This window comes from Carassius carassius, chromosome 42 (genome assembly GCF_963082965.1).
Source record: "Carassius carassius chromosome 42, fCarCar2.1, whole genome shotgun sequence".
NCBI classification, from domain to species: domain Eukaryota; kingdom Metazoa; phylum Chordata; class Actinopteri; order Cypriniformes; family Cyprinidae; genus Carassius; species Carassius carassius.
This window is the reverse complement of record NC_081796.1, coordinates 8,963,151-9,024,098: the sequence shown is the minus strand read 5'-3', so window position 1 is coordinate 9,024,098 and position 60,948 is coordinate 8,963,151. Positions and strand designations below refer to the sequence as shown.

Genomic DNA, 60,948 nt, shown 5'->3' with positions numbered 1-60,948 from the left:
GATGCAACAACAGTATGATTACATGTTCATATTTTAACTATTGATGTCCCTTTTTTCTTTGCAGAACTCACACTAACTTTGGAGTTAAGGATACAGAAGTCTGCTTGTGTGAGGAGGAGATTTTCTCAGCTTCTTTGGAAGAGAGGGAAAGATAGTTTAAGGCAAGTAAACTTCATAATTTCATGTTATCAGTTCAGTATCAGTTTTTTTTTTACTAAGAGTAAAATAATGTTTATTTTTTGTTTTGTTTTTGTAGATGTTGAAAGTCAGAGACATAGGAGAGCATCACTCTTTTGAGAACTCTTTTATTATTAGAAAAATCAATGTTTCTGTTGTCTCCTGCAAGTTTACTTCACACTTTGATGCAACAACAGTGTGATTACGTGCTCATTTCATTAAAACCATTGATGTCTGCGTTTTTCATTGCAGAACTCAAACCAGCTTTGGAGTTGTCTGATTTGGAGAGTCATCATTTTTGGTCTTCCCTTTTTAAAGGAAAAGTTCACACAAAAAAATATTTACTTGCCCTCATATCATTCCAAACCAATAAGACTTATTAAGACTTACAACACAAATTATATTTTTTCATTTTCTCATAATTTTGTTAATCCATTTATAGTCTAGATAATCAGTATTTTCAAGCCTCATTATTACAGAGTTATTGTAGAAGTAATTAATTCTGATATTTATAAATGAATAAATCTGAAATTATATGATAGCAAACATGTTTAAAATAAAATATTGGTCTCCCAGACTAGCAATGGAGGACAAAAATTAAGAGAATATTAAATATCTATTTGTGTTCCAAAGATTAGCAGAGTTTGTATGGGTCTGGAACAACATGGAGAGAGTAAATTATGACCATTTTTATTTTTTGGTGAACTAATCCTTAGAAGAGCAGCCCTCCGCATACATGAACATTTGTGAGGTATGTGAATGTCATGACTGTTTTAATGTTTCAGTAAAGTAGCTTTTTGAAAGCTATACATTTATTCAAACAATATCACCTGCCCTCACAATAGTGCTGCCAAGTGTTGAAACTTTAAATCTGATTATTTACCTATCCTTACATGTGTGAACACACCTTTACCTGAAAATGGATAGTTTAATTAAATGTTTTCTTTTTTTTTCAAATGTTTTTCTCTTTTTAGGCCACTTATGAAGAACAGGTGGTGACTGGGATGAATGCTGTTCAAAGAAGAGAACGTCCTTTCCCCTAAACTGATGCAGCAGTGGTTTTAAAGGAGGATGCTGCCCTGGATGATGTAGAAGATGTCACATGCTGTGCTGATGGGGCTTCTTCATGACTACATCAGTTATGCTAAAGAGATCATGAAAGTTGACAGTGATGCATGATCTGTATTTATGGACTATAAAACAAACTGTAAGTGTATAATTTGTAAAAACAATGTTAAATGCTTGTTCTGTGTTGTTTAGTAGAAGAGTTTACACGCTGTCATTTATACACATGCTCACATTCTTTCACACACACGTCTGTTAAATGTTATAATATCAATGTTAATGTTGTGGTTTATTTGTGTACTGTCATGCCAGAATATTTGGTAAAGAACTTAACTAATTGTACATTTATTGTATAATAGTGTTTTCGTATATTTTTATACAATATATAAAATTGAACAAAGTCCAATTTGATCTTAAAAGTTATATTCAACAAATGTTCAATGCTTTATTTAGGAACTCCATAGCTGTTAATGCCATACTTTTCTGCATTACTTCTTACATGCATGTTACTTTTTGACTTTTCTCTTGTTTTTAATAAACATTTACCTTTTGATAGTTGTTATTTGTGTGTAAAAGTGATTTTTAAAATGAACAAGATTTGTAGGTTTAATGCCTAGCTCAATTTGGGTTCATTTTAGCCAGGCAATGCAGTGTTTCCCACAGCCTTACACTCAATTCGTGGTCGGTGCGCAAGAGAGAGAGCCGCGTATCATGGACAGTAGAATTGAACCGAGCTCTCTTCTGAACTCTCCTCGAAGTCCCTCCTGCATCTGAACGAACAAATACAAATCGCAATTTGAACAAACAAAAAGTTCAGTACCGCGGTGTTCTGGTGTTCAGGGCTCACGCAGAGAGAGGCGTCTCTCAAAACGCTTGAACACCGAATTTGCTTCTTTTTGCTCTTGTGCTGACATACAAAATATGTCAAAATACCCGCCTTGGAAAGTATGCTCGAAAAAAATTTCAAGTAAAAAAAGTGAAAGTAAACAGTTGAGGAAAAAAAATATATTTTGGATGCGTTCATCGTCTCTTATAGTGACCAGGCCTAATTTAATCCAAGAAAATGAAAGAAAAACACTCACTGCTCTTGACTGAATGTAGTTTTAACATGAATTAATGCACAGTCGCGCCTATTTTAGCTATAGCTGCTGTAATGTTAATCCAAGAAAATGAAAGAAAAACACTCACTGCTCTTGACTGAATGTAGTTTTAACATGAATTAATGAAAGTGAAAAAAAAGTGAAAGTGAAGTGACATTCAGCCAAGTACGGTGACCCATACTCAGAATTTGTGCTCTGCATTTAACCCATCCGAAGTGCACACACACAGAGCAGTGAACACACACACACACTGTGAGCACACACCCGGAGCAGTGGGCAGCCATTTATGCTGCGGCGCCCGGGGAGCAGTTGGGGGTTCGATGCCTTGCTCAAGGGCACCTAAGTCATGGTATTGAAGGTGGAGAGAGAACTGTAGAGAACTGTAGAACTGAAGTAAAAAAATGCACAGTCGCGCCTATTTTAGCTATAGCTGCTGTAATGTTAATCCAAGAAAATGAAAGAAAAACACTCACTGCTCTTGACTGAATGTGGTTTTAAAATGAATTAATGCACAGTCAGACCAAAAACTATCCAGACACCAGGTGTAATTTTACTAGTAGGTACAGGACACTAGAATACATTTATGTGAGTATAGCAAAATTAGGCAAACTGTGACATATTATACCCAAAACACCTTCTTACAGTGAACTACTAGTGAAATTGAAAAATTATATATAGATATTTATCTGTCTGCCTGTCTATATATATATATATATATATATATATATATATATATATATATATACAACCCGAATTCCGGAAAAGTTGGGACGTTTTTTAAATTTTAATAAAATGAAAACTAAAAGACTTTCAAATCACATGAGACAATATTTTATTCACAATAGAACATAGATAACATAGCAAATGTTTAAACTGAGAAAGTTTACAATTTTATGCACAAAATGAGCTCATTTCAATTTTGATTTCTGCTACAGGTCTCAAAATAGTTGGGACGGGGCATGTTTACCATGGTGTAGCATCTCCTTTTCTTTTCAAAACAGTTTGAAGACGTCTGGGCATTGAGGCTATGAGTTGCTGGAGTTTTGCTGTTGGAATTTGGTCCCATTCTTGCCTTATATAGATTTCCAGCTGCTGAAGAGTTCGTGGTCGTCTTTGACGTATTTTTCGTTTAATGATGCGCCGAATGTTCTCTATAGGTGAAAGATCTGGACTGCAGGCAGGCCAGGTTAGCACCCGGACTCTTCTACGACGAAGCCATGCTGTTGTTATAGCTGCAGTATGTGGTTTTGCATTGTCCTGCTGAAATAAACAAGGCCTTCCCTGAAATAGACGTTGTTTGGAGGGAAGCATATGTTGCTCTAAAACCTTTATATACCTTTCAGCATTCACAGAGCCTTCCAAAACATGCAAGCTGCCCATACCGTATGCACTTATGCACCCCCATACCATCAGAGATGCTGGCTTTTGAACTGAACGCTGATAACATGCTGGAAGGTCTCCCTCCTCTTTAGCCCGGAGGACACGGCGTCCGTGATTTCCAACAAGAATGTCAAATTTGGACTCGTCTGACCATAAAACACTATTCCACTTTGAAATAGTCCATTTTAAATGAGCCTTGGCCCACAGGACACGACGGCGCTTCTGGATCATGTTCACATATGGCTTCCTTTTTGCATGATAGAGCTTTAGTTGGCATCTGCTGATGGCACGGCGGATTGTGTTTACCGACAGTGGTTTCTGAAAGTATTCCTGGGCCCATTTAGTAATGTCATTGACACAATCATGCCGATGAGTGATGCAGTCTCGTCTGAGAGCCCGAAGACCATGGGCATCCAATAAAGGTCTCCGGCCTTGTCCCTTACGCACAGAGATTTCTCCAGTTTCTCTGAATCTTTTGATGATGTTATGCACTGTAGATGATGAGATTTGCAAAGCCTTTGCAATTTGACGTTGAGGAACATTGTTTTTAAAGTTTTCCACAATTTTTTTACGCAGTCTTTCACAGATTGGAGAGCCTCTGCCCATCTTTACTTCTGAGAGACTCTGCTTCTCTAAGACAAAGCTTTTATAGCTAATCATGTTACAGACCTGATATCAATTAACTTAATTAATCACTAGATGTTCTCCCAGCTGAATCTTTTCAAAACTGCTTGCTTTTTTAGCCATTTGTTGCCCCCGTGCCAACTTTTTTGAGACCTGTAGCAGGCATTAAATTTTAAATGAGCTAATTAAGTGGATAAAAGTGTAAAATTTCTCAGTTTAAACATTTGCTACGTTATCTATGTTCTATTGTGAATAAAATATTGGCTCATGTGATTTGAAATTCCTTTAGTTTTCATTTTATTAAAATTTAAAAAACGTCCCAACTTTTCCGGAATTCGGGTTGTATATATATATAAAATTGGGACCAAAAATTATTCAGCACCTTATAAAGCACCATGTATTGCTTATGTGTTTTTTTTCAGAAATGCTAATGCAACCTTTTCACGCCACAGACTTTACAAAATTACGCATTGCTTGGTAATTGGTAAACAAAGTATCGATAGTTGTGTAAATAAAAAACATCGAAGACTATCCATTTCTATTTTGCATTTAATTATTCGGTTTCTGTACCTGGACACCTACAAACTTGAAAAAAACTTAAACATTGTGTAAGTAGCACAAATAAATAAAAATGAACGAACATACAAATTAAACAATTTCAAACAGTGCCCACTGGTACAACCTTCACCTGGGCCTCGCAAAGCCTAGCTACGGCCCTGATTACATGCAAAATGAAATCGAACATTTTCTAAATAAAGTCGGTTTGCTTCTGAAATACAGTGATAAAAAACTCCAGCTCTGGTTTTTGAAACCCTGCAATGTAGTAATTTTAAACCATAAAAAGCAACCCAGCATCTTAGGTTAAAAATAACAACCCAACTGGTTGGGTTAAAATAACCCAGCGTTGGGTTCGTCCCTTTTTGACCCAGCGCTGGGTGGCCAAAATAACCTAAATTGGGTTGTTTTCAACCCATCAGTTTTTAGAGTGTAGTTTTACTAGTTAATAAGAAAAAAAAGGAAAAAAAAGAAAATGTTATTGTTCAGAAATGTGTAAATATTCAATCATTTAATGTTGAATAAAAAATATATGATATTTATATTTTAATATTATATTAGATTTTTATACAAACAAATCTAAATTAATATTTCAAATCATATTCATTATATATATATTTTTTTTTTTTTTTGAGTGGTCTGATTGTGTATTCTATGCAATTTTTCATTGTGAATTTAATTTTTATTTTATTTTAATCTCTCTTTCTCTCTCTCTCTCTCTCTCTCTCTCTCTCTCTGTCTCTCTCTCTCTCTCTCTCTCTCTCTCTCTATATATATATATATATATATATATAGTTTTAAACAAGTATCCAACAAGGTACTTTAAAAATAAAAGTAAATAAACATGACCTAATCTTGTTTTGTCTTTTTTAATCCAAATTCTTCTTCTTTCAGCCTCTCCTGATTAGAGGTCATCTTACAACGGATCATCTGTCTTCATTTTTCTCTGTCTTCCTCAGTCACACCAACCACCCTCATGTCCTCCATCACCACATCAAAGAATCTCTTCTTTGGTCTTCCTCTTTTCCTCCTGCTCCATCTTCAACACTCTTCTCCCAAAATACCCTGCATCTATGTATCATATATCATACTATGCACATGCCCAAAACATCTTAATCTTGTCTCTATAACTTTGTCTACAAACTGTCCTACCTTCGCTGTCCCTCTAATATGTTCATTTCTGATCCTGTCCATTCTTGTCTCCCCCAAAGAAAATTGCAGCATCTTTATCTCTGCTACATCCAGCTCCTTGTTTTTTAATTTCTTTCTTATTATTATTATTTTTTTTTTAATTTTATTTTTTTAGTGCCACCATCTCCAAACACACAACAACTGGTTTCAGTACCATCTTGCAAATTTTCCCCTTCACTTACACTTAACTTAACTCTTCCTGTTTACTTCTCTACCGCACTCTCCATTACTTTTAGATATCTGATCCCTAGTATTTAAATTCATTCACCTTCACCACTTCAGCTCCTTTTAACTTTGCCACTATGCTGCCATCTCTTCCATTTGTACTCGGTCTTCACCTCTTGTTCTCTACTCTCACTTCAAATCACAATATCATCCACGAACATCATAGTTAGCCTGACAATCACCATTACAAACAAGAAAGGGCTAAGGTCCTTCCTCATACAGTACCACAACTGCAATCCACATTAATAAAGTAAATCGTAATGCTGTTGCAGTTTAAAAAAAACACCGTTAGATGGCGCCAGATGACCAAACGAGAAACATACTGTAAATATGAAGTTTAATGTTTTATTGAATTGTGTTTCCAATACCTTTAAATCCCAGTTAAAAGTGTGTTCATAAATATAATTTATATCAAATTAGAGCTATTTTGAGGCTCCATTGTAAACATAAGAGAAAAATGCCTATAACTGGCCTATTATTAAAATATTAAAGTGACAGGTTGAAACGTTGAATACTAAGGTCTGACTCCTGCTGACTTACTAGCCTACAAGTGGGTGGCCTATCTACTGTTTTCCAAAAGAGGGCGCCGGAGAACTTCAGGTGATTTAGAAGGAGCGACTATACATAACACTATTTTCTAACCCAGAAATTGTCACTCACATGTAATGCTTGGTGTAAAAAAAAAAAAAAAAAAATAACAAATAAAATTAATAAAATAGTCAGTAGTCTTGTCAACACTGATATTAATCAAGAACTAACCGATGTCTTGAATGAGTAAAATAAAATCTAAAGTAAAAATATATATTACTACAGTGCTACCTTTTATAAGTTTAAAATGATAAAACACCTTTTATTTTTAGGACAACGAATGTAACTGTGCAGTAGGTCTATCATACAAAAACACAAGGTGCAAACACACTTGTATGCATGCTGACTGCATAATATTCAGTTTTAACATGTTGACACTTAAAACTGGAGGTTAATAAAGCTGCTTTCTTCTCATGCTAATGTGCAGCAGGAATCTCAGGACTGCTTTTATCTTTTATTGTTGCCTTACACGTGCCCATAGGCTATAGCAGAGCGCATGCCCCGTGAGGCTGTTTTTTTGCCAGGTGAGTAGATTTTGTTCAGGTAAATTGCATTTTTTTTTTTTACCACATTCAGAAAGAAGACACAAGAATGTCATTAATGGGCAAAATGGGAGACTGGCAGGTACGTTCTTGGCAGGCAAATGAGGGTGATGAATGTGCACGTTTTTACTTTTGTTTTTTAGTGAGAATTAAATCTTATACACAGTTGCTGTTCAGAACTTTTTCCGGACAGTAATTAGTCATTAACCAATGTAAATAAAATGCTACACACAAAATCTGTAGTTCACGAAGGTAGTTTTAAGTTTGAGACGGTAAGAGTATGCAAAGGCGAGACAGCGGTGAAATACGACAACAACAACAATAATAATAAAAATAAATCTCATGATAAATTTTCTTTTAAATAAAGCACTCTCGGGGTGGCTGGTGAGAAAGTAAAAATATATTGTTAGATATTGGATAGCCTACGCAGACAGTTTATTTAATTTTGCTCACTGGTGGAATATATTTTTTATTTTTCTGACACTCATTTCCGACATTTTTCCAATTTGGTTATTTTGTACATGCCTACATAACACTTTGTCCTATAGTAACATAAACGGGAAATTTATTTATTATTTTCTCTATATACTTTGCAATAATGCAATAAGACACAATGTGTAATTTTTGTCAATTCGATTTGGCACATTATGTCATTATAAAAAATAAACTGAACAAAAAAGAAAATCTGAAAATAAACGTGGATCAATTATTTATTTTTTTCGAATACAAAACCAACTGACAGACAGTGTTCATTTAGATACGAATATTGTGAATGGACAATTTTCCCACATGGAAAATTGACAAATAGTGCTAAGAATGAAGTTCTGCCTTTCTTTCGTGCGATTTCAATCATGCGGACCCCCAATCAATAAGCAGCGAACAATAATGCAGCACACCCATCCATTTCTATTGCGCGTTTCACTGCCTGTCTTAATCGTCATTGTGTCTTAGTTTCTTTAGGCCTCTCATTAATGACAACTGGACTCACCCCACCAAAAATGGTAATGAAGATAAGAGAGAGACAACGCCTTACTGTAGACTCGGCGACCTGTCTCCTGACCTCATTCACATTTAACAAGCCATGTTGTTGTGTTAATTATTTACATTTATCAAATTGTGCCGATACAGACACTAAATAGATGTATACCTACTGAAGAATCGACTTTTTTTACATAACACTATTGAGAGTATTTCACAGGCCAAGTCTCACTATAGGACTAAAACAACAGTTTACAGCTGTAAGACTGGAATCAATGTGGTTTTGCCCACTAAATCACGAGCATGCTGCAGCAGTTTAGCATTACTCAATATATATTTTAAAGGCTGCTCTTGGGTTTTAGATTCGAAAACGCAGAACTTCTTGACGAATGCATGTATGAGAATACATGTATGCCTGTTATATATATATATATATATATATATATATATATATATATATATATATATATATATATATATATATATATATATATAAAGAAATATAAAAAAGAGAAATATTTTTAATTTTTCATACTATTCTTGGCCTATTAATTCCGCTCTGAATTAATCCAATTGGATGAATAATTCAAATGAAAAGGTGAAGTCCTTCTTCACCTCTGATATTAACCCCTGTATTTACAGTTTCCTTTTAAATACAAAGGTAAGCAAAGGTATTCTTACTGGAATTCTCGTTACAGTTTCTACCTGTGTATATTCATTGACTTTGGTCTCTTGATATGCTAATGAGGTTTTTACAGTAGAGCTCGAGTCTCTCTCTCCCACCATTAGAGGGAGATCTGAGCGCGCGCAGCTCGAGCCTTGTGCACTGTGTCAAACTCAAGCGAAGGCTCACTTCACTCTATCCACAACCAAAGAAAATGCTTTGGAAATTAACTGATAATATTAAATATGAAGACTGCGAGGTAAGCGGGTTAACCAGGCTTTTAATACAAATTATTGCATGATATTTGCCATAATTCTGAACGGCATTTAAGCTTTTATTTGCATTAATTTTTTTCTTGCTGTGTGTACCATTTCATTTAACACAGGAACAAGTGATAAATAACATACTACAATACTGCATGATTCAGAAAACATGTAATTTTCAACACATTAATAATAAAAACACGTATCACGTATTAAATGCCTGTAGAATTTATGTAGGCTTACGAACAAAAACAACAAAAAAACAAACTTAAACAGTTGTAATATCGAAATGTAATAATCAAAGGTAATAATCAAACACATTAATTACAGTGGATAATTTCGTTTTAAAATAAACGTAGGCCTATTTGTCAAATTATTTTTTTAAGTTCTTACTTGTCTCTCCCCTCATATTTGACATGATTTGTTTGGTGAATGCAGTAGCCTAATATATTTAAATAGTGGCGAAGCCAGTAAAACGTGTTTTCGCTCGTTTCCGGAGAATCATACGCCATGATAAGGAAAGAAACTCTGCACTCGGCGTGTCAGCGTGAGTTCGTTATTCTCGAACGCACAGACTTGCATTAATTGTAATACATAGCTAATTACTTTCCGTTCCATAATAATCGCGTATGATATGAAAGCTTAGAGGGAAGTGTGTAGGATGAGTATACACACGTAAAGTTGGTTGAATATTTGTTCTGGTGGTGAGTTAAGTTGCATCGGCGTGTGTTGCTGTGTCTTGACCGCAGTTAAATTCGTGGTGAGGGATGGATAGTGGGCCATGGAGCAGGAACAGACGAAGACTAATGTGAAAAACAATGAGGTAGACGAGCATCCAGTGAACAGTAAAAATGTGCCAGCCCAGATGCCCTCAGCGTTTGCTGGATTTTCACCAGAATCAGAGGGGCACATTGTTTCCTTCCTTGTGTTCTCCCCCCTCGTTCTGTTTTATTTCACTTTTGCTTGCCCTCGAACCTTTTTAAAATGTACACCCCTCTCTGATTCGTCAGACGCAGAAGAATGTCCCTCTTTTGTCTCTCTCTCCCTCTCTCACCCACTCACTCTCTCCTCATCTCTGATTAGATATACTGATTCCCCATTCAATGGACGTCATTTAGTGCAGTCTGCCTTGAGTTGCTTCCTCGCTTCACGCTCGATTTACGACCATTCTTCTCTTATTAGGTATTCGTGTAATATTAAGTCATGAATATCTAAACTATTAAGAGTGCAGAGGAAGAGGAAGATCTGTGCTAACATGAGCTCAAGCGAGGGAACAGTTCGCTGACAGAGCCTGGAGACGCCAAGGGGATCTAAGAAACTTTAGAGAAAATCATTGCATCTAAAGAGCAGATGAAGAACAGTGGGAATTTACCCAGATTGTGATGGATTAATGATTTATTTGAACGCTGGCCACCGCCACCTCGCCCTACAATTATCACTGGCTTTATTTAATTTGCACGTTCATTTTCGTCTTGTCCCTCTGAAATTCTTGTCTTTTGAAGTCCTCGGAAATCCTCTCTGATGTTAGTGCACAGTTTTTCCGCGATGGTGAGTGACTGTCGGGAGTAAAATTTGAAGACTGCGCTCCACATTTACTCTCCGATTGTTTGTTTTTTATTTAGTATCGTTATTTTTTTTAATCTGGTCGTTTTGTTTGTTCCATCATGCAAGCGGTTATTGGTAGCATCAAATGCTACTACAAAGACTTCTTACTTAATGTGAGCTCTGATTATTTTTATCTGACTCTTGGTAGGATCTTTAATTGCTGAATGAATACCAAACAATCGATGTACATTTGAATGTAGTATAAAACATTCGCTTATTCTATAGGCTATTGATATTATTCTAATTTTAATGTAGTGTTGTCGTTTTTTTTATATTTTTGTTCTTGACCAAATCAAAGGCATGTTCGGTTTTCTGTTGATAAAATAAAATAATAATAATAATAATAATAATAATAATACAAAAAGAAATGAAATATATATAATATGTGTATAAATGTGTGTGTGTGTGTGTATGTATATAACAGGACTAAAAAAGCACTGTATCTTTCTTTCTCCCAAGGATCGCCATGACGGGACCAGCAATGGCACAACCCGTTTACCCCAACTAGGCAGCGTGGGCCAGTCTCCGTACACCAGCGCTCCTCCGCTCTCTCACACGCCTAACTCAGACTTCCAGCCTCCATACTTTCCGCCACCCTACCAGCCCATCTACCCGCAGTCTCAGGACCCTTACTCTCACGTTAATGACCCGTACTCCATCAATTCACTGCACGCCCAGCCTCAGACACAGCACCCGGGCTGGCCCGGCCAGCGGCAGAGTCAGGAGAACAGCCTGCTGCACCAGCACCGCGGGTTAACGCATCAGTTGTGCAGAGAGTACCGCAGAGAAGTGCTACTTCCCTCTGGTCACGGCATTGAGACTGGACTCACTGATTCAATCCCTATCCACGGAATACCTCACTCTTTAGAAGATGTTCAGGTAAAGAGAAAAGCTTAAATCTTATAATATATAACCTTCATACTCCAACGCCATTATTCGGATTTACTGCTGGCACTATTCTTGGAAGAATCTCGGACAGTCCAATATCGTGTCATATATTTAAATATATAGGCCTAATATATAATTATATAATTATGTTATAAGAATTATATAATTCTTATTTAAGTTGTTATTTTATTTAATATATTATATTAACGCACAACAGAATGAATTGATAAATTGGTAAAGTTAGTAAAAATGTGGAAGTTTTTAAATTGTCGTGTGAACGTAAACATACTATTTAAATGTAGGCTATAGGCCTATTTGCATGTAAATATCAGTTATGTTCGATTTTTTTTTTTTTTTTGCCTTGATGGCTTATGATAAACGTAGCATGTTTTGTAAGGAAAACAATTTAGGGTGGACCATGTATGTTATGTAAAATTCTGTGTTAAACGACAGACGAGTAATAACAATAATAATTAAAAATAATATAAAGTACCCCCCCCCCCCCCCCTCCAAAATATCTGTCATTTTAGGATGTGATTCTTGGCTGACCCCTTTTCCTTAGTGATTCGATTGCATTGTGCCTGCTGAAGGGATCTGACGAATCGAGTCTGGACAAAATTCTCTGTCCTACCATAACTGCATGCTTTATACGTTCCCCTTGTTTATTTTCTGGGTAGATACAACTCAAATAAACCTATTTACTATTATTATATTTTATGATATAAAAATATAATTTAAGCTTTTGTTATTTTAAACAGATAGTTTAAACAGTAGGCTACAGACGTAATTAATATGGGTCATTAATCAATAAAAATAGCCAACTATTTAAAGTTTTGTGCATTTTCTCTTTGAATTGCACTTAATTTCGTTTGCAAAAATTACGATGTTTTTTTTACTTTTTGATCATTATTAATATGCTTTTTGATCTTTACAGCATGTTGAAGATCAAGGAATTCACATCCCAGACCAAACTGTAATCAAGAAAGGTAAGCAATTTCCTCCCAAATACCGTACGTGCTTCCACTAGCAGCTCTCCGCTCGTAAAGTCTATCCGTGCTTGCTGTGAGACAGATCAGGTTAATTTTTAGGCCTTGAGATAGCCTGACGATAAGGCACAAACCATTTTAACCAAACGTTCGTATATTATATGTATGTTATTTGTGTATTATATGTGTGTTAATAGGACGGTACATGACTTAGCATGACTTAGTCTGTGACTAAATTTAAAATGGTAGCCATAATTAAATATGCTGAATGTTTCATTCAAAGATGATATGAGAAAGGCGCGTAGAGACTTAGTTTACTATGAAACACATTTGTTGAAGTAAATTAAACATATGCCTACTGTGTACATTTCAGTATATGTCATTATTTTGCAATTACGTGTCTCTTTGTTTCGTTCGGATCGCAGATGGTCAAGGCTGCATGAGAATGAGTGTGTTGAGATCGAATTATTTTCTCATATTTACGTGCGCTGTGGTTAGATTTGATTTTCTTCAAAGATTTGACGTTAAATTTCATGCACCATGTATAAATCCATAAAAATACACGTTGCGCATACAGTTCGTTTAACTCCTCTTGTCTCTATTAGTCTCCCCTGAGCAATTAATGTCACTAGTGATCCATCCAGTAGGCTAATGCCTGTGCTTTTGTTTCCGGTTAGCACATAAAGAAACAACGGGTGCTGCTGCATGATTTAGGCCTGAACACTTATTTGTAAGCGCTCTTGTGTGAGCCTGAGTGTGTGTATTTAGGATTTGTGGGTGTCATTCATGTGGTTGTGTGGCTATTACCGACTGTTTAGAGATTAGAACTAGCTTGTAATAATAAGAAATAATACGCAGTTTTATTTTCCGAGAGTATTGAAGTAAAATGCATTAGGTCTATTATTATTATTATTATTATTATTATTATTATTATTATTATTATTACTATTTAAATAATAGTAAAAATGCAATAGTAAAAATACATATGTTTATAAACATTTCCGTGGATTATGCCACTTCTCTCTCTCTCTCTCTCTCTCTCTCTCTCTCTCTCTCTCTCTCCGTTTATCAGTTTCTGTTTTATGAATTCCAACAAATAACAGCTACACTGAACAGTTTAGTGGAAAATTTGAGGCTATGCCATGCTTGTTTAGCTGTAGCCTAATATTCTCCGAGCTTAGTGTGGAGTCACCATTTCGAATATGAAATATTCTGATGCCTGGGCCACTTCATTACTTGGGGCATATTGCAGCAGTACATTCATGAGCTGAATGAAAAGCTATTGCTGTGGTATCTACCTTTGATTCCACATAGGCGTGCGAGATGATGTGCATATAAACGCATATGTCTAATCTTACTCAAAAGTTGCCTGCTGCATAGCAATTAATTTTTTCCCCTTTTTTTAAGGTCCTGTTTCCATATCCAAAAACAACAGCAATATATCTGCCATACCAATAAATAAAGACGGGCTTTTTGGAGGTGTGGTAAACCCAAACGAAGTATTCTGTTCGGTTCCGGGTCGTCTGTCTCTTCTTAGCTCAACGTCAAAATACAAAGTCACAGTAGCGGAGGTGCAGAGAAGGCTTTCTCCGCCGGAGTGCCTTAATGCTTCCCTGCTTGGCGGGGTTTTGAGAAGGTGAGCTGGACATCTATTGCATGCATAAGTAGTTATATATTATCAAGTGATATGTAAATATATAGCATGTATAATGTATAGCATATATCATAAATAGCAGTAAGATAATAAATTATAACATAATTACAGCATGTGTAATAACATTTAATACAATTTTTGTAATTTACTTCAAAGGGCCAAATCTAAGAATGGCGGAAGATCTTTAAGAGAAAAACTAGATAAAATCGGATTAAATCTACCAGCAGGAAGGCGCAAAGCTGCCAATGTTACACTCTTGACATCACTGGTCGAAGGTAAGTTTCCTGATAAATATACATTTTTTAATAAAGCAGGTGTTTATTTGCTGCCACATGAAAGCCATTCTAAATCAGATTACATTCATCCGTGAAAAGGAGAAAGTTTGTCTTACAAGCAACAAAACTGAAGGATAAAATAAAAGAGAACGGATTCCAGAGACACAATTTTGAAAACAAACTTATAATAGTCGCTGGATATATGGCACCACAACCGTAATCAGTATGACAAGTTATTATTATTATTATTATTATTATTATGTGTGGATTTTATCCTTGCCTGCTTGATGCAGTTGACCTGCAGGATGAAAGGCTATTATAAAATATAAATTAGTTAATTATCTTGCACAGCGAAGATACCATTGCTATTGAATAAATCCATTTTACTTGCAAAGTTGAAGGTGATTATTTCGTGCAGTGGTATTTGGTGTGCCATGGATTTTAAAGGTGAAAGCTGGAGACGGTTCATTGGTTCATGTTAATCATTGCCGCTGAAGACTGAATGTAATATTCATCGCGCTTCATTGAAATTTAGTCTTGTATGGTAATGAGCCTGAAGAAATGTGTGATTCCTGCGAGATAAGGGTGAGGGGGCGGGGTGGTGGACAAGCAAGCATGCGCTGATTTAGTCGGAGGACACTGGCTTCTGAAGTGCTGTTATTGTTTATGATTTACTCCATTTTATGGAAAGCAGTTTAGTAGCGTTGAGCTTTGATGGTGATAGGCCCATACGTTCTTCTGGATTCTGGGTTTATGAAAGGAAGGCTCGCAGTAAAAATCCAACTGTTTCAGGAAATTAAAACCAAAGACAGAAAGACAGAAAAAAAGAAAGAAAGAAAGAAAGGAGGAGGAGAAGAAGAAGAGGAAGAAGAAGAAAGGCAAACACACATATCTAGTAAACTATTTTACATGGCTAACGTAGCCTATAAGAAGGTTTACTTTTTAGATTTTTATACATAGCATCCTTCTAATATTGATAAAAGGATCACGAATCAATGACAATCTGTCATTTATAGTATGGTGTTCTCATTTGGTGAGGCACATTTTGATGCATGAACGATGTCAGAATTGATGTCCTGCTCAAGGGCCGAGGCATTAATTAGAAGACACTTATGAAAAATGTTAAATTGTAGATTACTCTACATTATATTGCAGTAACATGCTACACTGACTCTCATTTTCTTCTAGGCGAAGCGGTGCATCTGGCCAGAGATTTTGGTTATGTATGCGAGACTGAGTTTCCAGCCAAGGCAGCAGCTGAATACATGAACCGACAGCATTCCGACCCAAATGAACAAGTCCAAAGAAAAAACATGTTATTGGCAACGAAGTAAGTGCTGAAATTATTTAGATGTCAACGCTAATTTCATTGTTTATGACAGCATAATTTGTTTTTCGATAATTGTCGTGTTGTAGGCTATTTAACAACACATTGAAAATTGCTTTCCTCTAGATACACAGGTGCCATATGGCTGTAGTCAATGTCTGCATTTTGGAAACAAGTGGCGTCGTAAAATACAATATGTGCATTATTCGCAACCAGTAACGAATAAGTATTTTTACTGAAGAATGAATGTGAATGAATGAATGAACGAAGAAAAAAAACTAGAAACATACGCACCACTCTTAATTAAAATATATTAATCATAAAAAAATAAAAAATAAAATAAATAATAAAAAATAGCCTAGTGTCATGACGCTCTTCTTTAAAAGTCATAGAGCTTAACTTGTAGGTGAAGTCTGATTAAATTCTACGTCTCCATTTGACATATTACTGACATATAACTGAGATGTTCGTGATGGACACTGCCATCGATTAAGGGACACATAAGGAGCAGTCTTAATACTGTGTTAATGAAGCACAGTTTTAATTCTGACTTCATACCTTCAAGTGTAATTAGCTTCATCCTGACACACATCCTGTATTTTGTCTCCTTCTAGACAAATCTGCAAAGAGTTCATGGACCTGCTCTCTCAAGACCGCTCACCTTTGGGGAATTCACGTCCACAGCCAATTCTTGAGCCTGGGATTCAGAGCTGTTTGACCCACTTCGGTCTTATTTCCCACGGATTCGGGACTCCAGCCATGTGCGCGGCCCTTACGGCGCTGCAGAACTATCTGACGGAGGGCATTAAAGCCATGGACAAAATCTACCTGAACAACAATCCTAACAGCCACAATGAGACGGGGTTGAAGGGGGGTGACAAAGACGAAAAGCACAGAAAGTGATGTCCGACTACCACATCCCAATTGATGGCAAAATACATATATAGCAAACACTAGAGATCAAGATGAAACACTGAACGCAGCACCTCCAGAGCTTGACACTATGAAACTTTATATATATATATATATATATATATATATATATATATATATATATATATATATATATACAGTTCAACTTGGGATTCGTGGACAAGGCATTTCTTTAAAAATAAAGCAGTATGCCAATGAAAGGATTATAGATCTGCCACGGAAGGACTTTTCATGAACTCCCTTTGTATGAGTTCAGCGGTTCATCCCCTCTGTACGATTGTAATCGATTGTACGAAATGATCTTACAATCATTTACGATTGTATCCATGTGACAAGAAGCTGAAAAAGGAAGATGATTTTATTTTATTTTTTATCAGTATTGTGAATAATGAACCTGAAATAAATCTACAGCTCCATGCCATGACTTCAAGCCTGACTTTTCACTTGACCAAGTGAGAAACTTGAAATTCAACACGATTCACGGTTATATAAGGGAATCTGTGTTCATGTATGTACATATTTATTTATGTGTAATTTAATGGGAATTGTAAATATGGTACGTCTGTTCAAACTACTTCTTTTTTTATTTTATTTATCTGGTGCCTCCAGTTTTAGTGGGTTTGAATATTCGCTTAGTTCTTCATGTGATTTTATGGTTCTTAGAAAACAGAAGTTTGGCATATTCTTCTCTGGGATATTTCAATTTAGCCCTTTTGTAGCATGTTGAGGCGACACTGAAGGAAGTGAACAAATTTAAAAGAAACAAACATCAATTTCTTTATATATTATCCTTATGCCATTCAGTTTTAGATCGAAAAAGGTCATTGCAAAGACCCCGGCGATGCTTTTGTGTTTATATCTTCTTGTTTTTATACAAGCTTTTTATGTGTTGTGCTAATCACCTCTTGTTCTTCCCTCAACGCACCACAAGAGCAATAAATGGATATTGTCTTACAAATTCTTCTTCCTTTTCTTCCCATTTTAAAATAAATTCAACATTTGGGATCATCTGATATCTTGTGTGGCCACTGTCTAAATTGGAGGCGGTTTTATCTTTATTGTATAAACCTGTGCTGGCAATAGCTCCCATGCCTGTTAATGTAGCCTATTGTAGTTCTTTTTTGCCAATAAAATAAAATAAAATAAAATAAAATAAACATTTTATTCGTTCCTTTTTTTATTCACTGCTTGGTGCGATGTATTCCTCTTTCGCTCGCTCGCTCCCCCTCTCTTTTTTTATTCAGCAGTTGGCAGTTACTGTAATTGAGTTTAACTCTCCCTTGACGATTGATCTATGCAATAAGCAACTGAAACCATTGTTTCTCTCAAATGTAATAATAATAATAATAATAATAATAATAATAATAAACTCTTAGTTCGAAGTATAGGTCCGCTGAAATATGGCAAGGAGCTTTTTGCCAAGTCAAATGACACAGAAAACAATGAATTCTCTTTCGTGTTTGAAGTGAATGTGTGTAGTTTTATCCCTGGAGCAAGAGCGCTCTTTAAATCAGTCAGATATAGATTTTCATGCCTTTATTTGTAGACGTCACATTACTTCTAAACACTATTTATATGCTAAATATTTCCGTCATTAAAATGCAGATCCATAGTTCGCTGAAATAAGTTTACGGTTCGTTTGAACAAAATTGTGGGCATGGCACTTAAGCGTTAAAACGAAAAGCAGTATGCATGTCGTAATTTTACTCTTCCAATTTCGTCTAGTCATTGGGTACACCTGCAGATAATGTCATGCAGGAACACGTATGGTTATTTTATACATTGCATAACTCGGATTCAAACAGAGTTTGATTGTTAATTGATAACATTCGCCTGGAAATCAATCTCCATTGGAGCTTGCTTGATTTGCTGAATTATGGTCATGTAGCCTACAGCAGTCAGCAGACGTCTGTCATGGCGCTATAAAAGAGATGCCTGCACAATATTGGCCATTTATTAATAATAAGAAAAAATAATCATCATCTTTTTTCTTCTTCTTCTTTCTGTGCTTAGTCTGTTCGACTCAGATGCAATTGTAAAAAAAAACCTTGAACGGATCCTTACTATGTCCTTGGAATAATTGCAATGAACAGTGCAGCAGCAGGTGAAGCGAGGCATTGTCTGTCAGGACTGTTTTTGTAGGCTGCGTCTCAGATTCTGTGTGGGATTCTAACCTCGGGCACAATAGCTCTCTCAGAAAGGGTACCCGGCTGTTCCTTCTGTTCAGGCGCAATAAAAACGGGCATAATTAGCAATTTTAAGGGAAATCACAATCATGTTAAATCGTATTCATCGGAATTAGGAATTCCTTCACGTGCATGTGTCATTAACTATAATGTCACTGATTAAACATATTAGAGGCCAAACGATTTTTTTTAACATGTATGCAATAACACACGAGCATTACCGTTATGCCATTTTATATAAAAAAATAAAAAAATAAATAAAATAAAAACACCATATCGCTTGTATTCACAGCAACGTTGAAATTGTTTAACAGAATTGCAGCAAAATTAAAATATCTAAAACTCAGAGTTAAATGGTATATGAGCTCCATATCTAATGACACACATAGCAGGCAATCTCATAAGCCTAGATGAGTTCACCTTGGGCTACTTTTTAAATATGTATGTAATTGTTTATTTATAACTTACAGAAAAGCATTGATTAGAATTAATTTGCCATATTTATTGATACATTTTTAGTTATCACAACTTACATTTTGTTTGGCAGTATTGATACTGGAAAAGATTTTGGCCTTTGACCTTTGCACTTGACAGCTCCCGTAACGAAGTATTGCGTACTGATCAATGCAAATGCTAGTTTGGTTCTCTGCATCTTCGTAAAAAAAAAACAAAAAAAACCGTAGGAAGCAATTTAGATTGTTCTTAAGAGCATGATTTTAAACCCAATCGTTAAACATTTATTCAAATATCATAATATCCTCAGTTGTTGTGAGGAAACAAGTTATAAAGCGAAGTTGAACTGTAATATATCTGAAATATAGACTGTATATTGACATATTTTAAGGAATAATAAACTATAGTAATATGTTTTCTTTGTGTTAATAAAAATTTATTAAATGGAGGTTGCAAAGAGATAAATAAAATTGTTACCTCTTATGGAAGTATGATAAATGATGAATCAAATGGAAACAAATAACGCTAATGCCAAAATGTTTATTTGATTGCGGTTAGGCTATTATAAGTAGCTATTATTATTATTATTATTATTAAATAGCCTATATTGCCAATTACTGCTTCTAAATCCTGACGCTTAGGAATGTTGTAGGAAGGAAAAACCGCATAGTTCGGGACAAATGACACACATCCCCAATCGAATGAAGTGATTCTTTTTCAATGAAGCTTTCAGTGGAGCGTAAAATAGTTAATTGTGTTGGACTCGTAACTTCATCACCCACTCAACTTAAACCCTCCTGACTAAATGGAGCGGGCCCCCTTAATGTCAAAATAGGTCAGAAGCTTCCTCAAATCACCCATGATTACTTAAATATAAGGTAATCGAATAAACAACATTAAGTGCTTTTGAATAAACAAATTAATCTAAATAAGTGGACTATTTTATGAATACAGGAATTTTGCATTTGTATATAGAATGAAGTATCTCTCTCTCTCTCTCTCTCTCTCTCTCTGTCTCAATCTCAATTAAATTCAATTCAGAATTGCTTTGACAGTAAATGATACAATATAGTCAAAGCTTAGTATACATGTACAAAAGATAAAAGAATAATAATATAATAACGATAATAATAATTAAATTAATTTTATGAATCCCTCCCCCACACACACATGTTTGTTTTTGTGAAAAGTGGGGACATCCCATAGGCGTAATGGTTTTTATACTGTACAAACTGTATATTCTATGGCCCTACACCAACCATACACCTAACCCTAACCCTCACAGGAAACTTTGTGCATTTTTACTTTCTCCAAAAAAAAACTAATTTTGTATGATTTATAAGCGTTTTGAAAAATATGGACATGGGTTATGTCCTCATCACCCTCTCCTTGTAATACCTGTGTCATACCCATGTCATTATACAGAGTTGTGTCCTGATATGTCACAAAAACAAGAGCACACACACACACACTCAGTCAGCGCTAAGTTGCTTGATTGTTAACACTTTACACGTTTGCCAAAGGGCGTACAGCGCTACTTACAGAACAGAAATATAAAATATCTTGAAAAATATGGGTTGCGTTCACTCAGTTGACTATGTGCTTCTTTTTACTTGATATTCCAAGGTTCTTTTAATTTCTGGACTTTCTAAAAAAAACCCACACTAGAACAAAAAGAGAAACTAGAAAATACATTTTCTTTGGAAAATTGAAAATTAAAGTACGTAAAATTAATGGAAAAATAAAAGCACAAACGGAGAAAAAAACAGTTGAATGTTTGATTATGCTAACCGTGTATCTAAACTCATCAATTCAGTGTCTATTTAATTCAGTTTTTCAGACATTAAAATCTTAATAAAACTATACCCTGACCTCGTACATCCGAGTTCTTCACACATTCGTGTGCACCACAAAATAAAGAGTCCACTTCCACTAACTGTGTTATGTTTCGCCCTTTTCCTCCAAATAGTTGATATTCTAGTTTCTGCCTCCCTCTCTCTCCTCATTCTCTGAAGCCAGCCGGGGGGGAGTGTCGCCGCGGGCCAAACATATGCTTCTTTCCATTGCACTAATCCAAATTCAGAGTGCAGGAATAATTGCTGGAGTGGCCGTGCTTTCGCTGGGTTTTGTCCCGCTCTGGCTCCCGTCAGCCACGCACACGCCATTTCAATCAACTGCTTTTGAGGGCTGTCTCTTTTTATCAAACCTCAGAACCTCGCCAGTAATGTGAACATTTAACAAACCTCTTCACGCTTCACTGCGTATGAAGGGACCTGCAGTCTCTGTATGTTTGTTTTGGGCATTTCCTTGTTGGTTAGAAAATTATTCATAGCGTTGCTTATCCCAATTTATAACCCTTCTCGAAGTGATGCCTCATTGCGTCGATTACAGTGAAATTATATATAAAAAACAAATCTTGTGATATTTCCCACTTCTATCCGCACGTTGATCATTGGCTATTTCTACTTGATCTGACACTTAAATGTTATGTTAGATATTACTGACTAGAATAACATTATTTAGATATAACAACATATTTAGTCATTAAAACTGAATATTTTACAGTGTATAAACAAATCATTTTATGCTCTGAAAAAAATAAAATAAAAAAATAAATAAATAAATACTTGACTTCAAACTGGCATCCGACAGGCAAAATTGCTCTTCAGAATTCGAAATGTGGACTGTCAAGGGACATAAATAAGATACATTTCTGACAAAATAAAATAAAATAACTAACTAAATAAATAAAATGTCCAGTAATTGTACCAAATAAACAGAAGACAACTTTCAGGCAAGAAGCATTAACGTTGAAAGGTCAGAATTAAAAATATGATCCTTGCTTCACATTCTACACAGTTGATTTCGACTTATAGAACATTTGTAGCCCCTGCATTAAGTCTGATCCACAAGTTTGTTGAGATTTTTTTTATTTTTATGTTTTATTATTCTTATGATAATAATTATTAAAGGTACATTATGTTAGGTGTCTTAACTGGCTTGTTAAATGTGTGTTGTTACATTGTACTTTCATTTACCTGCATGTAATTACTTATATAATATATATATATGCACAGTCACTGGCCACTTTATTAGGTACACCTTGCTAGTACCGGGTTGGACCCCCTTTTGTTTTCTGAACTGCCTTAATTTTTTCGTGGCATAGATTCAACAAGGTGTTGAACATAGTCATAAAGGGATGGACATGGTCAGCAACAATACTCAGTTAGGCTGTGGCCTTTAAACGATGCTCAATATACTAAGGGGCCCAAAGTGTGATAAGAAAATATCCCCCACACAATAACACCACTAGCCTGCCGTTGAGACAAGGTTTTCATTCCATGGTTTTCATTCCATTCCATGTCAATCCATGTTTTCATGTTCTTTACACCAAATTCTGACCCTTCCATCTGAATGTTACAGCAGAAATCGAGACTCATCAGACCAGGCAACGTTTTTTCAATCTTCTATTGTCCAATTTTGGTCCAAAACTGTAGCCTCTGTTTCCTGTTCTTAGCTGACAGGAGCGGCACCCGGTGTGGTCTTCTGCTGCTGTAGCTGATCTGGTTCAGGCTTAAAAGTGTTGTAACCTTGGTTGTAATGAGTGGTTATTTGAGTTACTGTTGCCTGTCTATCATCTCCAATCAGTCTGCCCAATCACTGAATCCCATATCTTCCCCATTCTGATACTCGGTTTGAACTTCAGCAAGTCGTCTTCACCACATCTAAGCCGCATTTCCACCGCAGGAACTTTACCCAGGAACTAGGGACTTTGGCCTGGTACTCTGTGTGTTTCCACCGCAGGAACCAGGAACTAAAAGTTCCGGGTAAAAACAAATGCCCCTCAGAAAGTCCCTGCTGGCGAGGTAGTACTTTTTCAAAGTTCCGGAACTTTCGGGGGCGGGACTTGGGCGCTAAACATCCTGATTGGTTGAGTTCACGCAGCATTGGTTCAACCATTGGTTCAAAATATTACTGTTATTGTGTCATGAAATGTAATTTTAAAAGTATTTAAGACGAGAATGTAGTTGTTTAAAACTCAAATCTGTGGTTTATTTATAAAGCAGAGCCTATTTAAAAATGTGTTTCACTGATCTCAGAGACGTGAGCTCCACGTGATCAGCGGGAGCTCAGTCCTCATGTATCCGCCTAGAGCACTCTCAACTCGACTAGACCTTCTGATATGTGCCGCTGGCTCTGATGTCTCTTTAGTGGTTAAACATAAAATATAATTGTGTTTTGGTAAATCTAACAGGTAATCTTTGGTCTGTATTCATTTTATCTATGTTAAAATGAAAATAAAACAGGCAAATTTATATAATATTTCGTTTCATTATAATGGCTGTATATATATATATATACACACATATCCCTGAACTAAGAACATTTCTGCAGCTGTTATTATGTTTAAATGAAAACGAAAGGAGGCAGTGGTATCTGATATCATATTTCGTTTTATTGTTAATGTACAGTGAGAAAAATTGCAGTAGTCAAGGCGAGCTGACTGACGTTATCAAGTACGCTGCTGTTTGCAGAATTACTGGATTCGCGTCGTCGCGGACATCACACTCCTGAGTCGAATGCGCAAAGTCCGGACTACCAAGGATGCAAGTCCAAAATCAGCATACTTTGTATTGAGAAACGCGCACAGACCTACCTATGTCACCATTTGCCTAATCTTCCCGGTACTTTAGACCGCGCTGGAAACGCAGAGAGCAGCAGGTCTGGGGGGAAAATATAGTTCCTGGGGAACAAAGTTCCTGGTACAAATGTTCGGGTAATTTCGGTGGAAACGCGGCAGACATCTAGATGCCTAAATGCATTGAGTTGCTGCCATGTGATTGGCTAACTAGTAATTTGTGTTACCAAGCAACAGGTGTACCTAATAAAGTAGCCAGTGTGTGTGTGTGTGTGTGTGTGTGTGTGTGTGTGTGGAAAGAGTACAAAAATATTCTACTCAAGTAAAAGTACCATTACATTAATGAAATTTTACTTAAGTACAAGTAAAAGTACCAGTCTAAAAATCTACTCAAGTAAAAGTAAAAAGTAGCTCGAATTTACTAAAAGAGTAAAAATTACTTAGTTACATTTTAACAGTGGGAGGGAGTCAAAAATGGGACAGGCCAAGGGTGGTAAACTCAGTTCCTGGAGGGCCACAGTCCTGCACAGTTTAGATATAACCCTAATTAAACACACCTGATCCAGCTAATCTAATCATTTAGGTTTATTTGAAAACTACATGATATGTGTGCTGGATCAGGGTTAGAACTAAACTCTGCAGGGCTACCACCCTCCAGGAACTGAGTTTGACACCCCTGGGATAGGTCTATTAATCTCAAACTAGTTGTTTTTAATTAAAGGAATCAGTCATTTAGAATAATAAAACATTTGGGCTGTTACCAGGCAAATCATTATCAACAAACTCATCTTTTAATGCAGAGGAAATGCAGAAGATTCATTGGAAGTGGCATTTAGATGTATTACACTGTTTAGTGCAGGACAAGAATGCATTTAACCTGCAGTTACAAATGCATGAATAATGTTTTGATATACAAGACATAAAATGTTGAATACTCATTTGAAATGATAAGAAATTAATTATTTAAAAAAATCAAAAGATACTTTAAATGTGAAATTAAAATGGCCAGTATGTGTCAGCAAGTCACTGTTAATAAGTGAGTCATTGCGATTGAACCGAATCATTTAAACGGTTGATTCATTCAGGAACGAAACACTGTCACGTTGCGCAGAGACGCAAAACTGTGCTTTGGTGGCTGTGTTTGGAATTATTTTCTGTTGTAGAAATAGAGCTAAAAAGGCAAAATGGTGTCTAAAGCGCAAGTCTCTTAATTAACTTGTTTACTGAACTGTAATATATATGTATGTATATATTCATGATGATTTTTGGAGGAAAAGATGGCATTCTTTGTGTGATTTTGATTTAATATATGAAATTATATAAATATGTGAATTTTCTGCCCCTATATCTTCAATTCTGTGATCATTCTAAATGCATTTTAGGAGACTGAATCATACAGTGAAAGAACGCACTATAAATGCGCGCGCACATCAATAAAACAAAAATAGCACACTCCTCACTACTGTCTTTTTGGCTAATTTGTGCAAAACCTCTTGCTAAAATGTCAAAGCTTCATTTTAACCACCAATGCAACGATGCAATTATTTAGCTTACCTTTACATTCTTGCCAAGGGTTGATGTCTTATCGAGATTTTATAAGCTGCTAGTTTGGTCTTCCTAGGCAAGTACAGCTTACACTGCATAATAGAGCATACATATGGCCATGGGTTCACTTCATTTCCTTCGAGTTCAACATCAGAATATGACGGGGTTTCGTTTTCAGCTGTGTCTGCACCACTAACGCCTGTTTTGTCCGTCTGCATCTTTCTTGTGATTTTAGCGCCAGTTTGCCCTCCTGCCCATTTACTGCCGTAGTTTCCAGGGAGCGATTTATTTTTTTTATTATTTTTTTTTTTTACTCAGTAATTAATGTGTTTTAAAATGTAGCGAAGTAAAATACTTCAAACAAAATATACTTAAGTAAAAGTAAAATTACAGATTAAAAAAATTACTTTAAAGAGTATTAGTACACAGAAAAGCTACTCAATTACAGTAACGCGAGTAAATGTAATTCGTTACTTTCCACCTCTGTATATATATATATATATATATATATATATATATATATATATATATATATATATATATATATATATATATATATATATATATATATATATATGCATTTTTGACACACTGTTTTCCTAATAAATTTTGTTCAAGTTAAGTCAAGTCACCTTTATTTATATAGAGCTTTAAACAAAATACATTGCGTCAAAGCAACTGAACAACATTCATTAGGAAAACAGTGTGTCAATAGTGCAATAGCCACTCAGTTGGGGGGCCAGTCCTCCTCTGACCAGACCAAACCAGCAGTTCAATTCCAGGCTGCAGCAAAGTCAGATTGTGCAGAAGAATCATCAGTTCAGTTGCTTTGATGCAATCTTTTTTTGTTTAAAGTGCTATATAAATAAATGTGACTCTATATATATATATATATATATATATATATATATATATATATATATATATATATATATATATATATATATATATATGTGTGTGTGTGTGTGTGTGTTTGTGTAGTGTTTGTTTGTATATGTAGAGAGAAGGATTGATTTCTCTTTAAATTGCTTATTGAATTTTTAATGTTTTGTGTGTTTTCCTGACTTGTTGAATGCTGTCTTATAACCTTTTTCTTTGAATCAGTGATGAATAATAAGTCGGCCCATTGCTTGGGAATAGCATGTTTTTATGCAGAAGGACACAAACACACACACACACACACACACACACAGAGGGTGGGGAGGGGGGAAGATAATTAATAGACGTTATAATTTCACACTAAAGAAGAACACTATTTCATGTGGCTCTATCTATTCCATCAGAGCGCAGCTGTGCTGTTATGATGAAGTTCGATGATGATGGTCTGAATCTTCCTCCAGGCGACTCATAGCTGCAGGCAGTGCCAGTGCCCGAGCCTGATAAACGACTTACACACACGGGCTAGCCAGATTTCTTTTCTTTTCTTTTCTTTTCTTTTCTTTTCTTTTCTTTTTTAACAGTACACACAATCGCCCCCACCCCCAAATTGTATTTCAATAGGATAGCGAGTGCTATGTATGTATGTATGTATGTATGCATTTATTTATTTATTTATATATTTGGGTTATTGGATATTTTATTTTAAAAAAGATAAGATCAACCAAAAAATAGCAGAAAGAATCAGGTACATGATGTTTAAAAACTAAAATAAAAACTGCAATGCTACAAATCGTAATCATAATAAAGTAAGTTGTGCATGAAGAAATGTATTAAAAAAGAGCACATTTTGCTGAGCAGGATATCTCGCGTTATATGCTAGATTAAATAATTAAAACCACCAGTTTGAACACTGACAGGATTTTTGCATGTGTTTGCGTTTATTTGTCAGATCTATAAAAAAAAAAACAAAAAACAAAAAAAAAAAAAAAACGCGTTTGAACGCGCTGGTTGACATTTATAAAGCAGAGTGTTTAGATTATTTTTTAAATTTATATTATTTATGAATTTATTACTTGTTGTGCTTCGGTTTTAAGAATACTATGTGCATGTATATATAAAAAAAATACAAAATTTCTTCCTTTGTAAATGCACTTCAAAACACATAATTTGTGTTTCTCTCTGGAAACTGCCTTTTAAAACATGCGTTGACATTACAGGTTGTTGTGAAGTCAGCTATATAAGATGTCTGACTCATTGGTGTATTTCTGATTTTATAAGAATGCAAAAGCAGCTGTGCATCTGATTAGTGATTACGCAATGCTGAGTGTTTTGAGAAGACGTCCGTTCAAACAGCTTCCAAGACAGACATAAAAAAATGTAAAAGTGAAAAAGTATATGTCAACACAGTGGGTACACTCTAAAAACTAATTCAGAGGACCTTTAGTCATTACTTAAATGTATATATCGTTGTGAAATAAAATATCAAGTTCTGAGACACTGTTAGACTTTTTAATTGTAATTGTTATTTTATTGAGTTGGGATGACACACAAACTATGCCTATTGATTGAATATACTATCATGACTTATCAGAGCTTAACATTTTCAGTTAATCAAAAAACAATTTAATTTTAAGTTCTGTTAATGTAAAAAACTATTTGATGACGTGTAAACGGCCCACAGTTTCCGCGCCCATGTTCAAAACCAGACGAGACGAGTGAAGCATGTGGTGAATGGTAAGTAATTTTATGCTTAATTACACATATTCACATTTGCTCAGGATTCAGTTGGTGGTAGCCTACTGTAACCGAATACCGAAATCTGCAAGTCCTTACTCTAAAAGTTGAGCAGTGTTGATAGTAACGTTATAGTCTGTGTGCCGAGGTAAAGTTAGCTAGTAGCCTGTCACTGATTGAGTAGCTACACTGTTTGTTCAAATACTTTGCTTGCTCAAAACCAGTCGGAGTTATGTAAGGTCCTATGAATTCCGTTTTATTTTTTCCTAAATTTCGTTTTATTTATTTTTCCAAATTTCGTTTTTTACCATTTACATTTTTTGGAATTCCATTTTTTTAGTCTTCTGCTCGTATTTTACTACAAAAGAGTGTGTTTTTAAGGTTTATGAATAAAATGTAAGATAGACATGTAATCAATATGAATAAAAATGCGTTCGATAAAACGTTCGATATATTTTAGTTTTCTTCGTCGGAAGAAACCAGAACTTGCGAAGCAAGTTTGGTTTCATGAACAAAGGCACTCGCTCTCTGGTAACCTAGCAACGTAGGGAGTGACACGCTAACAGCCAATCATGCAACAGTTTGGCTACCCCATATTGTTGTCTCGTGTTGGATTCTTCAGTAACAGAACCTACTGTCTATGAACAGAACCTGCGTGGAGTGATAAGTGGAAAGCCTTATTTGATCGGTGAGTGATGTAAATTACTGACTGCTAGTTGTGACAGGCGTCCGCGCATGTTACTGAGAGAGATAGAGAGAGAGAGAGAGAGAGAGAGAGAGACCCTCCTCCGGCCACGCGCACGCTCTCACAGTCTTCTGTCTTGCTTTCCCTCCCTCGTGCATATTAATCAAAGTTGATATTACTATCAAAATCAACTGAGAATTGACACGATGATAGATCGGAAGAAAGTGTAGTGTAGTTGTAGTGACCATTCAATTAAACTGAATGTCTGATTTGAATTGATAAGTACACAGGTTAATTTCTAAGAAAATGCTTGCTTTACGTTGGACAGTAATGGTAATACAGTTCATTTAAATGTTTTGAAAGGGAAATAAGATGACTGTTACATGTATGTTTAAAAGAGAAATATATCACAATTAAAAAATGGTGCTAAAAAGATTAATAGTGATTGGAAAGCTGTTTAAAAATATGCATAATTACTTAAGGTCAGTAATTTCATGTGTGTTATTTAAAATATAGATTGTGAATTCATGATGGATAATTGTTTTGTTTGCACTAAAATATCCATCCTCCGTGAGCAACCCTTATAATTTCCTTGACATTTTTGTGTTGTAATTTATCCTATTACCAGCATTACAACGCTTGCTTTAAGATTGGCCCCCATCATAAAAAACACACTTGGCCACTGGTGGGTCACCCTGCCACGGCTGTAACACGTTTCAAATAATTTTACTTAATTTATCTCTCTACTCAGGTCTTCAGTCTCTTTGCCGTGTGCCTTGCAAGGACAAAAAAAAACTCGCTTTCATCTTCTGGTATCCTGGTGTCGTGCACCAAGGTTTCAAGTTGAGACTTGGTCAGCCTCTCAGGACAAACCAGACATCACCTTCTCCTTCCCCTGAGGTGAGGAGCGGTCAGAGTCCATCTACAATTAGTGACAATGACACAGGTGAAACTTATTTAGTTACTGAATTGAAGAAATACTGAAATTGAATGAAATTTAAAATACTGTCGTGTGTGTGTGTGTGTGTGTGTGTGTGTAGGTGTGGCTTTCTGCCGTGATCCAGTACTAAAGAAAGCCGTGAAGAGATACAGCGTGAGACAGAAACATTAACACTTAACTTTTGTAATTCAGATCCACCGTAAATAAATCAGTTGTGTTCACACACACACCTCCTTGAATCATTTTACTTAATTTATCTCCCTACTTAGGTCCCTAACTAACACTCTTTTTGTTATTTTTTATTTTTTTCAAATCGTGATTTGGGTTACACTTGAATCAGGACAATGCAGTTGAAAGGCGGAGAGAAATTGCCATTCGCTGCCTCATAGTCTATCTTGAAGAGGAGGAAGAGGACCTTTTCAAACAGTACCATGTAAGTAATTGAGTATACTTTTAATTTTTACTTTTGTTTGCACTGCATGTCTATGTAGCCTTCCCATGTGGAGATATGGCCGTTTCAATCCCGTGCACCAGCCTCCTGTGGGCTAGGCTTTGAAGTACATGGTCACCCTTCATTCCCTTATGCACTTATGCTTGAGCCATGTATTTTATACTTCCTAACATCTTTTAATTTCTTCAAGGATGTGGAGGAGCTCGACGGAGACTTTGCGATGCAAGTGATGAAGATTGCCATCATCGATGCCTTCTTTTGCTGGATATTTTTCCTTAAGTTAGTCAGGAGTATGAGCAGTCTGACATTGATGAGAGAAGAGATGATAATGTAAGTACTGCCAAAGTTTATTGAAAGAAGCTTTGCTCATTTGATGTTGAAATTAGTGCCTGGAATGTACAGCCACCTGTAATTTTTTTTTTAATCATTTTCATGTGTACATAAGGATGGTGGTTCATGCACAGGGTTTTACTTAATTTTATAACACTGTTCCTCCTCATAAAACTTCTGGGTACAAGATTCAAGATTTTTATTCGTCACATACAAAATTATAAATAGCATATACAGGTCCTTCTCAAAAAATTAGCATATTGTGATAAAGTTCATTAATTTCCATAATGTAATGTTAAAAATTAAACTTTCATATATTTTAGATTCATTGCACACCAACTGAAATATTTCAGGTCTTTTATTGTTTTAATACTGATGATTTTGGCATACAGCTCATGAAAACCCAAAATGCCTGTCTCAAAAAATTTGCATATTTCATCCGACCAATAAAAGAAAAGTGTTTTTAATAAAAAAAAAAGTCAACCTTCAAATAATTATGTTCAGTTATGCACTCAATACTTGGTCGGGAATCCTTTTGCAGAAATGACTGCTTCAATGCGGCGTGGCATGGAGGCAATCAGCCTGTGGCACTGCTGAGGTGTTATGGAGGCCCAGGATGCTTCGATAGCGGCCTTAAGCTCATCCAGAGGGTTGGGTCTTGCGTCTCTCAACTTTCTCTTCACAATATCCCACAGATTCTCTATGGGGTTCAGGTCAGGAGAGTTGGCAGGCCAATTGAGCACAGTAATACCATGGTCAGTAAACCATTTACCAGTGGTTGTGGCACTGTGAGCAGGTGCCAGGTCGTGCTGAAAAACGAAATCTTCATCTCCATAAAGCTTTTCAGCAGATGGAAGCATGAAGTGCTCCAAAATCTCCTGATAGCTAGCTGCATTGACCCTGCCCTTGATAAAACACAGTGGACCAACACCAGCAGCTGACATGGCACCCCAGACCATCACTGACTGTGGGTACTTGACACTGGACTTCAGGCATTTTGGCATTTCCTTATCCCCAGTCTTCCTCCAGACTCTGGCACCTTGATTTCTGAATGACATGCAAAATTTGTCCAAAGTCCAGTGCTGCTTCTCTGTAGCCCAGGTCAGGCGTTTCTGCCGCTGTTTCTGGTTCAAAAGTGGCTTGACCTGGGGAATGCGGCACCTGTAGCCCATTTCCTGCACACGCCTGTGCACAGTGGTTTTGGATGTTTCTACTCCAGACTCAGTCCACTGCTTCCACAGGTCCCCCAAGGTCTGGAATCGGTCCTTCTCCACAATCTTCCTCAGGGTCCGGTCACCTCTTCTCGTTGTGCAGCGTTTTTGCCACACTTTTTCCTTCCCACAGACTTCCCACTGAGGTGCCTTGATACAGCACTCTGGGAACAGCCAGTTCGTTCAGAAATTTCTTTCTGTGTCTTACCCTCTCACTTGAGGGTGTCAATGATGGCCTTCTGGACAGCAGTCAGGTCGGCAGTCTTACCCATGATTGCGGTTTTGAGTAATGAACCAGGCTGGGAGTTTTTAAAAGCCTCAGGAATCTTTTGCAGGTGTTTAGAGTTAATTAGTTGATTCAGATGATTAGGTTAATAGCTCGTTTAGAGAACCTTTTCATAATATGCTAATTTTTTGAGATAGGAATTTTGGGTTTTCATGAGCTGTATGCCAAAATCATCAGTATTAAAACAATAAAAGACCTGAAATATTTCAGTTGCAATGTGCAATGAATCTAAAATATTGAAAGTTTAATTTTTATCATTACATTATGGAAAATAATGAACTTTATCACAATATGCTAATTTTTTGAGAAGGACCTGTATAACCAGCAGTGAAATGTGACTCAGGTCCGCTCCATGGACAGTGCAATTATTAAAGACATGTTTTGTGTCTTAGGAGAATGTAGCCTACAAATGCTGCTGTTTGCACTTTTAAGGATTTAGTGCTAAATAAATAAATATAAAATAAATCTTTCAACCTTTCAGAATGTGTTTGTCATCTTTCTGTTTTCCCTCCTGGAAAACACAGGAAAATGTCTTTATTATAGGACAGGGCTCAACTTAATTATTAAGTTCATGTTACTTAGAAATGTGTTTTATTGTGGCCAAAAAACTTCTTCACCTTACTTAAAACATTATGTTGGCTCAACTTAATTACTTGCATTCATGTTGGAAATTGAGTTCATGTTACTTAGAAATGCATTTTACTGTGGCCTAAAAACTTCTTCACCTTACTTAAAACATTATGTTGGATCAACTTAATTACTTGCATTCATATTGAAAATTATTAAGTTCATGTTACTTAGAAATGTGTTTTATTGTGGCCTAAAAGGTAATTCACCATACTCAAAACATCGCTTTGAATTAATGTAATTCTGCCAGTAGTCTTAACATAAAGATTCTAGAGGAAAACGTTAACATACTTTTTTTTGTTGACCCAATGTTTTATTTTTTAGAGTGTAGGACTATATTGCCCGCTGTTCAACATTGCTAATAAGTTGTTGAAGCTTTTGTCCTTGTCAGATACCGGAGGCTGCAGTTTCAGCACCGCAACTCTTGGACCGCAGCTTTAGGACCCTAGTTTCTTTGTGACAGCGCCACCTACCGTAGACGTGGACAGCAATCAGACGCAGGCGGGAAGGAAGTCGACCGGAAGTTGAAGTCGGCCGCGTGCCGCCATCTTGTAGCAGAACTTCACTTGCGTTAGCATCCCATTGACTCCCATTCATTTTGGCGTCACTTTGACAGCGAATAACTTTACATCTGAGGTGTTTGAAGACTCCATTTGTCCATTATTTATTTCTAAAGATACACGACAATGTATAAAGGGTTCCATTACCTTCAATGTTACATTATGGCCCCGTAGAAACAGTTTTTGTAAAAATAGGCTAACAATTGCATCATAACCACTCAACTCTCTGTCGCACAGTAGAGAAATTACCGTACAGACAGGAGGAGAAGCTCGCAGGCAATCGGGGAGACGTCAAGAGAAGAAGCCCATTTTAAAATACTATACAAAATAATTAATCAGAATACTTACTCCTCCTCACTCACGCCAAAGAACTCCCCGCTCAAGCTCGCCGTCTCTGCAAGATTAACGATGGCAGTTTGCACGTACAGCTACTAGAAGATTTACATCTGTCAGACAGGTTGCTGATGTCATCAAGCTTAGTTTGAGTCTGCGCATCAGAAACGGAAGTGCTAAAAGCAAAAAATGGGCTTCACTTGTCTCAATTGAGTTCCAATGGGGTCGCTGTGTCCATTTCTTTTACTGTCTATGATCAGAGGGTGAGTACCGATATTTAATTAAGTTTTATTTCATAACGTTTAAACAGTGCGAAGTTTACATAGTGAGAACTGCTAACTATGAATTAATAATTAAATCCCACCAAATTAAGAATTTGTGGGCTAGTTTTATTAATTACTACGACGTTAATTCGTGGCCATGATTTCATAAATCCTTGTTGAGTTTTAATGATGAAGTATTACAAGTGAATCTAGCCTGCACATTAATTAAACTTATCAGATGACAAGAGCATGGCTGATGTAAGGTTTGTAAGATTTACCTGCAGCTTAATGTATTAGTGTGAATACTGGCTTAATAGTCGTTGTTTTACCATATTTATGTATAAAATATCTTTCATAATCAAACTGCACTGACTGCCTAGTTGCAGTATGTGTTAGCCTGTTGTTTTGGCATTGTTTTGCAATGATGAATGAGGCGTTTGGCAATTTTAATAGCTTGTTAAAATTTGGCCTAATCTGCAGGTCTACTCCACATACAGTCCATTGATATCATGTGTTAGTTTCTGTCATGTTCTGCATGGCCAATATGAAGTGATTTTATGGATTTGGTTAGGCTCATTGTAGGACAGATGATTAAAAAAGGCACTAGGGATATTTTCATGATCTCAAAATATTCTAACAAGTAGGCTCTCTCTTTTTCAAGATACATATAACATTCCAAAAAGGGAGATCCCTGCCCGAATTGAAGAGATGCACCACATGCTGCAAGGACTTTCACTTTTCATATATATATATATATATATATATATATATACAGTACAGACCAAAAGTTTGGACACACCTTCTCATTCAAAGAGTTTTCTTTATTTTCATGACTATGAAAATTGTAGATTCACACTGAAGGCATCACAACTATGAATTAACACATGTGGAATTATATATGGAATTATATACATAACAAAAAAATTGTGAAACAACTGAAAATATGTCATATTCTAGGTTCTTCAAAGTAGCCACCTTTTGCTTTGATTACTGCTTTGTACACTATTGGCATTCTCTTGATGAGCTTCAAGAGGTAGACACCTGAAATGGTCTTCCAACAGTCTTGAAGGAGTTCCCCGAGAGATGCTTAGCACTTGTTGGTCCTTTTGCCTTCTGTCTGCGGTCCAGCTCACCCCTAAACCATCTCGATTGGGTTCAGGTCTGGTGACTGTGGAGGCCAGGTCATCTGGCGCAGCACCCCATTACTCTCCTTCTTGTTCAAATAGCCCTTGATGCCTTCAGTGTGACTCTACAATTTTCATAGTCATGAAAACAAATGTTTCTTATTTATCTCTCTCTGTCTCTCGCTCTCTCTTTCTCTAAAGTTGAAGCCTACAGCCAGGGCCGGCTCTAGGTTATTTGGTGCCCAAGGCGAGAGAGCCTCCCCCCCCCCACCCCCCCCAAAGGGAAAAAGAAACTCCACAGTTATTCCATAGTTATTAATTTTTTTATTTTAAATGTTCACACAACAACTCTTTAAAAGCAACAACCTGAAGGATACAGTAGAAAACAATAGAGAAGCATTAAGATCTCACCTCAAGGGAAAGCAGTTATAGTGTTTTCATTTTATTACGTGTTTTCATTTACCCCATCATTTAAAGCGCTAAAACCAGCTGTCAGATGTTTTCGCGCCACTCCTGGTTGCTGAGCAGCTGAGTTTGACAGCTGCCTGTCAGAGTGACTCAGTCGTTTTTTAGGATTGTAAATCTAGTAAAAGAAATGGACAAATACAAGCAGAGTGTGGATAGTGCACAGTAAAAGTGTACAGCGTGTGCGGAGCTTTCATAATACGATACATACATTTAATTAACTTTTTTTTTTTTTTAATTCTGCAATATTGCGCCCCAGGCGGCAGCCTGTGTCGCCTGTCGGCAAAGCCAGCCCTGCCTACAGCCATTCTATCCATGCAGCAACTGATGGAAAAGGGGTTCACTTTGATGCTGTTGTGATGTTGTCGCAAAAATTATATATATATATATATATATATATATATATATATATATATATATATATATATTCTTGAATCTTTCTTGTGTCTTGTCCTGCCTCTCAACAACTTTTAAAATATCGGCTGTAATTTAGTGACTCCATACGCTGATTCCAACTTTAACTTACCTGATAATGAGCTAATTCACCTTAAGGAGGTTAATCAATATACTGTATAATTCAAGAGACTAAGACTTTTAAGGTTCTTAATTTTTACAATTGTTTTAAAATTGATATACATCAATTTTACAAAATTGATATTTCATTTATATTTTGTGTAAATTCATGTTTAAATTTAAAATTGTGACTCAAAGCACACTTAGTAATTAACCTCTGCTGCATTTTGAATCAAAAATCACATTTAAAAACAAATACTACTGAGATTAATATATTGATGCTATATACAAAGTAACATGACTGCAAACTAAACCAACAGGGTACTAGAACTGCGGTCCTGAAACTGCAGCCATCGCTATATCGTCCAGTACGGTAGGTGGCGCTGTCAGGAAAAACTAGGGTCCTAGAACTGCGGTCCTAGATCTGTGGTCCTGAATCTGCAGCCTCCGGTTGTGCAGGAACAAACTATTGGCCTTGTCGCGTTTGCCGCTGTACTATTCTTTGTAAAGAGAGGGGGCGACGATGAGTAATTGTCCTCTAAAACCATCGTGAATCACCATGAAAAGAAGTAATTTGCCTTTACTTGTATACAAGACTTCTCACGTGATGAATGAGTGGCTGAATTAGTAGGCTTGTTTGAGATGCGCCTTGCCTCGCTTGAAATGTAGGCGAGAGTAGGAGGCTGCAGTAAGGGGAGGGGTCAGAAAAGACCTTTGAAGTCAGACACTTCCTAAATCTCGCTGTTTTGTCGCCTGCAAACGTCAGCAATGGAGGAGATCGCATTTGTGTATTTTATCGCAGACGAAGTGGATGTAATCGAAATACCAATGTTTTGTCATAACTTCACTAGGCGTGTTTTATTTTTTGTTTAGTTTATGCATGTAAATATAAATAAATAAATAAATAAATGGGTAATCTAGTTCTTAGAATAAAGAGAAAATGTATCAGCTGACATTTCAGCCAGTGAGCATGAAGCTGTATTGTCAGTCAGTCGTTTCCCATCATGCTTTTGATCAGCGCAGTCAGTGGAGAGCAACTGCGCTTAACTGCTCAGTCTGACACAGCCGCCTCGCCGTCGCGAGAGTTTTTTGGCACATGTCAGCATGACATCAGAGCAAGGCGGACCCCAATGTTAAATCCATGCGGGCCAGATGTGGGCCGGATCTGGGCCGAAACTGCTTGCTGTCTGGGACGTAACTGTGACACTTTTCTAACCGACATGCATCTCGCGGTGATCACCGGTGATCGGTGTTGTGCAGATTTTGCTCATCTCAAACAAGCCTAATAATTTCATCATGAACAAACTGTTTAAAACAACCTCAAACTATTGGCTTTATTTTTCATCAAACACGAGACAACTTTAAGCAAATAGTGTATAATTAGTATCTAAATGAACTCTAATTATATTTTTATACAATAAAAGTAAAACGTAGTCCTATTTAAAATAAGAAGTCTTGGACAAACTATGCAAAAAAAAACAAAACAAAAAAAAGGACAAAGAAAGCCGATGTATTGTTTTCCGTCAAAGCATCAAAAAGCACCTGATGGAGTTTGAACTTCACATCAAACTGCTTCTGTTTTCACACAAATTCAGACACCGTCGTGCAGGCTCGGCTAGAATCAACCTGAACTCGTGCATCTTCGGATATGGAGCTGTGTGGAATGTTACAAAAAATGCCATGCACACCGCCAGTCAAAATGAGTTCGCGTGCACTCAAAGCGAACTTCCGCAGCGTTGATGTATTGAAACCCAAATGGGGTCAGAATTTGCATGTTAATTTGAAAACGCCGTTTTCATAACGCCGCCAGGCTTTAAATAAGCGCCGTTACACAATAAGTTAATGCCAGACGCCACCACGCGTTAAAATAACGCCACACGCCGTTAAGTTAACGCCACTTAAGATGCAGATTTATTTACTCATCTACATGTTCACACCTCTCATGGCTACAAGGACTCTACGGCAAGTCAGAGCATCCAGTTTGCAAGCACGAAGATGACAAGGATAGCTCTTACAATTATACATATAGGGGAAAAATGCCCCTGAATGAGCTTTTGTCTCATGAAGTTATCACACCAGGCTCGAATGAGTGCAAATTTGGAAATGATTTTATACAACAGTTAAATTAATAAGATAGCAATATTATTATTTTATTATTATATTTTGAATAGGTTATCATTTCAATGTAATGGTGTGACACGGGCGGGTGTCGCTGTTGGACAGTGTTTTCTCTACTTCTTGTTGGCCTTCTGTAGCTAATCGTAGCTCTGTGTAGCTGTTTTTATTTTTTCTCTAGAATCTTTATCTTACTATCACTCTCTGTTTTTTAAAGTGATAAAATATAACTTAATTTACACCATATTTCTGATATTATCGATCAATCATATCAGATTAATTTTGATCGTTCACTTTTATTTTATATCCGTGAGTGCAGTACACCTGCAAAGCGTTAGCACTCGTTAGCTTGTCATTAGCGTTTTCATTCGAACCTATCGCTGTTTTATTTTCTCCTCTCCTCTCTCTCGCTCCAGTTTTTCACAAGTTCATCAAACAACCGCAGTAAGAATCTTTCATCAAGCACGGTGAGCAGGGGCGTACTGGCCATCGGGAGCACCGGGACATTTCCCGGTGGCCTGACGGTCATTCTGACCTGCCGGCTGCCGCTGTGCAGTCGATCAGGCTGACGTGCAATAGGCTGGTTTGCAACTGCGAATTAATTGACGGTCTTATGAATCTATGAATCAGTAGATCGCGGAGTGAAAATGACACCACCACATGACCAAACATCAGCGAAGCACTGCCTAATTGGCAGACTTTATCTTAGAAAATTGCGCAAAAAATGGAGCGTAAACTCAAAGGAGGAGGAGACGCAACGTATAAAAAGGAAAAAAAGCCCTGGTCACAGACGCAGCAAGTTGCTGCAAAATCCCAGCCATGTTTGCCAGTAAGGGAGCAGGTCGGTCAGAATTACATTTATATTTACTATGGTTCACTGAAAAAAACCCACGCGCTGGGACCGCTGTTCAACCTAAATCTAACAAAGCATCTGTTATATGGTTTACTATAAATAACACGTAAAACAAACAGAGTTCAAAAAATATATGTTTCTGTTGATGCATGCGCATTCTGGATTCCCAGACATTACAACAGCGATGAGAAAAACCTCTATAAATAATTCACTCTTGTTCAATACTAATACGAACACTGTGTCAGTGCATTCTCTTAAAGTGACAGTCTTTATATTAATCGAACAGCAACGACAAAGAAATCACTCACTGCTCTTGATTAAAAAGCTTTTTTTTACTTTAATAAAGAATAATCTTTAATTTATAGTCCAAAATGCAATGCTGTTTTACATTTGATTACTTTATTTAATTTCTGTACCTAAAAACTAATGCAAGACCTACCTAAAAAACCCTGAAAGTCAGTTAATTTTATTTGTATCTTTACTCTATCGTATTTATTTGTGCTGTTGCTTGTAGTTAGAATATTCTTAATAATATGATAATATATATATTTTTTTAAAAAGTATAGTTTTTCCATAAACATAGCACATACAACGGTACCGAAACCGTGACTCTAAAACCATGAAACAAACCGAACTGTGAAAAAGTTGAACTGTTCCACCCTAATATTTACATAATCATTTGGCAGACGGACAGTATTTTTTTAGTGCCAAAAAAAATTAATTGACCAGAAATTGATTTTCCATTTCTAGCCTACAATATGTAGCCTAGTGTGCAATGCTTATTTATTTTGAAGGTGAAGAAGGAAGCAACAGTAGCACTAGTGCTGTTAGTGCTCCTGCTTTGAACAAGAGAGGGTGGACAGTTCATCTTTTGAGTCAGACCAGGAACCTTCAGCTAAAGTTTAAGCTATTAGCAAAACTAAACATGGCTATACTTTTTCTTTTTTACCCACATAAAAATATGTGCTTTTATGATTTATAAGGTCATCAGTAGTAGGACTGTGATCATTGGGACATACAATTGATGGCTGCATAATTAATATAGATTATTGAAAGTGCTTATTTCATATTGCAGAGAAACTCAATGTGCAGAGTGAGAGAGAGGGGGATTAAGGGAAAGATGGTAGAGACAGTGAATGCCTTGATACTTCTTGACACTTCATTTGATTATTTTGCCCGTCCACTGTAAGAATTTTGATTTATTTTTTAAGTATAACCCAATTCAAACAACTGAAAGAGCCAAAGAGTTTAGCAGTCTGGTGGACACATGAATTGGGTGGTGGTGACTGCAGCAACAGAGGTGGCCAGGGGTGGAGTCAAATTCCTGGCCTGATTTACTGTCCCAGTCCGCCACTGACGGCGAGTAATGGCTTCTCCTGCTATTGTTATTTGCTCCTCTTGCCACATGTACAGTTTATCTATCTCTGTCGCTGATGAGGGATTCACATGTGATAAATGCAGGGAATTAGTTAGGCTGACAGAGAAGATTTCAGAATCAGAGACACGCATCCAAACTTTAATTAAGGACAGTTAGAATGTTAGGGCTCTAAATACGGCTTTGGATGCGTCTAGCTCAGGGATTCCTGTACATTGTTTGGTTCCGGCAACAGAGCCCCTGCAGCAGGGCAACTGGGTGACAGTGAGGCAGCATAGTCATGGGTCAAAACACCGCTATTCTGTTCCGATCAAAACATTAAACAGGTTCTCCCTACTTAGTGGTGCACCCACTGAGAAACCTGATGAAAGTGCTCTAGTTATTGGTGATTCTATTGTACGGAACGTGAATATAAAGACACCAGCCACCATAGTCAAATGTTTACCGGGACCCAGAGCGCCTGACATCTTGGCAAATTTAAAAGTGCTGGCTAATGCTAAACGTAAATACAGTAAGATTGTTATTCATGCCGGCGCTAATGATGTTCGACTTCGCCTTTAATTGAGGTTCAACAAATAAAAAACAGATGCAATATGGATAAACAAATGATAAAGCTTGGCTTATTGAATATCAGATCCCTTTCTATGAAAACACTTTTTGTAAATAATATGATCACTGATCATAATATAGATGTGCTCTGTTTGACTGAAACCTGGCTAAAACCCGATGATTACATTATTTTAAATGAGTCCACCCCCCAAGATTACTGTTATAAACATGAGCCGTGTCTAAAAGGCAAAGGGGGAGGTTTTGCTTTAATTTATGACAACGTTTTCAGGATTTCTCAGAGGGCAGGCTTCAAGTATAACTCGTTTGAAGTAATGGTGCTTCATATAACATTATCCAGAGAAACAAATGTTAATGATAAATCCCCTGTTATGTTTGTACTGGCTACTGTATACAGGCCACCAGGGCACCATACAGACTTTATGAAAGAGTTTGGTGATTTTACATCCGAGATAGTTCTGGCTGCAGATAAAGTTTTAATAGTTGGTGATTTTAATATCCATGTTGATAATGAAAAAGATTCATTGGGATCAGCATTTATAGACATTCTGAACTCTATTGGGGTTGGACAACACGTTTCAGGACCTACTCATTGTCGAAATCATACTCTAGATTTAATACTGTGACATGGAATTGATGTTGATAGTGTTGAAATTATGCAGCCAAGTGATGATATCTCAGATGATTATTTAGTTTTGTGCAAACTTCATATAGCCAAAATTGTAAATTCTACTTCTTGTTACAAGTATGGAAGAACCATCACTTCTAGCACAAAAGACTGCTTTTTAAGTTATCTTCCTGATGTATCCAAATTCCTTAGCATATCCAAAACCTCAGAACAACTTGATGATGTAAGAAACTATGGACTCTCTCTTTTCTAGCACTTTAAATACAGTTGCTCCTTTATGCTTAAGGAAGTTTAAGGGAAACAGTTTGACACCATGGTATAATGAGCATACTCGCACCCTAAAGAGAGCAGCCCGAAAAATGGAGCGCAGCTGTAGCAAAACAAAACTAGAGGTATTTCGTATTGATTGGCGGGAAAGTAACATATCCTACAGAAAAGCATTAAAAACTGCTAGATCCCATTACTTTTCTTCTCTTTTAGAAGAAAACAGACATAACCCCAGGTATTTATTCAATACAGTGGCTAAATTAACGAAAAATAAAGCCTCAACAAGTGTTGACATTTCCAAACACAGCAGTAATGATTTTATGAACTACTTTACTTCTAAAATTGATACTATTAGAGATAAAATTGCAATCATTCAGCCGTCAGCTACAGTATCACATCAGACAGTGCACTATAGACCCCCTGAGGAACAGTTCCACTCATTCTCTACTATAGGAGAGGAAAAATTGTATAAACTAGTTAAATCATCTAAACCAACAACATGTATGTTAGACCCTATACCATCTAAGCTCCTAAAAGAGGTGCTTCCAGAAGTCATAGATCCTCTTCTGACTATTATTAATTCTTCATTGTCATTAGGATATGTCCCCAAAACCTTCAAACTGGCTGTTATTAAGCCTCTCATCAAAAAACCACAACTTGACCCCAAAGAACTAGTTAATTATAGACCAATCTTGAATCTCCCTTTTCTGTCCAAGATACTAGAAAAGGTGGTATCCTTACAATTATATTCCTTCTTAGAGAAAAATTGTATATGTGAGGATTTCCAGTCAGGATTTAGACTGTATCATAGTACTGAGACTGCTCTCCTTAGAGTTACAAATGATCTGCTCTTATCATCTGATCGTGGGTGTATTTCTCTATTCATTTTATTGGATCTTAGTGCTGTGTTTGACACAATTGACCACAACATTCTTTTGCATAGACTTGAACACTTTGTTGGCATTAATGGAAGTGCATTAGCATGGTTTAAATCATACTTATATGACCGCCATCAGTTCGTAGCAGTGAATGAAGATGTATCACATCGATCACAAGTGCAGTATGGAGTACCTCAAGGCTCAGTACTAGGGCTGCTACTCTTCACGCTTTATATGTTACCCTTGGGAGATATCATCAGGAAACATGGTGTTAGCTTTCACTGTTATGCTCATGATACTCAGCTCTATATTTTTTCGCAGCCCGGTGAAACACACCAATTTGAAAAACTAATGGAATGCATAGTCGTTATAAAAAACTGGATGACGAGTAATTTCTTACTGCTAAATTCTGAAAAAAACAGAGGTGTTAATTATAGGACCTAAAAACTCTGCTTGTAATAACCTAGAACACAGTCTAAGACTTGATGGTTGCTCTGTCAATTCTTCGTCATCATTTAGGAACCTAGGTGTGCTATTTGATCGCAATCTTTCTTTAGAAAGCCACGTTTCTAGCATTTGTAAAACTGCATTTTTTCATCTCAAAAATATATCTAAATTATATCTAAATATTGCTTATTACTTATAAAGCCCTGAATGGTTTAGCACCTCAATATTTGAATGAGCTCCTTTTACATTATAATCCTCTACGTCCGCTACGTTCTCAAAACTCAGGCAATTTGATAATACCTAGAATATCAAAATCAACTGCGGGCGGCAGATCCTTTTCCTATTTGGCGCCCAAACTGTGGAATAACCTACCTAACATTGTTCGGGAGGCAGACACACTCTTGCAGTTTAAATCTAGATTAAGGACCCATCTCTTTAACCTGGCTTACACGTAACATACTAATATGCTTTTAATATCCAAATCCGTTAAAGGATTTTTAGGCTGCATTAATTAGGTAAACCGGAACCGGGAACACTTCCCATGACACCCAATGTACTTGCTACATCATTAGAAGAATGGCATCTACGCTAATATTTGTCTGTTTCTCTCTTATTTCGAGGTCACCGTAGCCACCAGATCCAGTCTGTATCCAGATCAGAGGGTCACTGAAGTCATCCGGATCCATTACATATCCAGACCAGATGGTGGATCAGCACCTAGGAAGGACCTCTACTGCCCTGAAAGACAGCGGAGACCAGGGCAACTAGAGCCCCAGATACAGATCCCCTGTAAAGACATTGTCTCAGAGGACCACCAGGACAAGACCACAGGAAATAGATGATTCTTCTGCACAGTCTGACTTTGCTGCAGCCTGGAATTGAACTACTGGTTTCGTCTGGTCAGAGGAAAACTGGCCCCCCAACTGAGCCTGGTTTTTTTCTCCATTCTGTCACCGATGGAGTTTCGGTCCCTTCGGTACATTTGTTTTATATTTGCTCTATGACATTCTTGAATATTAATACAGGTACCTGTAATTTTGGCCAAATTATATATACTTTGTTTGTGAATTTGCACATGCTATAATGTAAGCATCATTAATGACCCCTTTGTGTTTAATAAAAAAATACAAATAAATAAAAAAGATTGATTAGTGAAATGAAAGAATGATTTAATAAAAAATTATATTGATTATTAATTGTCTCTCATTGGCCTGATTAGCTTAGCCCTCACAATCTTTCTTATTTAGTGGTACAGTATTGCATGATTTGTACATAATACACTTTGCATAAATGTTTGCAATTAGTTTTTTAAAAGGTAACATTACAGTATCAAGGCCTCTATGCTTACATTTCTTTTTTGATATTTATATATAATTTTTTTTTGTTGTTACATAAATAAATAATACATAAACATAAATTAAATAATATGGCAATATTTGAGATTGTTTGTTTACTTTTGTAATCCCATTTTCCATCTCATTTTTATTAAAATAGTAAAATACAATCCAGAAGAATAAGATACCAGTCAAATGAAATCAGCATCAACATTTCAGCTTTGCAAGGCAGAACTCTTCTGTTGCATTATGGATTATACAGACTTTTTGAGAAGACTCAGAGGTGGCGTTAATGTATTTCATAAGAACGATGTAATGAAATTAATGTTTAAAATATAAAGTTTTGAAAATGGAAATATTAAACGATTTAAATGACTCATTTATACTTTCAAATGAAACTGAAACTGACAGTAGGTGGCAACATGTCACTGTCTTGTCAGTGAAGCATTTATTTAATCGATTCGTTAATTCATTTGAGAACAAAGCAAATGACTCTCTTTATGAATGGGTGATGGGTAAATCATTGACTCGCTATATTTGTTCAAAAACGCAGATTCATTCAAAAACGTTGTTCAGAAACAACTGTGTGTTTGGAGATGGACCGTAAGTAAGGGGTACTCCCATAAGTCAATTTTTGTATATATATATATATAAGAAAAAATAATGTAGCTTTAAAAATTAATATTTAATTTAGAATTACACATGCTCTACTTTTGTTTCAGAAGCTGCATCTGAATCCTCATATATTTACAGATTAAAACAGTTTGGTTATCAGCATTCTTCAAAATATCTTCCTCAAACGCAATAAAGGCATAAGATTTGAAACAACATTGGGTTGAGGAAATGTAAATAAACAGAATTTCTATTTTTGTGAAACTATCGCCAACTATTTATCAAATTGAAATTATAGCCTAATCAAAATATAATATGATAATAAAATACTAATATTAGCCTACTTTCGTATTAATTTAACTGTTGAATAAAATAATTTCCAAATTTGCACTCATTCGTGCCTGGTGTGATAACTTTATTAGACAAAAGCTCATTCAGGGGCATTTTTCCCCTATATGTATAATTGTAAGGGCTATCCTTGCCATCTTCGCGCTCTTGCAAACTGGATGCTCTGACTTGCCATAGAGTCCTTGGAGCCATGAGAGGTGTGTCCATGTAGATGAGTAAATAAATCTGCATCTTAAGTGGCGTGTGGCTTTAACTTAAAAGTCGGTCGGCTTGTGGCGTTATTTTAAAGCCTGGAACACACCAAGCCGACGGTCGGCCGTCGGGCAAGTTTTGTGCGTCAGCCGATTAAGTTTCCTCAGTGTTTTCCGCACCGTTGGCTGAAATTGGTCCTCGTCGGCTTTTCTTCTGCCGATTCGACATGTTGAATCGGCGTAGGGCCGTCGGTGAAAGAGGGAACTCTGATTTGCTGTTCAGCTTAGTGAAGAGTCAGTGGACGGGAATAATAGCAAAACAGCGAGCAAAGTCAAAACGGTACAGATAGAGGCTGTTCTAATGATATGTCATCTTACCTGATTGTTCCTTGGCGAATATTTCAATATTAACACGAGAGGAGTGGAATAAAGAAAGTGTTTAGCAGGATTAATATTCAAAACAGTAAGCACGCGCTGCTTTGTTTACGGTTTGTATAACTTCAGCCGGCAGCGTCAGTTTCCCTTTTTGAATGACGAATATAGACGAATATATCTGCAGAAATAGACAGTTGTCTCATTTACACGCAGGCGCAGAACACGCATTCTACCAGTCGGCACTAGTTCTCTCGTGTGTTCAAGTACAGCTTTTTACCCCGACGCGAGGCGACAACACAGTTGGCTTTCATCAGCGCTAGTTCGTCGGCGTCGGCTTGGTGTGTTCCAGGCTTAACGCATGCTGGCGTCTGGCGTTAACTTATCGCGTAACGGCGCTTATTTAACGCGTGGCAGCGTTATGAAAACGGCGTTGAAAAGCACGCGAATTCTGGCCCACTTGGCTTTCCATATTGATGTAATATTTGCCGCACGTACCCAAGCGAACTAGCGGACGCGTCGAGTATAAATCAGCCTTTATGGTCCCCAATTTTTTTGATGTATTTTTGCAGGAAAAACTGTGGTTTTAAATGTTTAAAAGAAATGATAGAGTTTACAGCACCTTACACCTTCCTTGTCTTTTCTTTGAAATATAGTTCAGCTCGTGACAATATACATACATACATACATATAAATATATATATATATATATATATATGTGTATATGTATATATGTGTGTGTGTCAGTGATGCGCGGATCAATGTATAAACAACCCGCACCCGACCGATGTTTTCAACTAACTCGCCCGCAACTCGAGTGAAGAGAGAACTGAAGATGAACACCGAGCCGAGCCAGATAAGAAGAATCGAGGAGCTGATGATACTGCGCATGTGTGATTCAGTGTGAAGCAGACTGACACACAGAGCGCATGAACCGAACTGATTCTTTTGGTGATTGATTCTGAACTGATTCTGTGCTAGTGTTATGAGCGCGGGTAAACCGAAGGCTTGAATCAAGGGCAATCATCGCAAATGACGCCATTACGTCGAGCGCAAAAGAACCGGTGAACCGTTTTCTTCAACGGGTTTATTGAATCGAACTGTCCGAAAGCTCACTGAAAAGAGCCTGCTCTTTTGGCTCACAAACGGCTCTTTAAAAAAAACAATAATGTTTTGACTATGATAGGTGTGAAAACAATTCTAATTAAATTAGTAAATGAAATCATACTCACAATTTCTCACAACTTCTTTAAAAATGCATTGATTTATGAAAAAAGAATACTACTAAACATTTGCATTTAAATTACAACTTTTGAATGTATAGAAACAACAACATTACAAAACAAATACAATCTGAATCTGAACAACATAATAGAACCCATATTAAAGAAAAATAAATAACTGAAAGGATTAAACTGGTCTCCTTTTTTGGCATGTTATATAGTCAGCATGAACTATCTCACTAGTTATGTTTTGTATAACTAGCATGAACACACACACACAAAATGCTGATCATATTTTTATTTTATGAGAGATTTGCATTCAGAAATGCAAGCTGCCGTACTTGAGGGGCTGATGGTCATTAAAATGATTCCAAATGCGGCTGTGCTTCCGACTCATTTTACTGCTTTTGTTTTGTTTTCAAAAGCTGTTGTGTTTTTCCTCTCCTCTCCTCTGAGTTTGACATGTGTGTGTGGTGTGTGTGTGATGGCTCGGCCCCTCCCTCATGCCGTATAAATGCTTGACACCTCATGTACAGGGTTCTAAATTAACTTTTTTGATCACCAGCCAATGTGGCTGGTAACTTTCTAAAGTTACCAGCCAATCAGAATTTCCACTAGCCATTTTTTTTCGGTAAAAATAACAAATTATGAGTGCCAATGAATGCATTTGATCATTTTATTAAAGTACAATGCATACAACAAAATATACACTGACTCAAATTTAAAATTATTAGAACCCACCACGAAATTGCTTGTTTTGTTTTTTCTTTCGCGTAACTTACATGCGGCAATCCTGACAAAGCATTACGACATTCTTGTGACCAAACACAAGCCATTCATGACCCGTCAGCCATTTGGCATTAAATTTTCTTTTCTTTGTTTCTCTGTCCGTAATACGGAGCCCCACACGTAACCTGTAGGAGAAAAAAATCAATCCGTGGCGACGGTTTTGCAATCCGTCCCCTCAGTTTATAAACCGTACTCACGAATTCATAAACTGTTCCCTCGGTTTATAAACCGTGCCCACGAATTCCCAATCCGTGCGCTCAGATTTTGTAAACCGTACCCTTTGTTTTTGAATCCGTACTCACGAATTCATAATCCGTGCGCACGCTTTCGCAATCCCATTCCCACGGATTTGTAAACTGACACGCATTTGTGGCTCCGCCCCCACCGGCAGATTTATTTCTGTTTATTAAACATTATTTTTTATAGTATCCAACGAGACCACGATCAGAATTCACAAAATAGTCTTCTTTTTAGCGTTTATTTTACATTAATCACCAATAGGATAAGACACAGCCTCCTGTGTTTTATGGCCAAACTAACTATCTCTCTAACTGAATGCAATGTTATTTTTGGCCTAATTATTTAATAATAAAATTAACAGTGAAGCATGCATCTAACTCCGGCAGGTGGGGTGGGGTGGATGGAGCTTAGTATAATAAAATCACAAAAATAAGTCTTCATGTTAAGAAAGAATTGTACACAAGCATTTCCAAAACTGTCAAAGGTTATTTAGAAATACAGCAATTCATGAATTATTTCATGACAAACATTTTTACTGTCTTGTAATCATTTATTTAGCCTACAAATTAAAATTATAAAAATAACTTTCTTTTTATTTTTATCATTATTATATATTATTATACAGGTTATGCATACGAATCTTTTATCCAAAACCACTTACAAAAGAGGAAAAATAATTACTCCAGAGTCAGTCACAATGGCAGGTTTATTGTACAATAATAATCAAGTGCTATTATAAGATTATCACAAATTTAACAAGATTTTGATGCACATCTTTCTTATTAAATCTTTGTATTCCACCTCGTACTACACTTGATAGAGAATCACTTAAGACACTTTGCTGTAGACCCATTCCACATAATAATATTCATTAAAACTGTATGTTAACACGTAGGAGCTTGCTGCATGAATCTGTGAGTACGGTTTACAAATCCATGGGAACGGATTGCGAAAGTGTGCACACGGATTATGAATTCGTGGGTACAGATTCAAAAACCGAGGGTGCGGTTTACAAAATCTGAGCGCATGGATTGGAAATTCGTGGGCACGGTTTGTTAAACCGAAGGAACAGTTTATGAATTCGTGAGTACGGTTTATAAACTGAGGGGATGGATTGCAAAAGCGTCACCACGGATTGATTGTTTTTTCTCCTACAGGTGACGTGAGGGGCTCCGTAATATCCTCATCCCCTGCCTCGTTCCTCTTTTCGCCCCCAGAAATCTGTCCCAACCACCGCCGCATTTAGTTTAATCTTAATTTTTTCTTTAATAGCTAACTCCCTCCTCTTTCAGTCTATGTTCCCTGCCCTGGCTCCATTCGTTCTTCTTCCTTGTGTTTTCTGATGGACGCTCTATTCGTTTCCATGTTTTTTCGCACTGGTTTAACTGCAAACTGCGTGCAGCCAATGGGCATATGAAACGTCATCACGTAGCTTTACAGCACAGTGTTCATGGGAAATGTAGGAAGTGCTGCCAGGGGGATAAATGACCGAGAACAGAGCCTCATGCCATGGATCACCAGCCAAACTGGCTAGTAAGTTTTAATTAAAACCCGCCAAAATGAATTTTAACCCACATTTGGTGGGTTGGCGGGTGTTAATTTAGAACCCTGCTCGTGTACAGTATGATTGACAGGAACAGAATGTGAGGCTGATCAGACAGTCGAAATATAATTTTTTTTTTTTGTTCTTTGAATTAGTCAATTATTTTAAATAAAATAAAATGCATTCCATTTCATTATTACATAATGATTTAATTTATATAGGCTATATATTTTTTTAAATAGAGTCGGCTCTTCAGATATGCGAGCAAGCTCTCGTCGTTCACCTACAATAGCCGGCTCTTAGGCTACGTTCACACTGCAGGGCTTAATGCTCAATTCCGATTTTTTGAAAAAATTTGATTTTTTTGCAAGGCCGTTCACATTTCCAATTAAATGCGACCTTTTGTGATCTCCTGTGTGAACGTGAAATGACCCAGAAGTGATCCGCATGCGCAGAAGAGTACTCGACGTCCAACGACGTCACTGTCATTGTTTGCGGAAGTAGCTAAACATGGATGTCATAACAACAGTGTAGTCAACAGCAGAACTTTTTTAGCAATATTGTTATTTAAGCAGCATCGTCCGCCATGGTTGTTTATCTTCTCATTCCCGCCTACTTCAACGCAGAATTATGACGTTTGTAGTGTATCAATGATGTACGGGTTGGACACATGTGACCTGGCCGTTCAGACGGAGGTCGCATTTGAAAAGATCGGATACGTATCGGATTTAGGACCACATACCCAAGTGGCCTGGGTCGCATTTGAAAAGATCGGATCTGTGTCGTTCAGACTGTCATGAAAAGATCAGATACAGGTGGCATAGGGGCAAACAAATCGGAATTGGGTCATTTCAGCCTGCAGTGTGAACGTAGCCTAACGTAGCCGTCTAAAAAAATCTAATTTTTTCAAAAAATCGGAATTGAGCATTAAGCCCTGCAGTGTGAACGTAGCCTTAGAGTCGGCTCATTCGTGAACAACCCATCACTAGAACTCTCTCACACAACAGACACGGAAGAGAAGACAATGCTGAATAAAGTCGTCGTTTTTGCTATTTTTGGACCAAAATGTATTTTCGATACTTCAAAAAATTCTAACTGACCCTCTGATGTCACATGGACTACTATGATGATTTTTTTTCTTCTTTCTGGACATGGACAGTATACTGTATGACTGTTAATATCGTCTTTCTGTGAGTGTCGGCTGACTGTGAGCTGCTGCTCGTTGTAACTGTTCGGTCGGTCTCGAATTATTTTATATTTGCCTGTTATTTATTTATATTTATTTTTTGAGCGAATTTGAGTCATGACATGTCAATGGAGAACAAAAACTGTAATGTGAACACAAGAAGGGTCAGATGTGTTCTGCGAGGTCCTGCAAACATACTGGCAAAATGAGGTAAGAAAATCGCTATCTTTTGAAAATAGTAAAGTATAACGTTATCAGAGTTTACAAATGGGTAACTTAAAGGACCTGTAAGCTGCAGAAGATAAATAAATACCTGTGTGTGTATTTTTGTATTGCTTTATCACACACGCTCAATTTAGATGCTCATCTGTTGTTGTGTTGCTGGTAAATTGTGTTAATGTCTGTCTTTTAGATATTTTTCCACAGGTTCTCAGTGTCAGGCCCGCTCTAGTGGGGAATCACTAAATTAAATATTAGTGTTAATACATTTTAATTTAATCTTTGAGTAAGGTTTTTTTTTTCATTTAAGTACAGTACAGTTATGTTACTTTTGTTATAACACATTTTATTTAAACTTTAAGTCTCTCATTTACCTGTATGTAAGCACAGTCCAGTGTTAATGTTCAAACTGTGTATTTACAATGTTAAAGTGGCTGACAACAATAAATATTCTTATTAGGAATAAAATTGCCTAATTTTTTAACTGAACAGCTGTAGCTGAATAGTTTGGCCTACTACAATGCTGAAATTTAATGTTGGTCATTATGGTGGAACTTAGAGAGACAAATATTTTCTAAAGTGGTTGGTATAAAAAGTTTGAGAACCACTGGTTTAAAGAAATGCTATAAATGAAATCCTGCTTTTTAAGAACTTTTCAGTAAACCATTTCTTCTTTCCCCTTGTAGAGTCATTACTCATTAAGGATCCAGCTTGTTCTTGAAACATTGGTAAGAAATCAAGTCACTTCTGCTAGAGATACATTGACCTTTTGTGATAGGTTTTGATTGTACTTAGTTTAATAAAAATTTACTTAATTTGATTTTACTTATTTTACTACACTGTATTGCTAGGGTTCTGATTAAAGCAGTGTAACTAGGGGCTCTGAAAACACTGCTTTTGAATAATTTGTTAATATTGTAAACTTTCATCTGAATTCATTAAATAAGTGTTTAATGAATAGTGTTGTGCACTTTGTTTCCAACCACCCTGGTATTGAACTGAAAAGTGAAAATCTTGTGTGATTTATTTTGTTTTCAGTTAAATGTATTTTACTATATCAAAGTTGATATTTTATAATGATTTATTTTTGGTGTTTTTATTTCAGAAAGCGTACAAGTGGGAGAGAGTGGAGGGGACGGCAAGTCCTTGTCTCAGATGACCACCAGGACAAGACCACAGGAAACAGATGATTCTTCTGCACAATCTGACTTTGCTGCAGCCTGGAATTGAACTGCTGGTTTCGTCTGGTCAGAGGAGAACTGGCCCCCCAACTGAGCCTGGTTTCTCCCAAGGTTTTTTCTCCATTCTGTCACCGATGGAGTTTCGGTTCCTTGCCGCTATCGCCTCTGGCTTGCTTAGTTGGGGTCACTTCATTTACAGCGATATCATTGACTTGATTGCAAATAAATGCACAGACTCTATTTAAACTGAACAGAGATGATATCTCTGAATTCAATGATGAACTGCCTTTAACTATCATTTTGCATTATTGACACACTGTTTTCCTAATGAATGTTGTTCAGTTGCTTTGACGCAATGTATTTTGTTTAAAGCGCTATATAAATAAAGGTGACCTGACTTGACAGCGTCAGAAAGGACCTGGAGCTGGGACTTTTTCAAGGATCACCCGAAGCACAACCACACTATATGCACGAGGCTGTTGCGTCTAACATTTTAGAGTCCCCTTCCGTAGAAATCACATTCTGCATTCCACACGGTTTAAAAAGACACCAACCCACCCCCACCCCCGGGGTGCCCCCTCTACCGTTGGGCTCTTGAAATTGTCCTAATCTTCCCTCCAGTTACAGTGTCCCTGGTTGAAGGTTCCCTTCTCAGACTGTTAAGCAAATTTTCACAGCACCAATGTACACATCTCTTGTAATGAGACACATTACCATCATAAAAGATCAACTGGTTTCAGTCATAAAGGTACAAGGGTTTCTCTTGCAAGTGCTGCAAAAAATATGCATTTATATGCAAAAATATTCCAAATTATTTGACAAAAACGTTTAAATATTATTGAATTTGAATTGTTATGCTACATGTTTTAACAATACGTCCATGCATACTCTGCAAAATAAAGTGATTATTTTGATCTGTTTTGTACAGTATGTTTCCAAAATAAAACTGCTGTTTTACAATTTTGAGCATGTGGTAGTTTATTGAAGTTGATTGTAAAGCCATTACTTTTTAGCCTTTATCCTGTACAGTGTTGATCTAAATGCAAAGTAGGTTCTAATTGAACATACCATTGTGTCTTTATACATGGTGCACGGTACGACGGTGAAACAACGTCGTGTTATGAACGTCGATTCACTTTTTAAAATCAACACCACATTCAACATTAATCCAAGGTCACCAGAACGACCGTAATTCACCCATGATGAAGGTAAGACGGTGAAACAGCATCGAGATTTCAACGGTGAATCAACGTCGCGATTTCAACGTTGATCCAATTTGCAAAATCGAAAGGTAATTCAACGTTGATTCAACCATGGTACCTGACGTTGTCGTTGAAATGCCGGCTGGGACAGTACGCCTATGGACGTATTCATGTATTTATTAGGCAGGGTCGAATGAAAAAGCGGGACAGATGCTCAATTTGCGTGAGGCAGGACAAAGGGTAAAATTGCTGTACAACGTAAAGCGGGACAGGTGGTCACTCTATTCGCGCCAGTTATTCAGCCAATAAAGTGTAGGCCAACGTATTTCAAAATTGTGTCTAGTACTATATAAATTACAAAGGTTTAATTGGCATCTTTATTTCAAATGACCCGAACGGCCGCGACCCGAATATCATTAAAAATATTTTTGGATGACTTGTAACCGCGGGTGCCTGCGGTCACTCATTTTGGATCAACCCGCACATCACTGGTGTGTGTGTGGGCGTATTTTTGTGACATATCAGGACACAACTTTGTATAATGACATGGGTATGACACAGGTATTACAAGGAGAGGATGACTTATGAGGACATAACCCATGTCCCCATTTTTCAAAACGCTTATAAACCATACAGAATTTGTTTTTTTGAGAAAGTAAAAATGCACAAAGTTTCCTGTGAGGTTTAGGGTTAGGTGTAGGGTGATATAATATACAGTTTCTACAGTATAAAAACCATTACGCCTATGGGATGTCCCCACTTTTCACAAAAACAAACGTGTGTGTGTGTGTGTCACAATGGGTAATGGGACCTCCTCAGATAACTAATTAACAATGCATGAAAAATACAGAAGTATAGCAACACTAGGAGATATGCTGCCCCATTATTGGAAAATTTTATATTGAGTGATTTGAAATAGATTTTATGTGTCAGCTTATTTCTCCTCATTCTTGCTATTTAGCCAGAAATCTTTTAGGGCATGAACAGAAGATGCTCACAAGAAACAATTCTGAGTCAGTGAAGGTGTTTCCCAACGGTTCCCCAATCAACATCTTATCTATTGCATCATCTCAGCTGCATGGAACACTGAACCTGTTCAGCATATCATTACAAAAAAAATGCAAACATCTCTGGAGAGATTAAGGAAGTATGCTGTCACCCAACTCTTACTGTCCATACAGGCATATTATAGTGTTTGGTTCATTTGAATACATTTTATTTTCAGATTTGTGTATTGTTTAGAGCCACCATTTCATTGAAAGTATGTATGTACCTTCAAAGAAAAAAAAAGGGTGGATAGTCATGTGAACATAACAAAATATCTTCTAAGACAGTTACACTATCACTTCCTTCAGTGACATTTATTATCAAATGCACAATAAATATCTCACCCTTGACTGTGTTTAACACAAGTTTCATTAAAGTAGTACATTTCTTGTAGAGCCTGAGGCCAGAGAGCAACGAGAGAGAGAGAGAGAGAGAGAGAGAGAGAGAAGCAACAGCGAAGGGTAGAGAGCTGCAATAATTTCATCAATAATTAAGTGTTGGTTGGTTAATGTGTGAGGTGTTGCTGTACTTTGCTTACCAATCCAAAGGCTGTTGGTCTTCTCCTCTGTTTGTGTCAACATCACATGCTGTCTAATAGACTGCAATTAGAGCAACGGGAGCTGGGGGTAATTATGACTTAACACATTTGATTGAGGGGATTAGATCAGCAGCGATAGGGATCAAGTAGAGAAGGACTCATTTATTAGACTTTGTGTCCTTTTTTCACAGTGGTAAAGATGGTGGCTAAATATTGTGTGGAACTCTTTGTGCTTCTTGTGTCAGATAATGCCAGGCGCATTTGCGTGTCACATTCAAACCATGCACTTTGCATGTCCATAACTCCACGCACCTGCCCCTGTGGGCTATCAATAGTATAATTGGATATGTCAAGCAAATAAACATAGGCCAACATAAACATACTGTTCGCAGTTAGAAATGACTTATGTCACAGATTATGGGTTTCATCAAGAAAAGGAGATTTGATCCTGATAAGGACTAACCATTCCAATAGAAGCCAGAACTTTGGCTGATTACAAATGATTGTGGAAAATTCTTCTGGCTGTTGGAAGATTCCGTTGCTTCCCTAGGGAAATCTTCTAGGCCGTTTCCCTCTCCAAGTATTCTCTAAGGTTAAAGTCATCCTTCAGTAACAAATTTTAACTTACAGCCCAGAGACACAAAATCAAGGAACCATCACTGAAAAGTGAATATTTACTGTGGTAGACTTGAAAGAGTGGGAGGGAAAAGAGAAAATTTAAAGATTGAAAAAGGACAGCAAAAAGAATGACAGAAAAGCAAGTGATTTATACTAGGCAAATTGTTCGCGATATCATTCTGCCAAATAAGTCCCTTCCTCCCACTGTTGAACAGATACGCACAATAAAAGTAAGTTGGGAATGATGCTTTTGACAGGCTGCTAATGAATCGCTGTTGGCCCATCTGCCTCAATGCAAACAGAAATGTGGTTAGATCTCGTGAACTGTTACCACTGTCACTGTAAACAATAATTGTCAAACATATTTACTCGCAATCATTTTAGCAGATGTCAAGCTTTTTGTTTTTGCCCGGCTTTTGTATCTCTTCTTTGCAGACATGCGACTTGCCCTGAACATACTTTTTGCTTGAATATTGAGCAGGTATTTAAAGGGTGCTTCGGGGCACAAGGTTGTGAGGGGGGGAGAGGTTAAGAATGGATGTAAAGCTAGAGAGAAGGAGATTATCTGGCCCCCTCATCAGGAGAGCGCCCACTCCCTACCCATGATGCCCTGAGGCCAAGGGGGACAGCCCTGCCTCACAGTCATGCACCTCTTTATCACCCTAATCTGTTAATTGTGGAAGCTCAATTGACACATGGTGGCTTTTTATTACAGCCTACCCGCATTAACCAGACAGAGACTGTGGCAGTCTGGGCAACCCCTGCATACTGTCGTCTTCCATCACTCCCTTTCATTTGCTCTCTTTAGTGTCAGTTTTAAACGGACAAGTCTTTTTTGAGTCAAGTCAAGTCAAGTCATGTTTATTTATATAGTGCTTTAAACAAAATACATTGCGTCAAAGCAACTGAACAACATTCATTAGGAAAACAGTGTGTCAATAATGCAAAATGATAGTTAAAGGCAGTTCATCATTGAATTCAGTGATGTCATCTCTGTTCAGTTAAATAGTGTCTGTGCATTTATTTGCAATCAAGTCAACGATATCGCTGTAGATGAAGTGACCCTAACTAAGCAAGCCAGAGGCGACAGCAGCAAGGAACCGAAACTCCATCGGTGACAGAATGGAGAAAAAAACCTTGAGAGAAACCAGGCTTAGTTGGGGGGGCCAGTTCTCCTCTGACCAGACGAAACCAGTAGTTCAATTCCAGGCTGCAGCAAAGTCAGATTGTGCAGAAGAATCATCTGTTTCCTGTGGTCTTGTCCTGGTGGTCCTCTGAGACAAGGTCTTTACAGGGGATCTGTATCTGGGGCTCTAGTTGTCCTGGTCTCCGCTGTCTTTTAGGCAGAGGTGGAAAGAGTACTAAAATATTCTACTCAAGTAAAAGTACCATTACATTAATGAAATTTTGCTTAAGTACAAGTAAAAGTACCAGTCTAAAAATCTACTCAAGTAAAAGTTAAAGGTAGCTCATTTAAAATTTACTCAGAGTAAAAATTACTTAGTTACATTTTAACAGTGTGAGGGAGTCAAAAATGGGACAGGCCAAGGGTGGTAAACTCAGTTCCTGGAGGGCCACAGTCCTGCACAGTTTAGATATAACCCTAATTAAACACACCTGATCCAGCTAATCTAATCATTTAGGTTTATTTGAAAACTACATGATATGTGTGCTGGAGCAGGGTTAGAACTAAACTCTGCAGGGCTACGACCCTCCAGGAACTGAGTTTGACACCCCTGGGATAGGTCTATTAATCTCAAACTAGTTGTTTTTAATTAAAGGAATCAGTTATTTAGAATAATAAAACATTTGGGCTGTTACCAGGCAAATCATTATCAACAAACTCATCTTTTAATGCAGAGGAAATGCAGAAGATTCATTGGAAGTGGCATTTAGATGTATTACACTGTTTAGTGCAGGACAAGAATGCATTTAACCTGCAGTTACAAATGCATGAATAATGTTTTGATATACAAGACATAAAATGTTGAATACTCATTTGAAATGATAAGAAATTAATTATTTAAAAAAATCAAAAGATACTTTAAATGTGAAATTAAAATGGCCAGTATGTGTCAGCAAGTCACTGTTAATAAGTGAGTCATTGCGATTGAACCGAATCATTTAAACGGTTGATTCATTCAGGAACGAAACACTGCCACGTTGCTCAGAGACGCAAAACTGTGCTTTGGTGGCTGTGTTTGGAATTATTTTCTGTTGTAGAAATAGAGCTAAAAAGGCAATATGGTGTCTAAAACGCAAGTCTCTTAATTAACTTGTTTACTGAACTGTTATATATATGTATGTATATATTCATGATGATTTTTGGAGGAAAAGATGGCATTCTTTGTGTGATTTTGATTTAATATATGAAATTATATAAATATGTGAATTTTCTGCCCCTATATCTTCAATTCTGTGATCATTCTAAATGCATTTTAGGAGACTGAATCACACAGTGAAAGAACGCACTATAAATGTGCGCGCACATCAATAAAACAAAAATAGCACACTCCTCACCACTGTCTTTTTGGCTAATTTGTTCAAAACCTCTTGCTAAAATGTCAAAGCTTCATTTTAACCACCAATGCAACGATGCAATTATTTAGCTTACCTCTACATTCTTGCGAAGGGTTGATGTCTTATCGAGATTTTATAAGCTGCTAGTTTGGTCTTCCTAGGCAAGTACAGCTTACATTGCATAATAGAGCATACATATGGCCATGGGTTCACTTCATTTCCTTCGAGTTCAACATCAGAATATGACGGGGTTTCGTTTTCAGCAGTGTCTGCACCACTAACGCCTGTTTTGTCCGTCTGCATCTTTCTTGTGATTTTAGCGCCAGTTTGCCCTCCTGCCCATTTACTGCCGTAGTTTCCAGGGAGCGATTTATTTTTTTTATTTTATTTTTTTTTACTCAGTAATTAATGTGTTTTAAAATGTAGCGAAGTACAATACTTCAAACAAAATATACTTAAGTAAAAGTAAAATTACAGATTTAAAAAATTACTTTAAAAAGTATTAGTACACAAAAAAGCTACTCAATTACAGTAAAGCGAGTAAATGTAATTCGTTACTTTCCACCTCTGCTTTCAGGGCAGTAGAGGTCCTTCCTAGGTGCTGATCCACCATCTGGTCTGGATACGTACTGGATCCGGGTGACTGCAGTGACCCTCTGATCTGGATACAGACTGGACCTGGTGGCTACGGTGACCTCGGAATAAGAGAGAAACAGACACATATTAGCATAGATGCCATTTTTCTAATGATGTAGCAAGTACATAGGATGTTATGTGAAGTGTTCCCGGTTCCGGTTTACCTAATTAATGCAGCCTAAAAATCCTTTAACGGATTTGGATATTAAAAGCATATTGGTATGTTATGTGTAAGCCAGGTTAAAGAGATGGGTCTTTAATCTAGATTTAAACTGCAAGAGTGTGTCTGCTTCCCGAACAATGTTAGGTAGGTTATTCCAGAGTTTAGGCGCCAAATAGCAAAAGGATCTGCCGCCTGCAGTTGATTTTGATATTCTAGGTATTATCAAATTGCCTGAGTTTTGAGAACGTAGCAGACATAGAGGATTATAATGTAAAAGGAGCTCATTCAAATACTGAGGTGCTAAACCATTCAGGGCTTTATAAGTAATAAGCAATATTTTAAAATCTATAAGATGTTTGATAGGGAGCCAGTGCAGTGTTGACAGGACCGGGCTAATATGGTCATACTTTCTGGTTCTAGTAAGAACTCTTGCTGCTGCATTTTGGACTAGCTGTAGTTTGTTTACTAAGCGTGCAGAACAACCACCCAATAAAGCATTACAATAATCTAACCTTGAGGTCATAAATGCATGGATTAACATTTCTGCATTTGACATGACATTGAGACTGCACAACTGCTCCGATCTCTAGTGTTATTTTTGTTGTTGTTTTTTTTTCTACGCTTTTCCTTTCTCTTCTGTTGCTATCTTTTGTGACTTGAAACAGAAAAAAAGAGAGCATGTTGCTGATTTTTGTTTCTATGTGTTAACCACCTGGAGAGGGCCATCTGTTTCAAATTGATTTTTTTACTAGGACTGTCTGACTTAATTTCTTCAGATCTGATGCTCAGCAACTTTCAAATCAAATTAATTAATTTGGATAAAAGTGATTTGAAAATATCTTGCGCTGCACACATTGTAAAAAATACAGTACGTTATTTAAAGCAATATCATTTGCTTCGCATTAAAATATAACCAGTCAAATGTAAGCAGTACCAGAGTAGGCCTGTGCAATGTTGGTTATTCAAATCAGAGTAATATTTTAATTCACACCTTTGTGAGAAACAATGTTTTCTCATATGAAATAATAATAATAATAAAAAAAGACTGTACTAGCTGGAGTTTGTTTACTAAGCGTGCAGCACAACCACTCAATAAAGCATTACAATAATCTAACCTTGACATCATGAACGCATGAATTGACGTTTTAGCATTTGATATTGAGAGCATAGGTCATAATTTAGATATATTTTTGAGATGGAAAAATGCAGTTTTACAAATGGTAGAAATGTGGCTTTCAAAGGAACGATTGCTATCAAATAACACACCTAGGTTCCTATCTGATGACGAAGAAAAAACAGAGCAGCCATCAAGTCTTAGACAGCGTTCTAGGTTATTACATGCAGTAATACATTTAGTAATAGTTTAGTAAAAAAAAAACCTACCTATGCGTTCTATACTAGACTAACTGAGACTTGTCATGGCACTTGTATACTGTTGTTGTTCTCTTGTTGACCTGACTGCTTCTATTGTTCTCATTTGTAAGTCGCTTTGGATAAAATCGTCTGCTAAATGATTAAATGTAAATGTAAATGTAGTTTTTTTCAGAATTTAGCGGTAAGAAATTACTACTCATCCAGGTTTTTATATCGACTATGCATTCTGTTCATTTTT

The 60,948-nt window shown here is 36.8% G+C and overlaps 1 protein-coding gene and 1 long non-coding RNA gene across 4 annotated transcripts; both read left to right on the top strand.

The window, feature by feature from the left end:
- The first annotated feature begins 826 nt into the window (after positions 1-826).
- LOC132124500 (uncharacterized) lies at positions 827-1,409 on the top strand. The gene is made up of 2 exons (XR_009426768.1): positions 827-928; positions 1,152-1,409. It is a non-coding gene; the product is annotated as an uncharacterized LOC132124500 (long non-coding RNA).
- Positions 1,410-9,218: 7,809 nt separating this feature from the next.
- Positions 9,219-18,033, top strand: LOC132123998 (transcription factor AP-2-alpha-like). 3 transcript variants are annotated; one of them, XM_059534715.1, is made up of 7 exons: positions 9,219-9,348; positions 11,417-11,836; positions 12,780-12,831; positions 14,239-14,467; positions 14,642-14,760; positions 15,949-16,090; positions 16,702-18,033. In XM_059534715.1, exons 1-7 carry the CDS (start codon positions 9,304-9,306, stop codon positions 16,988-16,990), a joined length of 1,296 nt encoding a protein of 431 aa, XP_059390698.1. In that variant the 5' UTR covers positions 9,219-9,303; the 3' UTR covers positions 16,991-18,033. The 3 variants fall into 3 exon arrangements, with proteins under 3 accessions (XP_059390698.1, XP_059390700.1, XP_059390699.1); XM_059534717.1 differs by lacking the exon at positions 9,219-9,348 and adding an exon at positions 10,119-10,265; XM_059534716.1 differs by lacking the exon at positions 9,219-9,348 and adding an exon at positions 10,439-10,900.
- The last annotated feature ends 42,915 nt before the right edge of the window (positions 18,034-60,948 follow it).

What these genes read in the sequence shown, in the direction of transcription:
- LOC132123998 (XM_059534717.1), top strand. Translation starts at nt 10,134, where the DNA reads ATGGAGCAGGAACAGACGAAGACTAATGTGAAAAACAATGAGGTAGAC. An exon ending in ACTCTTTAGAAGATGTTCAG is followed by an intron (nt 11,837 to 12,779) that starts GTAAAGAGAAAA and finishes TGATCTTTACAG; the next exon opens with CATGTTGAAGATCAAGGAAT. An exon ending in AACATGTTATTGGCAACGAA is followed by an intron (nt 16,091 to 16,701) that starts GTAAGTGCTGAA and finishes GTCTCCTTCTAG; the next exon opens with ACAAATCTGCAAAGAGTTCA.